This window comes from Microcebus murinus, chromosome 24, assembly GCF_040939455.1.
Source record: "Microcebus murinus isolate Inina chromosome 24, M.murinus_Inina_mat1.0, whole genome shotgun sequence".
NCBI lineage: Eukaryota > Metazoa > Chordata > Mammalia > Primates > Cheirogaleidae > Microcebus > Microcebus murinus.
In genome coordinates, this window is record NC_134127.1 from 1,368,637 (window position 1) to 1,437,903 (window position 69,267).

Below are 69,267 nucleotides of genomic sequence, written 5' to 3' on the forward strand. Positions count from 1 at the left end.
CTGCAGACACAGGCCGAGGGCAGCCCGGGCGTGGGGATGGCTGGGAGCGCTAGTGGGGCCCGCGCTGACATCGCCCCCGAAAAGCCAGATGGCTACGGGCTCCCGCCCTGTATTTTTACGGGAAGCTTCTCGGCTGCAGTTCTGGTGCCGGTTTGTCTTCTTGGGTCATTTCTCCTTTTCCTTCAGAGAGAGGGCACTGCAATCTAAGACAAAACAAAACAAAACGGGCAGAAACCTCTGTGAAATGAGGATTGCAGCGGGCGGGGCTAACTGGAGGGTCGGCACTGAACGTGGCTTCCCTCCCCGTTTCTGGGCGTTGGGTGGAGGCCGGCTTCTGAGTGTCTGTGCAGCGAGGAGGGCCTGTCACCCCCGCGCCGGCTGGGGACCCCTGGCTGAGGCCATGCGCGTCTCCTGCTGTGTGTGGTCACAGTTGGCTTCTGGGCGTCAAGGCCACCGCACAAAGGGCCCAGCAGGTCGGGCTGTCCCTCGATGATGTGGGGCAGTGGCCCTTGAGCAAGAGGATTTCATGGGGCAGGGCCACCCCTGGTCCGCCTTCGTGCACCGTGTCCTCAATGAGCACAGGCCCGTGTGACGAATGCCGCTGAAGCCAGGCCCCGGGGAGGGGTGGAGGGAGGAGGGAGGAGGGCCAGGCGCGGGCGCCTGCACTTTCTCCGTCCTGTATTCCGGGAGCCGGGCCTTCTGGCTACTGGCTAGGAAGCTGGCAGAGCCCCGTGGCAAAGGGTCTTTTGTTTATTCACTTATTCCTTGTTTCTTCATTCCTCCCTCTCCTCTGCTTTCGCCCACCCACCCTGCTTCCTTTCGGGCACCCACGCCCGTGTGCTCAGGTGCGGGGCCGGCTCCTCGCTCGGCGAGAGTCTCCTCTCCAGGAAGGGAGACCAGACGGCTGCGCAGGAACCAGACAAACGGTGGCGGGCACACGCAGCGCACCACTCGTCGTGGGCGTTTCGAGAAGGGATCCTGCCGATGTGGTCGGGCAGAGGGGCCTCAGTCACACCTGGAGGGCCAGGCGAGGGGATTTCAGGTAGCAGAGGTGACGAGAGAGAGACACAGCCAGGGGACAGGCTGGAAGGAAGGTGGGGAGCCTCTCGGCTGTTCAGGGCCACGTGAGTCGTTTGGGGGAAGCTGGAGGGACGGTGTGAGCCGAGTGGCAGAGGGCCCTGGAGTCCGGACGTGGGGCAGCAGGTGGTCAGGACCCACCGGAGGCTTCTGGACAAGCGTGTGGCATGCCCGGGGCCGTGCTTGGGGACGGCTGTACTGGCAGAGGTGGCAGCATCAGCAGCGATTCTTCCTGGCCCTTCTCAGGTGCGAGACATGGAGTCCGCACCTGCTCTCGCCGAGCCTGGGAAAGCCGGCGTCCCTGCTGGCTAGGGCAGCCTCGCTTCCTGCCGCCAGGCACCGCATGCCGCAGCGGGAATCCGGGGAGGAAGCAGCGCCGGGCATGGCCTCGTGGCTCAGTGACGGATGGCTGTTAGGGAAGAAAAACATTGGCCTGAAGGGCGTTCCAAATGCTCTGGGAGGCAGAGTTTGAGGCCATCCAGCTTTGCTGGTGGCGCAGAAAGCCGCCGGCACTCGGCACTCGGGAGCGTGAATGTGCCTGGCACAGCTGTCCTCTGGAACGAGAGGCTGGCTTGCCTCCTCGGGTGTTTTCACGAGTGTTAAGGGTGCCTTTTCCCTGATAATTATTCTCCCTCCTGCGCCCTGGCCCCAGTGCCTCACATGGCTGCCACTAAACCCTCCTTTGGTTTAGGTCAGGAAGTCCCCGTATGCAGATGCCTTGGCGCTGAGAACGTTGGGTCCCAGCATCTGGGTACAAACGCGTCTCTCGGGGTGGCACACCCCAATGCCGCCAGGTTGGGAGAGGCTGGCGCGCAGAACCGAAGGCAGTTTAGCCGACGTGCAACTCGCGACACCCAGGGTGCTCTGGGGCTGAGCTGGGGCTGGGAGGGGACGGCCAGACGGCACTGCAGACGGGCAGGGGCCCCACCGCCCAGCAGAGAGGAACACGCACGGGGGCAGCGTGGCTTGTCACGCATCCCTAGCCTCTCACACACACGGCCTTGTTTAAACGCGCCAACACCCCTTACGAGAGAGCTGCTGGGATGGCCGCCGCTTTAGGCTGGGCGGACTCGCTCAGAGACACGTGTGCGAATCGCGTTAGGAACCGCATGAAGGAGGGTGCAGGGAGACAGGTGACCGGAGAGGGGCCAAGCGCAGGCCCTGCCAGCCTCCCCCCTCCCTGTGGCGGCTGCTGGGCTCTGAGGAGGAAGGCCACCGACCATGCCACCAGCGGTGACGCCGGAGGGAGGAGAGTGGGTCAGAGTCCGAGGCGGCAGAGCAAAGTGGGCGGGGACCGGGGGGGTCTCTGCGCGTGGGGCCCGGCGCGGGTCAGCGTCTCGTGCACCCCAGCACTCCCGTGCCCGGCATGGGCGGCCCTCCTGCGTGGTCAGCGGTCGTCCTTCTTTTCTCGTAGGTAAATTCAGGGAGCAGGCCCAAAAGGAGCATCTCCGAAATCTTAACCAGACTGGACCCAGGCCCCGGCCGGCTCCCAGGTACAAGGGAGGACCCACCGAACTCCCCTCCTGGGACCGTGGGAGATGCAGCCCCACGTGGGGCTGAGAATAAAAAAAGCCTCCCCTGGCGGATCCTGGGAGGGTGTGTGTGCGTGTGTGTGTGTGCGCGTGTGAGAGCGAGAGAGTGTGTGTGCGCATGTGCGCGCCCACCCTGTGCTCCGCCAAGCTCTCCCACTCAAGGTCAGGACGCCCGGCCTCCCATTCACAGGTTGGGGGAGGGGCATCCATCTTCTTGACACGGCAGTGGTGGGGGAGGGGGCTTTGGGGCCGGAATCCCCACATGGGCCCTCCCATGAGCAGAGAGACCCTTGTCCTGTTTGGCCGCGTGCTTAAGTTGTAGTTGTTGAGCCCAGGGCATAGAAAAGTCTGGTGGGCTTCAAGAAAACCAAGCAGCGTTATAAAACGCAAACATCATCTCTCTCTTTCCATTGCATTCCTTTCCTGGGGCCTGGGCGGAGGTGGACGGGTCTCTGTGCCCATAGAGGGACTTTCTGAGGACAGACTCCCAGCTTCTCGGCGGGAGGTGGTGGAGCAGGCTGGCAAGGGCGAGGGGTAGCTCGGGCTCAGGAAGGGCAGGCCTGGCGAAGTCTGAACTTGCGAGCAGAGCATAATTCATGCAGCCAAAGGCTTTTACAAACTGCTGGCACCAACGGCTGCGGTCTACCTCCACCCGGAGGTTCCTGCCTCGGTGATTTCTCTGTTACTCTGCTCTCTGAAGCCATGGAGTGGGCTAATTGAGAAAAGTCAGAATTCAGAGGCCACATCGGCCCATGGGGGTCCCTCACCTGGAAGCCTTCCCTGAGGGCCCCGCACCCCCGGATTGCGTCGCAGACATCTGGGACGAGAGCAGCAGGATTGGGAGTGAGGAGAGGTGGGGCTTTAAAATGCCGGATGTGTCAGTTAGAAAGTCTTAGGACAGAGGTGCCTGCGGTTGCCACACAGCACACCGGAGCCCTGGTTCTGCTCCGTGCCCCAGCTCCAGCCTTGCCCCCCGGAACACCCTGGGGCGCCCCACACCCTCTTCCTTGCTGGCCTGGTGTAACCCACCTCGGCTTCCGCCTCCTTCCTGAACCTCTGGCCAAGTCTAGCCAGGTGTCAACCCCACATAACTTAATGCCTGCTTGTCCCCAGTCATTGCACGAAAGACATCCTGGCCCTCAGGGACTTGAACCTCCCTTAGGAGGTGGACACGGAGAATGCCAGCGCACGTGCCTGCCTTGCTCACTGCTGCGGCCCCTCGCCTAAATGGCACCTGTCACATCGTGGACCCTCCGAAAGATGTGTGCCGAACGAAGTGACGACCGAACACGTCCTCTGTACCCCTCGCCTGACACCCGTGCGTGCCTGCCACCGGGCTGGTGAGACAGCTCACGGGAATGAGCTAGAGGCAGCACGAGGAGGACAGCAAAGGACAGAGCGGGGCAGGGAGGGGGCTCCAGGCAGATCCAGGACTAGGATTTGGGTTTCTTGACTCCCCCCCCCCGGGTGACTCAGGGCAGGTCCCTCAGGCTGAATGACCCTTTGGGGTCACCTGCAGCCCTTCCCTGTGATTCTGAGATCTGCAGGGGGGAGCGTGGAGACCCTCCCCAGGGCACAGTGCTCTGCCTTGGCAGCGCCCCCCCCCCGCCAGCGCAGTGGAGCTGCCCCCATTAGCCCGAGAGCTGCAGGCTCCGTGTGGAGCCACCGGAGCAGGCGTCATTAGCAAGGAGGGGACGAGGAACAAAGAGGGCCCTGACCAACTATTAATAAGGCAGCGACCCCATCCATCTTAATGAGACAGGGCGAGAGCACCAGGGCCAGGCAGCCGGTACACAATAGGGCACAATAGAGACCTCGCTTTCTTTTTAAAAAGGAGGAAAGAAAGAGAGACAGAGAAAAGGAAAGGACTTGCAGATTGGAAAGCACTGCCCAAATGTCCACCTCCGCCCCCTCCTGGGAAGGGGCCCTGCTGTGTGGCCACCACGGTTGGAAGGAAGCAGAGCGTGCTGTGGTCCTGCGCTGCGCTGGGGGTGGCCGGTGGCGGGTGGCGGGATGGAGCCACTTCCCCGCACAGGGCACCGGGGCGCCCATCCCAGCAGGAGCCTGTGTCTCCTGGGCGTGGGGTGGCCCCGAGCGAACACGAGGCTCTCCCAGTGACGCCAGACCCGACGCATGGAACAGGGGCTCGGGAAGGTCTGTCAGCCTCGCGACCGAGGGCTCCCTGGCAGTGCCATCGCGGCACGTCAGAGCTTTCCTGAGCCTGGCTCCGGTTCCTCTCCTCGCTGGCCATGGGGCTCTGAGCAAAGTGTCTCCCGTCCCTTCTCGGTTTCCGCACAGCCGACTCTCCTCCCAGACGCGCTGAGATCACGCCGTGCTCGCGTGTGCCTGAGCGGGTCCCGAGGCGTGCATCCGAACCGGACCGGGGTCTGGGGTCACGTCAGCTCGAGGACAGGCGAGTGAGCTCTCCGGGGCTGCCCCGAGCGTGGATCCGTCTCCTGTTTACCTGGATCCCCCGGGACCCAGCACTCAGCAGTGACGGGAGGGTGGCACGAAGGCTGGAGCTATCATCGCTGTATTGAGACAGCATGTGATCAAGAGCTGGCCACCCCCTGGAACCCGGGGCAGGGTCCTTCCTTCTGGAGAACGACCTGGCGCCATGCTCCCCGTGCCCGAAGCACCAAGCCCTGCCCTCCCCTCTCTTGTCGGGCAGCCCACAGCGCGCCCAGCCTTTCCTGAGGCCGAACGCCTCCCGGCCTCTGCAGCACCCAGGGCAGCCTCTCAGCTCCCTCCTGTCCCGGGCAAGTGTCCAGTCCAAACGGGAAAGGTGTGTTTTGTGTGGCAAGTTGTTACAGGATGAATTCCTGCAGCCGGAAAGGGGTTCTGGCAAGCGCCGTCCTGGCATGACAGGTATATGTCCTTCCAAGCCTCTGCTCTTGGCATGGCCCCCGATGGGCGGGTCCCCCAGGCAGCGCCAGTTCCCGGCCGAGCAGGGCGGGAGGCTGCAGGGGCCCGGGGGGCGTTGTGGGGGGCCACCCCAGCGTCCACCCGGCTGACTGCGAGCCCTCGGGCAGGCTGCTCCGTGTCTCTGCGTTCGTTTCAACCGCCCGGGCTTCCCTGTCCAGAGCTGGAACAGGGGAAGAGACCGGACTCTGTTCTCTAAGCAGGGCGCGGGGTTGGTGAACGCAGGCCGGGTGGGGAGGGGTGAGCAGGAGAGGAGGGTGTGTGTCTGAGCAAGTGAGACAGACAGACAGAGAGGACACACCTCGGGTGCAGCTCCCGGCACATAGTAGGAGCTTGTTAAGTATTTGCTGACGGTTGTTGGCCTCAGATTCTCACTCCCTCGCTCGCTTCTGTGTGGCCTGGAAGAAAGATGGAGAACATGACTCCATGTGTGCCGCTGACCGGACAATGGCAGCGATTATCTGGAAAACGTGAGCCCTTGCGCCCCCCGCCCCGCCCGCCAAGTCCCTGCCATAGTTGCCGAGGCTGCAGGTGAGGTGGGGTTTTCAGAACCCGCGTGACTGAGGCTGGTCTCAGAGACTCACGGGGTTCCTTCTGCCCACGAGAAGACTGATGCTGTCCTTGTTTTCTATCTTCGTTTCTTCAAAATTAATAATCTTTATGCCTTTATCTTTTTTTTTAATTTTCTTTTGCAGAAATGACATGTCATCATTGTGGAAATGTTAGGAAATGAAGAAAAGCCGAAACAAGACAGTGGAAACACCTACGATCCCAGCACTCTTACGTAGCTAACATTTCAGCGCATCTACTTCCGGTTTTCTTAGCTGTCTTTTTGCCTTTTTTCCTTCCCTCCCTCTCTCATTTCTCCCTCTATCTTTCTGCAAAACTGGAACCATACTATACATATGTTTGCACCCGATATTCTCCACATCACATCGAACTTACCCCTCCCTCCTCCTCTTCCTCCCTCCCTCCCTCCCTCCCTCCCTCCCTCCCTCCCTCCCTCCCTCCCTCCCTTCCTTCCTTCCTTCCTTCCTTCCTTCCTTCCTTCCTTCCTTCCTTCCTTCCTTCCCTCCTTCCTTCTTTTTCTCCTTCCTCCCTTCTTCCCTCCTTCCTTCCCTCCCTCCTTCTTTCCTTCTTTCCTTTCTTCCTTCCACAAGCTTTTATTTATTGAGTGCTTACCAGGTACTAGGGCTCTGACCTGGGACATACAGCTAGGAACAAATCTGATAAAAGTCTCTGTCCTTGGGAAGCTTACTTTGTGCTGGTAGACAGACAACAAACAAAATAAGTGAGCAAACTGTGCACTGTGTGAGAAGGGCATGAGAAGTATGCAGGAGAGAGGGCAGAGAATGGTGGGGTGGGTGCAATTTTAAGTAGGTAAGGTCCCCCCGAGTGGGCGACCTCAGAGCCTGGACAGGCAGGGCAGGGTTCTCTCCTAAGATGCTCTGCGTTCAATGTCAAATCTTTGAGGGCTTGAAATGACTTTCTCAGGGTGCACCAAAAAAAAAAAAAATCTAAGTGATGATAATGCAATATTTGAAAGAAAAATGCAAAGACGAATGTTAAGATCCTGTGACTGAGTCCTGGGTCTGTCACTCAGGGTGGTCAGAGTCTGTCACTGCAGAGCAGACCGGGGAGGGGGGGGCAGGCCCTGGCTGGGGCAGCGTCACAGGAGGCTGCTCCTCACAGCACGCGTGTGCAGTGGGCTCTCCCGCCTCCCTGCTTTGACCTCCGCATGCACGGCAGGGCTAAAGATGCTGTCAGAGCAGCCCTGTCTTTGGTGCAGGCTGTGCCCTGCGCTCACTTATCTTGGCTCAAGGTCACAACACTTGCACTGGGCTTTCCTGTTTTCCGGGTTCTGTTTTCAGAGTTCCCCACGCAGCATGGCAAGTAAAGGAAGCAAGGTCAGAGTTTTCTTTCTGCATAGAATTTCCAATTTCCTGAAGTGACCAGGACCCGAGACTCGGAGTGGCAAAGAGGTCGCAGAACGTGGCTTGGCTGCTGCACTCCGTGCACAACTGCAGGCGCCTCACGCAGGTTGGCAGGATTACAGCGCCCTCCCCTCTCCCAGCCCCTGGGGCTCTTCCTAAGCAAAACTCCAAGTAACAAAGACCGTTCTGACCGCTGGCCCCAGGTCTCCCATGTTCAAAACAAAAGCTGAGCCCCCTGCCCCGGGGCGGCCCGGGTGGGTGGTGCCCCCCCAGGCCCCTTCCCGGGCACTGGGCTGTTCAGAGCACAGGTCACAGGACGTAGCCCGGTGCCCATCGCCAGCCCCTTCTGGAGCCCTGAATGTGGACCTTGTCTGCTCCTGAAGGCCTAAAGCCAGTCATTTGGCAAACATCAGCTCAGTTGCCACCATTGTTCTTAGAGAGGCGGAGCTGAATGGCCAGGACTAATGTATTCTGCGTGCCCCCAAGGCCTGAGTGTGGGCAGAGGGCTGCGTTCCACAGACCCACCCCGGCCCTGCTGGCCCTGCAGCCCCGGCCCTAGGGAGGGGGTCCTGGGCTCCTGGGAAGGCACTGTCTGGAGCTGCTGGGGGTGGGAAAGGCGGTGAGAGTGCCAAAGGGAGCATCGGGGCCTTGGGGTGTCCCGGGTGCCAGCGGGTAGCAGGAGGCAGCCGGTGGCTTCTCTGAGACAGGGCCCTCGCCGGGCTGCCTGGCCTCCCTCGGCAATCAGGCCATGTGTGTGTCTGCCCCCCGTCTGCCTCCCGAGGACGCAGGGCTCAGGGCCGCGCTGAGCAGCCGCAGTCTCTCATTCCAGGGTCAGGGGTCCCAGCCGGGGGACACAGCCGTGGGAAGAGCGGGTGGGGCTTGCTGACGTTGCTGGTCCCACTCCTCATCCCCGTCTAAGCACAAAGGAGGGTTCGTGTGAGTCTGGCTCGTACTCGGCCCGTGCGTTTTGCAAAGCCAAGTCTCCATCCAAGAGGCTCCTTCTCCGTGGAGAGCCTGGAGGGGAACCGAGCCAGGGGAGGCAGGAGGGGAGGTGGAGCAGCCCTGGGCTTGGGTGTCTTTGCTAGCTAGGCAGAGGGCTGGAAGTGTGAGTCCCCGGGCCCCAGGGCTGGGTGAGCTCATTCTTCAGGTCTGTCTCCTTTTTTGGACATCAGTGCTGCCTGGCTCCATTCCCCACCCACCCCCACCTATTACTAACGTGCTTGTTCTCATTGACAACAACGACCCAGACTTGGGGGAAACACCAGCAGGCTGAAGGCTGTCGTGACAGACGGGCAGAGAGGGAGGACATGCTGTCACGCTGTCTCTCAGCCCGACCTGCACCCAACGCAACAGGGAGAGGGGGGTGGCCTTCCTGGAGGGATGGTCCCGGGGCCACGTCCCCAATATGCCTGTCGCTTTCTTGGTTGCTGGGCAGCGAGTGTGTGGGCAGATGCCCCCGCCATCAGGAAGCACAATGTCCTGACTGGCCGTGACGTTTCCTTGGTCCAAACCCTTCCGGCTCCATTGCCCCCAAGCTTCCCCTGGGCCCTGCCGTCACTGGTGTCTGTCTTCCCTACCACCTGTGTGCTTCCTGGGGTTCGGGGACACGCCTCGGATGTTCTCTCTTCCTGGCACGGCCCAGCGCAGCACACGGGCGCAGCGGGCCAATCGGCAGGTGCCTGTTGGTTCCTGGCTGCGGGAATCCCAACCCGGCTCCGACGGTGCCTGCCACAGGCCAAGGTTATGTCGGAAGAAAAGCGGATGGAACAACACGCCAATCTGAAACCCCCATTCACACTGCGAGGAGGCAATGTCCTTGGGGGTGGGGATGGAAATAAAACCAAAAAAACTGGGGATTTGGATGAGTTAGATTCATGCAGGAGGCAGAGCAGTTTCATCTTCCAGGAAGAGTATTTTATTCTCTTGTCAAGAGGCCAAGGATAATGGCAATAAAAGAAAATACAAGTGAGGGTGGTGAGGGTTACGCGGCAGCTGGCTGTATGTTTATGGACAGAAATGCCTGGGAAACCCCTCACACCCGAGGAACTGATGCAGAGGTTGGAAAGCACTCCACGGCTGAGTGGCTCTACTTGGGACGTTGTTATTTATGGAGGTTTATACTGTGCATTGAGCGATTCGGCGGTCAGACTTACGGTTACAAATAAAGGGAGAAGAGAATGGTTTGAGGGACAGATTGTGCTGCTCTGGATTGGGGAGTGATGGCTTTTTTTGTGGCTCTGTCAGTGTTAGCGGGATTTGATAAAAGAAAACATTTGTACAGTGACAGATATTAAATATGATGGAGCGTCAAACTGCTAGGAGGCTACAGAAGCCTCCAGAGGCACAGCTCGCCTGTGTTACTGCGTGCGAGAAAGACAGCAAGGTCTGCTCGGCTCCTGGCTGCAGCCGGAGGCTCTCGGAGGCCCAAGGCGGTGCTTCCTCGCTGCCTGTCCCCGTGCCGGGGCACAGGGCCGGGTCTTCCCTGCGGCACCTGCTTCCTTAGCACGGAGAGTTGCTCTGTCCACCCTTTCTGCCCGAGAACCTGACTCCATCTCGCTGTGCAATGCTTCGAGCCCGGGGTGGCCAAGGAACCTGTCTGTGACCCTGTGACCTTCTTCTGAGAAGTGGCGTCTGCAGGACCCTTCCACTGGGAGGCCAAACAGAGGGGTCCAGAGTAATGTGGGCTGCATGGGTGTGACAAATCCAGTGACACCCGGGGAAGGTGTGTTCCACAGCTATAGGAATCAAAACGGGAGGGAGACACACACACACTTCCAGGGACAGGGAAGAGTCTCTCGAGACGGCGTTCCTCACCCTCAAATGTGCGTAGGATCCACCGACAAGTCTCATCAAAATGCTGAATTCTGATTGCACAGGTGTGGGGTGCGGCCCGAGATTCTGCGCACCTAACAAGTTCCCAGGGGGTGCTGGTGCCCGGGGACCACACTTTGAGTGGCGACCTGTAGGACGGAGTGAAAACTAGAGCCTGCGGCCTTTGAGTGTCCTGGCTGCTGTGAGAACTCCTAAATTGTAGGTCCCTGCCACTCAGGTTTGGTTTTAGCTGCGTGAAAGAGAAAAACCAAATGCCTCTGGATTTAAACAAGTGAAGGAGAGAGATCTTCGGGTCTCGCCTAACAAGAATGCGGGCCGGGCAACACAGGACCGATACAGGGATGACTCGTGACCCAGGCTCTTCCCGCCTTTTGCTTCTGCTGCCCCAGCGTGCCCGCTCTCGTCCTCATGCTCGTGGTGTCCCGGCTGCCAGAGAGCTGCCGAGCCTCTTGGTATCACGTCTGAATTCCAGGCGGGAAGCAGATCGGTCACAACGCATCCCAAGGCGCCCCACGCACCAACTTCCACCCACCTCTCCCGGCCAGAGCCCGGTTGTCACAGTCTCAAGCAGGAGGCTTACTCAGCAGTCACACCCCTTCCTGCCGGGCACCAGCTCTGTCTCGGGCACTGGAGACACAAAGACAAAGAAGATACGGTTTCTGTCCTCAAGAAGCTTCTAAAAGAACTTCAGACGTGCAAACAAGAAAAAGAGAGTTTGAGGAGGGGTGCTCTGAGGGCCTGGTGTACGGGAGCACAGAGAAAGCGGCACAAAGAGCACGGAGGGCTCAGACCTTCTGCTTGGGGGGCTCTGGGGAGAGACCGGGCCAGGGACGCCGGGCAGCTGCGCAGTGACGTGGGCCGGGAGGGTCCAGGTGCAGACAGAGGCTGCACGTCTGCTCTCCGCCGGCGTGCTCGGGTCCGGTTGGCACCCACCTGCCAGGCTGCAAAGGTGTTTGTCTGCAAACAATCTGATTAGTTGGTGCCATGCCGTGCTGGGTGTTAAATATTTTTAATACCACCCCTGGAAAGACCACGGAACTGTCAACATCTCCAGGCCCTAGAGAGGACGATAAACCTTTCTCTCTCGTGGAGATATATATATATATGGAGCCCTCCCTTAGCCTTTCCCGCCTGGAACATTTCTTCCGGGCGCCCACGTGACCACGGCAGGTCAGCTACACAGGGTTCGGGGCAGTTGCCCGCACGGGGCACTGCGCTCACCTCTGCAGCCTGGGACAGGCCGGGCGCTGTGCCTTGCAGCAGGCCCACGGCCTCCGCGCCAAGTCCTGCAGGCACAGCCTGCTCCATCCCTCCTCCGATCCACCACGAGATGAGACGGCTCCTGCACCTGCCCGGACCTTCAGACCCGACTCCCTGAAAACCATCTTCGCCTTCCTGGGAAAGAGTCTGGCGCGTGAACTCACCGTCAGATGTTCCTGTCCGCCAAAGGCTGTCCAGGTAACAAGGGGCTGGCGCAAAGCCGACAGGATTTGGAAGCGGACGGCTTGTGCTCCTGGCCTGAGACCACCTGGCCCGCTGCAGCGTGCTCTGGTGGTTGGACAGCTGGTGAGGGTCCCACCACTGGGAGCCTCTGTGTCTTCTTCTGTCAGATAGGAACAATAAACGTCTCAGCCAGCTCAGAGGCTTTTAGTGAGGCCCAACTGTGATGCTGCAGGCAGAGTGCAGGCCGGGAAAGACTTAACTTAAACTTAAGTTATTCATTTCAAAAAAACTCTGATCTCCCCACGCTGCCAGATGGTTGTCCATGAAAACTGGAAGTACGACGCCGGTTGCTTCATAGCCCCAGCTTAAGGCGGCATTATTTAGTCTCCTGGTTGTCCAGAGCTGACCGTCAGGCCACGCAGGGTCACCGAGGGCCCCCCAGGTGCCTACCAGGTGCCCTGTTCCCACACGTGGGGCTCCTTCCGCCCCCAGAAAGGCATCTGACCTTCGGAGTGCCCGCCTCCTGCCCTGAGTGATGCCTCTCCAGAAGGCAGCGGCCGTCCTGGTGGAGAAGACCCGGGGCGTGCGTGGGGTGAGGCCTCCCGCCCAGGCTGAGGCCGCCAGGCCTGGGGGGCAGGGAGGCCGCCCTGCCAGGGGGTGTGATGGTGGGCACCCTGCTCCCCTTGCTGGCACCTTGTTTATGCCCGCGTTGTTCTCGGCCCGAGCCCCGGAGGGAGGCGGAGGAGCGGGAGGCTGCCGAGAAGGGTTAGGTAAATACGCACGTGGCTCCTCCGGCAGTGAGTCCTGGCGCTGCCACAGCAATCTCAGCAGATTTATGGGCCTCCCGTCACCGGAGCCTGTGCCACTTCACTTTCACTTCCCCGGGCTCCCAGCGGGGAAGGGAGTTCCTGAAGGCCCGGCCTGTGCTCTGTGCGTCCCAGCCAAGCCTCGAGCCCTGAAGACAGGGCCCGGCACCGGGCGCCACATTGCCGACCCCCCTCTGTCTTTTTCACTCCCCTTGCCCCCCTCGTGCTGTGGAGGCTTCCAGGAAACCCAGCCTTCAGGTGCCAGTCCCTGCTTGTACACAGCGTTCAGGGCTGCACGAAGAGCGTCTATGAAGGAGTGGCTGGATGTTGCCACGCACCCACCCACGCAGCCACCGCTCCCACGCCCTGGAGCGACCGGCGGGCGTGCAGGCCCTGGGGGGAGCAAGCAAGTGGCCCTTGGCATCTGTCCCCAGGTCAGCTCTGGGACGGGAGGGGAGCTGGTTACGAAGCCCTGCACTCTGTGTACTGTCTCTGTGTGAGGCACCGATGATCACTTCCCTTAGAATTCAGATCTAGAGATGATTTCACTTTCCTGAAGACAAAGAGGCCACATGAGCTGCCCCTTGCTTATTGCCTCTGTCTTGCAGGAATCGCAGAGCAAAAGCAGTGCGGAGGGGACGGTCCCCGTTAGCCTGAGGATTTTGCAATGTGTGTGTCTCCCTCTACTACGTATTTATTTGCTTGTTGGGGTGAGGAGGGCTCACTGAGCGCTCAGTGTGTGTGTGGCATTGCACTCACTGCTGGCCGAGACGGACACGTGCTGCAAGGTCCTGGCCCCCGAGAGCTCACAGTTAGGCAGGAAGTGCCCAGAGGAGCAGGTGTCAAACGTAGACAAGAGGCTGCAAGGACGTGTGCACAGGTGCTCTGAGCCCAGGCAGAAGGGCGGCGTTTACCTGCCCAGGCACGGAGGAGGGAAGTGACAGTGGCGAGGAGGTCAGGCACGGCTGCCCAGAGGAGGGATGGGTAGGTGCGTTTGCCAGGTAAAACACAGGACCCCCAGTAAAATTTGAATTTCAGATGAACAAGGAATAATTTGCAGTCTAAATGCGTCTCATGCAATATTTGAGACATCTTTATGCTAAAAAGATTTCTTGCTTATCTGAAGTTCAGATTTTGCTGAGTGTCCTATATTTTTATTTGCTCACCTGGGCACCCTATGAGTAGGTAGGAGTTTGCACAAAGGGCATTGCAGACAGAAAAACAGCACGTGCAGACAGCACGAGCGGCTGCCAGACTGCGAGAGTGTGAGTGCTCCCCGAGTAGGAGGCCGGGCGAGGAAGAGGGAGGGCTGGGAGATGAAGCCCCGGGGAACTGGGAGGCGGGATCTTGATGTTCTCCTGGGGTTTTGTTTTTTTTCCTGTGGGCAAAGTGTCTGCCAGGGTCTTTTTTTTTTTTTTTTTTTTTTTTAAATGAGAGGGTCTCATTCTGTTGCCCAGGCTGGAGTGTAGCAGTGTCATCACGGCTCACTGCAGCCTCACACTCCTGGGCTCAAGTGATCCTCCTGCCTCAGCCTCCCAAGTAGCTGGGACTACAGGTGCAAACCACCACACCCAGCTAATTTTTTTTTGTTTTTTTTGTAGAGATGTGGTCTCACTATGCTGCCTAGGCTGTTCTGGAACTCCTGGTCTCAAGTGATCCTCCGGCCTCAGCCTCTCAAAGTGCTGGGATTACAGGCATGAGCCATCGAGCCTGGCCTGTCTGTGAAGGTTTTAGCTGGAGGAATAGTCAGTTAGATATTTTTGTCTCTATTTTAAAAGTCATCTAAAAATTATGCCTTTTATTTTTAGTTCCCTCCTTACTAGAAAGTGGCATATAAATCTACACTTTACATTTAAATTAATTAATACAGTAATAAATGAACAACTATTGTCAAGCCCAGCCGGGCAGAGCCTCCCGTGGAGAGCCGGTGGGTGTGCCCATCCTGAGCATGGCCTCGGGGCCATGGCCTCCCAGATCAGGCTGTGGCCAAGGGTATTTTCCCAAGGCTGCTACTGGTTATTAGGGTTGGAACCGACGCTGGGATGGTAGAAATGACAGGGAGCAGAGTTTTCCTTCATCCATGGAAGAACATTCTAGTGGATTGGCCTGAGCTTGGTGGCTGTGTCCCAAATAAGTGACAGGGATGCCCGGCCAGTCCCCGTCCAGACCAGTGCCGTGGAGTGCTTGCCCTGGGAAGAGGTAAGGCTGGGATTTGCCGTCAACTCCAAGATTTTAAGATTCTTCCCAGATACTCCCCAAGCCCAGAGGGGCTCAGGATGGCACATCCACAGAGGCGGGACGGAAAAGAGGCTTGTCCAAGTAAGCACATGACTGTGCCTTACCATGTCTTGCATGGAATACCACTTTAAACCTTTTGGACTTGACTGCCAACATAGCCACCATGTGCCTCACATGACCCCACATGCTGAAAACTCACGTCCTTTATGACACAGGGTGGCAGGACGGGCTTTGCTTTGCAGACGAGAATGCTGAGGCAGGAGAGACCAAGTGTCTCCTACGAGTCACCCGTCCTGTTCGGAGCGGAGCTGAGGCTGTAGCCGGTCTCCTGCCCTGGGGCTGGAATGCCTTCTCTGCATTGTGACTGACCCACAGCCACCGAGCCACGGGCAGGCCCCTCCTGCCCCCCAGAGCAGGGCTGCTGGCTAAGGGAGAGCATCGCACAGTCACACCTGATGTGACGGGGAAGGAGGGGGCGGGAAGGAGCCCCACGTGTGGGAAGAGGCCACCTGGTAGGCACTGGGGGGCCCTCGGTGACCCTGCGAGGCTTGACGGTCAGCTCTGGGCAACCAGGAGACTAAATAATGCCGCCTTAAGCTGGGGCTATGAGGCTTCGTACTTCCAGTTTTCATGGACAACCACCTGGCAGTGTGGGGAAATCAGAATTTTTTTGAAATGAATAACTTAAGTTTAAAGTTAAATTTTGTCCCTGTTTATTTAAACCATTCAAGAAGGAGGGAGGATGTGTCTCCTAGCCCAGTTCTCCCACTTCAGAACTGTGCTTTCTGGAAGCTCTGTCGTGTTGGTAGCATGTTTCAAACAGCCCTTGTTCTAGAACTTTCTCTTATATACACACAAGTGTATGTTCCTCCCTACCCCAACTTTTGCCATCAGAAAAGGGGGGACTGGACTGGATTTTGAAGTGCAAGTGTTTGACAGTATGAAGAAGGATGAAAATATTGCATATGGCTCTAAAATACGAAGTCTCCATGCTGTTCTTTCTGTCTGGTGCTGCCACAGTTTGGGGACCGGCTGGTGTGGATTAAAGTGCAGTGGATTAAAGTGCAGGCTGAGACCTGGAGCCCTTCCTTTGCAGGTGGGCCTTGGGAAGAGCCAGAAGCAGACTGGCTTTAAGATTCTGGGGTCCTCCTTGCATTAATACCAGCACTCCCTGTTTGACCTGCAGACACCCGTGGCCCCGGAGTGGCCCCTGAGGCTCATCTGCAAAGCAGCTCGACCACTGGGGCAGGGTCGGCAAGCGGAGGCAACCAAAGTCAGCGAGGGGCAAGCGGAGGCAACCAAAGTCAGCGAGGAGCGGCCAGACAGGCCCAGTCCTCCGGACCTGGGGCTTGTGGGGCTGGTGGAGGTGCCATCACCTGGACTGACTTCCAGAATTTTGCCAGTGGAAAGACCCAAGTCCTCCTACCATTTGGGAACACTGCAAACCTGGGTTCAGAGGTGAGAGGATGCTATCTGCGAACGCCAACCTTTCCAAGGAGTGAGTAAACAGACACACGTTTGGCTTGGGGCTGAGGGCCTGGAGAGAAAAGGACCCCCTACCAAATAGCGTTTTTCTCTGAATGTGCCTTGAATTGAGGCAGTTGCTGGGTCTCCTGCCTGTCTGTTCTGGTGAGGAATGTCTCCCCCAGCCTGCAGGCTGATCCTTACCAACTGTGTGGGATTAACCCTTGGCCACCCGCAGTCCTGCTCTCCCTTCTCCAGCTCCTGCCCCTCAGTCAGCTGGGCTGGCTTTGGGGCGCCTTTCACTGGCCTAGAAAATGACGGAGAATTTGCCCATCTGCCGAATCCCCCCTGCGCACCGCAGAATCCCAGTCCCGCCCAGGCGCGATTGCTTTAAGAAAATAGCCCTGCTTCTTCACAAACTCTGTTTTATTTGGATTCTGTCCATCTAGAAATTAGGTCTGCAGAGTCCAAAGCAAGCTTCCCTAGAGCTTTGCAAACAAGCTGCCCCACCAGGGCAGCGCCTCCGTGCTGTCTGCCTTGAGCTCAGATCTGCGGCGCGTTTGCCGCTTGGGTCGAACCCTCAGACGTGCTTTCGCGCCTCCTCCCCTCCCCCACCCACACTTGTGAACACAAAGTGTGCAGTCGCTGCAAACTTCGTGCGCTCTCGCGGCCGGCTCCCGGCTCTGGGCGTGGCCCTCTCTTCTCTCTCGGGGGGAATGTCTGAAACCTGCAAGATTCCCAGGACCTCAGAGGTGGAGGGCGAGGAAGACTCCTGCTCCTGGGGGCTAGATGGAACAGCGGAGCTGTCCTTTTGGCTTTTGCCTTGAGGGGGCCTTGGTTTCCACTGGAGGTCCCGGGAGGGGGTCTGAATGCGGCATGTGTGCCTGAGGCAGGGACTTGATATCCGCACAAACCGCGACGATACATGCACATGTGTTTTCAGTGTTTTGGCTTTCTGCACCACAAACATGTCGATGTGTGTGTGCATGCACCCACACACGTGCAGTCGGTTGAGCTGGGGCTTGAGTACGGTTTCTTACAATTTTTTTTTTTTAACTCTCTTCCCAAAACTAACACCTTTGTGAACAGTATTTCCCGCCACCCGGGGCAATATTCACCTGCTGCCTGCGGTGTCCGGGGCCACCGTCTGTGGTCCCGCCGGGAAAGGCGCAGCACGTTGAGCGCCGCGGACCAGCCGTGCCCGCACCTGCCCCAGCCCTCGCGGGAGCCCCGCCGGCCCTTCGCCTCGGCCTTCCTCGCCCGGTTCCTGGGAAACGACCTGTCTTTGTACTGTGGCCACGGAGAACAAAACCGAGGGCGGCAGCCGCCAGTCTGACGGGCTGCTACTTGAAATTAGGAAAAAGTGCAAAAAAAAAAAGTCTTCGTTTTCCCAGGGGTTTGCAAGTGCCACCAGGGACCCCGCTTTTCCCCAAGGCGACGCGCGTGAATTGCAGCGCGAAACCTTCCGTATCCGCCCCGCGCCTCTCTGTGACCCCCTTTTATTTGTCCCTCTCGCTCCTTTATTTATTTATTTCTGGTGGTGTTCCAGGGGGTGTTGACCTGCGCCCGGCCTGGCGCGGCGAGCCCGCGCGCGGGAGGCGATTGGTCCCCGCGCCGGTGACTGACGTGCGCGCAGTGCGGCGCGCCCCGCCGGGAGCTGATTGGCTGCGCGGGGCGGCTCCGAGGGCTCGGCCCGGGACCCCGCGCACTCGAGCGCGGCAGCCCCGGGAGTCGGTGCGGCCGCCCGCGCCCCGCTCCCCGCGCCCAGCTCCCCGCGCCCCGCGCCCGCGCGAGCTCCCGCCGCGGCGCCTGCGGCGGGCCGAGGGCCGCCACCGCCGGGACCCGGCAGGAGCGCGCGGCCGCCGAGCCGGGCAGGGCTGGGCACGGCGCCTTTTGTCCCCGGAGACCCCTGGAAGTGTGCGGCGGGCGCGCGGAGGCGGCGGGCAGCCCCGACGTGGAGGAGCCAGCGCGCGGAGCCGGCATGGGCCGCGGGCGCGGCGCGGGGGGCCGCCGCTGGGCCGGCCCGGGCGTGCTGCTGGCGCTGGCGGCCGCGCTGCTGGCCGCGGGCTCGGCCAGCGAGTACGACTACGTGAGCTTCCAGTCGGACGTCGGCTCGTACCCGAGCGGCCGCTTCTACGCCAAGCCGCCGCAGTGCGTGGACATCCCCGTGGACCTGCGGCTGTGCCACGGCGTGGGCTACAAGAGGATGGTGCTGCCCAACCTGCTGGAGCACGAGACCATGGCCGAGGTGAAGCAGCAGGCCAGCAGCTGGGTGCCCCTGCTCAACAAGAACTGCCACATGGGCACGCAGGTCTTCCTCTGCTCGCTCTTCGCGCCTGTCTGCCTCGACCGGCCCATCTACCCGTGCCGCTGGCTCTGCGAGGCCGTGCGCGACTCGTGCGAGCCGGTCATGCAGTTCTTCGGCTTCTACTGGCCCGAGATGCTCAAGTGCGACAAGTTCCCGGAGGGGGACGTCTGCATCGCCATGACCCCGCCCAACGCCACCGAAGCCTCCAAGCCCCCAGGTAAGGCCACCCTCGGTCCGCGGGGCGGCTCGGGCTGCGGCCAGGCGGGGACGGACCGGCCGCCCCGCCGCCCTCGCGCAGCGCCGAGCGCTCCTGCCGAGAGCGCGGAGTCCGAGGGGCGCCCGGGTCCGCCTCGCCGCCTGGGACCGAAACAAAGCCCGGGCTCCGACCCGGGCGCAGCGCTGCTCCGCCGGGAGGGCGCTGGGTCCCCGCCGAGCCTGTCGCGGCCGGCCGACACGGGCCCTCCGGTAGGAAGAAACCGAAGCCCCAAAGCGTAGAAAGCCCAGAAAGGCCGAGGGGTGCTCAGCGCAGCTTGGTTTATTTTCATAGGTTCGATGAAGACTTTAAAAAATAAAAAACATATATCTATTTAAGACTCTTTCCCTAGCTGGTCTTGGAGCCAAGTAGCCCCAGGGCTGCTGCAGACCTGGCTAAGAGCTCAGAGGCGCGGGGTTTCTGCTGCTCCACCCAGGCCCCTTGGAGGTGGAAGGTCTCCTGGCAGGCTGGCGTCCCCCACTGCTTCTCTGTTCGCACACATCCTCAGGTGATTAGAAAGATAAAAACGTAATTAGCTCATTGTTCCTCTCCTCCCGGGAGTTCAGCTCTGCAAATTGGAGACTTTCCCAAGCGGCCTGGGGGACTGGCCCAGGGTCCTCTCTGAAACCTCATCGGTTTAAAGGGAAATTCTTGAGTGGGGGGAAAAAAAATCCTGGAAAGGCAAAAAAACAAAACCAGAAAAACCCCAGCTGGTGACTTGACTGCTATAGGAGTGAGTTAGACTCAGAATTCGTGGGAAGCAGCTTCGGGGCTCCCAGGCGGGAGCGGATCTGTGTTGGGGCCACACCCCAGGTGCGCTGAGCACTGGGGCGGCTTCCTGGGGGCCTTTTCAGGAAGGGGGTGCGGAGAAGTGCAGCTGGCACACTTGGCAGTCTTTAACCTCCGTTCTTGGTTCTAAAAAGAAAGGTGTGCAGTCACCTGGCTCCCCCAAAGTGAGTTTTGGGGGTAGGTGTGAGAACAGGGGCATCCCAAATTTTGGATGCTCTTGCTTATTCTAGGGAGGGAGGAGATGGTCCGCAGTGACCGGCATTGTATGGCGGCCGGCTGGGTGGCTGGGTGGGAGAGGCAGCTGCAGTGGCCAGGTCAGGGCGCCCCTGCTCTTAGGGATGAGTTTCCGGGGACATGCAGCCCTTTGAGAGGAGAGCTGAGCTGTGACCTGAGCAAGCAGACTGTGCATGTGGGTGTGCACCCCATCCCTGCAGCCGGCAGGCTTCCCCCCTTCCTCGGCCAGCCGGGGCCTCAGCCCAGCCCTCAGCCCAGCCCTGTTCCCAGAGGCCGTGCCCAGCTCTGCTCAGCTGAGCTCGAGTCCGTTCCCGGCGGCCCCTGATGGTCTCTTTCTGGGACAGTCTTCCGGCACCGAGTGCAGACTTTGGGAGAAGAGCTGCGGGTCAGTGGCCGCAGTGCGTGGGGCAAATGGGGGACTGGATGGGGCGCCTGCTCTCCAGGGGAAAGGACCCCCTACCCCAGCCCCAAAGCAAAGTCTTCTGGACGCCAGCCTTGACTGCTGCTCTACTTGCCCGTGCCCTCCCAAGCCGGGCTTTCTACCATCCTCCTCGCTCCTCTCGCCCCGGGAGTGCTCAGGTCTCCCCAAGACCAGGCCTTTAGTGAACGAGAAGAGAAAAGCAGTGAGCAGGCCGTTCAGCGGTGGGACTCAGGGCTGGTCCTCCCTGCGGTGGTTTCGATGAGGGGCTCTGTTCCGAGAGGGCACACATTCCTCCTCCGATGCGGTCCCTGGCATGGGGGAGCCCACGTGACTTCCTCCTAGGCCGCGCTGAGTGTGGAGCTGGGGGGCTGTGTGTGCGTGTGTGTGTGTGTGCGTGCGTGTGTGTGTGTGTGTGTGTGTGTGTGTGTAGGGGCCAGGTCGGGAGAGACCAGCCGACTGGCCCTCACAACTTTGTGGCTCTGGGGGAAGAACCGGTACTTTGGGATGAGAATAAGTACACACGCACTACTCTTTTATTCATTTATTTTTTTCTTCTTTAGAATTAAAACTGAATTTCCAAAGCAAAGTCGTGTCTTTGCATAGTTTAGGCTGGATTCTGTTCACATTTGTGGGCATAGACAGTCTTGGGGTGTTGGCGTTCGGGCCGTGTGTTATGAAGGGTGAAGCCGATGATAAGAAATGAGTCAAAAGGCATTTTCCCCCCAAAGGCTGGTGCCCGAGCCACACCAGCTGCCGTTATGGCAGAGGGAATTGTTCCTTCTCTAGGAAAGTCATTTCTAAGTCTGCGCTTCCACTAGACCTGTGGACTCCAGGCTCATAAATGGTTGTCCCCCTTTTCTGCCACGTTTTACCAATTCACGCTGTGTGAGGGCACATTGAGTTTTATTTTGTTGTTTAGCACGTTCCTTAGAGCAGCCTGGCTGTTAGTCACAGATTGCAGAGGCCAGGCGCCCTCGCTCCCCAGAGAGCCTTCCCTAGGGTCCCCGCTGGGTCTCTCAAGGGGCTGACCAGGGAAGATCGCGTGCGCGCGCATTTGTGTGTGTACACGTGTGTGTATGTGTGTATGTGTGCCTATGTGTGTATGTGTGCATGTATGTATGTATGCATGTGTATGTGTGTATGTATGTATATGTATGTATGTATGTGTGTATATGTATGTGTGTGTATGTGTGTGTGTGTGAGAGACAGACAGAGAGAGAGAGAGAGAGAGGGAGGGAGGGAAGTAGGGAAGGAGAGGTTTTGTGTGTGCGTTGATTTTTAAAAAATTCAGTTAATCCTGATTCCAGAGTCAGTCTCGTTACTCCTCCTTAACTATTAGTAAGATGCAAAGCCTTTTAGTTTTCTGTTCATTTGCTTTAAGCATTATTTTAAACACACTTTACAACGGTGGTTCAGTTCTTCTCGGCTGGACGGCTGGGTGGGTTTCTGGCGCAGAGGCGGCTGCAGGGCCGCAGGACGCACGGTGGAGGCACAGATTAAGGTTGCATTACACATTCCTCCTTTGCTTCCGGGGCCGGCTGCTCCCGGGCCAGGAGTAAGAAAAGGCCAGATGGGGGAAAGCCACGTTGAGAACACCCAGCGCCCACCCCAGTGAGCGCTTCCCTCCCTGAGGGGCATCGAGGCCCAGATGTAATTGATGGGACTAAGGACAACGCCCGTGGGGCGCAGAGTGGCAGCTGCCACCAGAGCGGGGCAACTCCGAGTGCCTGGAGGGCAGGCAGCCAGGGTGTGCCGTGGGCAGAGACAGGGCCTTGAATTCCGATTGCTCAGCCCCAGACCTCGCTTCTTGTTTGGTCAGGATTATATTTGCAGAACCTTGCAATGTGATAACTTCTGCCTTTTTTTTCCCCCCTTTTAATAACTTAAGGGACATCCGAAAGCACAGTTTACTCTCGTGGTATAGGTGACATAGTCATTTCCATATTGAGGGACTTCCTCTCCCCTTTTTTTCCATACATGGAAGCAAGAACCATGATGCAAAATTCTGGTAAGTTCTTTCCTTTGTCGTAAACCCTATTTCCAGAACCCAGTCTCAAGTTCTGAGTGCAAAGCAAAATTTCCAACATTTGGACTGTGAGGACAGTCACACCACTGTCTTCTTGGAGTGTGGCTCTTGCTGCCCTGAGAATGTGAGTGGTGTTCGGTGCTGGGCGCAGAGTCCGGGTGGGAGAGGAGTCTGTCGTGGACACTCGGGTGTGGTCTCTGCTGGGCCCTGCGGGGCCCGCTGTGTCCTGAAGGCAGCCTTGCCCCGGGGGCTGCTGCAGCTCCTCCTCCTTGTCTACTTGGAGGGTCTTCCCGTTTCACTGTCTGACCCATAGGGGGGCCACGGGGGTGGGCTGGCTGCCACAGAAGCCACTCCAGAGTGGAGGAAGACACCAGACCCCACCGGGTCTTCCGTCGCCCTTGGGGGGACTCTCCTGTGCCCTTGTGCCCCAGCCCGGTCACCCTTCTGAGCTGTGCCGGGGATGGGGCGCCCCTAGAATGTGCTCGTGGGTTCCTTGGTGGCTGATACACTCCAGCTGCTTGATAGATGAGGAAGGTGACGATGATGATGGTAAGCCACCCCGGGAGGCCCCCACGGGACCCGGCCCTTTGCTGCGTGATCCTCCTGTGCCAGCAGCATCTCGGCTCTGCCCGGGCCCCCGAGGTCTCCTCCCCTGGCGCTTAGCTGCCTCCCAGGGCATGCCCGCCCGCCCGCCCGCACACCTGCTCTTCAGGGCGCTTCGCAGTCACCCACGGAGGGCCTCCGAAGGGCCTCCCGTCCAGGTCCAGCCCTGCCCTCCCATTTGGCAGCTCCTGGCCGTGCCCCCACCAGCTGCCCCGGCAGGAGCTCCTGCTGCGGGTGGAGAGCGGCGGTCAGGGCCCTGGGGCCGGCATGTGTGCGGATGGCTGAGTGTCTCTCTCTTGCTCCCGGGGAGCTGGTCAGCTGTCTCAGGAGTTTGGAAGTGGAGGGGCAGGAACCAGAGGGGCGTGCTGGAAGGAGAGAGGAGAGAGGACAGGGCGCACACACAACTGGAATATGAACTTTGGGTTTATAAGCCAGTGTTTTGCAGGAACCTGCCGGTCATAATTCACAGGACCTGCCCTCACCCAGCGCCGGATCGTGCTGGCTTAAATAACCGTGTCGTATTCAGAAGCTCTGGCCAGAATGTTTCAAGAAACCACGCGCCCGTTTATGGCGTCAGATCCTGGGCTCGAGGCCCTACTTTTGATTCTCAGAGCTGCCTTTGGAAATTCCAGAAGCCCTTAGCCGCCTTCGGCCAGGTTGCAGGGCCGACTCTTCCCCAGGAGTTGGTCCCCGCCCCACAGCCCTGACCTGTGGCTTCTGCTTCTCCCCCTTCTTCGCAGGCACCACGGTGTGTCCTCCGTGTGACAACGAGCTGAAGTCCGAGGCCATAATCGAGCATCTCTGTGCCAGCGAGTTTGGTAAGAGTGTCCCCGGTGGCCCTGGGGGGGTCTGGCATCTCCTGGTTTGTGTCCCTCATTTGCAGAGCCCTGCTGGGGCTTTGTTTTCTCTGTCCCCGTCCTCTCCAAGTGGCTGCTGTTCTCAGGCAGGTGGAGGACTAGGCAGGGTGGGGGGAACGGGCTGGTTTCATGGAAGTCAGACTTCGCCCCTGCTCTTCCGTGTGAGGCATCACTGGACCTTCTCTGGCAGAGGAGGGCAGTGACGGGGGACAGGTGGAGGGGTTGGGGGGCAGCCGCGTACAGCCCCCACCCGTTCCAGCGGGGCTGTCTCTGGACTGGCCCTTCTTCTGTCCACCCCTAGGTGTCAGCACGCCTCTGCCCAGGGCTTGAATGGCACACAACGGGGTGCATTTCCAGGGAGGGGGGTTTGCAACACTTAGGGAATTCAGAGGAGGGTCCCCAGTTGCGTTCTTGCAGGCAAAGAAAATTGACTTCCCTACGAGACTATGGGTCTTCTCTCTTCTTCCCGCATCACTCACTGCGGACGGAGAATTCCGAGTCCAGTCAGCTCTTACTCACAGCATTTACTTTGCCCAGAAGAGAGGCTCCCCCGGTGTTTGGAAATTCGGGTCTCTGTGGGCCAGATGATGAGGGACCCTCCCCGAAAGGTCCCTGGGGTCTGCCCCGGGCCCAGTTTTCAGAAGGGCAGGACCAGCCTACCGCTGAACAATGTGTTTCTCATGATTCCTGCATTGTGCCCTTGGGATTGGATTTCTTCCAGAATTCTTTACCAGGAAGAGCATGAAGGTAGGTAACGTGAGTCTTCCTGTCCGTTTGGAGGCACCCCAGTCCACGTTCTCGTTGATTTCACGTGGTAAAGTCCGCGCGAAGGCCACGTGCTGGGTAAGGGCGTGTGTGAGTGAGCTGCACATGCGTGTGGGGGCTCACACGAGCCGGAGGGACTCGGGCGTTATGCCAGGCACGTTCCCAGGGTGTCTGTAACTGCGGACGAAGATGGGAGTTGGGCGCAGACGGCCACGGGGCTGAGCTGGAGAGCGGGCATGCGCCGTCCACGTGTGGGCCCGGCAGTGTGCAGTGCCTGCCTGTTTCCGTGTTGACCGAGTGCATCCGTGATTGTTGCCTGTGTGCACAGCGTTTTCTGAGCTCTGTGGGCACAGGTGTAGGGTAGAACTCTTGCCCTAAATAAGTTCAATACATGTATGTTATATAAAAAAAAAAAGCAAGAGTGAGAGACGGGGAAGTTGGAGAACCCAGGCCCTTCGCCTCTTGCGGGCAGCTGAGCTCTGCGGCTTTTTCGACGCCGGGCTTCCCCGCCTGCCTCCTCCTACCCTGAGAAGTTGGCCCCTGAGGTTTTAGCAAGTCCGGGGAACCATATCCGAAAGATAATGCTCTCAGACGGCGCCTCTGAAGAATTTGGTGCACTGGACGTTTAGCCGGGTGTGTTGGAGTCACACCCTTTTTCCGTTGGCATTTTAAATGAACTCAGATAAAGTTGTAGCAGGCACCTGTAACAGTGTCTTTGCTTACCCTTCCCCATGACGGCAGGGACACTTGCGTCTCATGGGGGCCGGGGCTGCCACCGGTGGGGCTGAGCCTTTGGGTTCTCCTGCTGTGAAGTCTGCGGGTGCCCAGCCCCACACAGCTTCCGCGACCAGCCTGTCACCCACAGATTGGGCAAGAGAGGGTGGACGCTCCTTCCCCGACGTGCATTATGGACGTAGAGGAAACAAGGACGAAAATAAAGTCCCTGAGAAATGCCGACGAGGAGCTCTTTGCCGCACGGCTGGGGCAGGAAGAGCCCACCCGCTCCAGTGCGGCTGAGATATCAAAGCAGCTCCTCAGGGCAACTGCGAAGCTGCTCCTTGACTTCCTTGATTCTCCCCTGCTGTCCTAAATCGCTGCGCTCAGGTTGAGAAGTTGGCCTCTGACACTCCGGCACATCGGGGAGTCCTGTGAGAGTAAAGGCTTGAAGAACATGTGTTGGCTGGTGGGTTGTTCAGATGGGTTGATGGGGCTCAGCTCCCGCGGGGAAGAGTGATGGGAGCCCCCAGAGCGGAGCGAGCAGAGGGGCCTAGCAGGTGCGGATTCCTGTTAGGAGCTCGGGCTCCCGAGTGTCTGGCCACGTACTGGTCCATACATGCCTTCATTCAGCATTCGAGCACAAAGCACCACGCTAGGCACTGCAATGCAAAAATACCAAAAAACAATCCTACCTAGAATAAACTAAAATTTAATTTAAAAAATGAGTTTTTTTTGAGACAGAGTCTCTTGCCCAGGCTAGAGTGAGTGCCGTGGCGTCGTCAGCAGCGATCTTCCTGCCTCAGTCTCCCAAGTAGCTGGGACTACAGGCATGCGCCACCATGCCCGGCTAATTTTTTCTCTCTCTATATATTAGTTGGCCAATTAATTTCTTTCTATTTATAGTAGAGACGGGGTCTCGCTCTTGCTCAGGCTGGTTTCGAGCTCCTGACCTCGAGCGATCCTCCCAGAGTGCTAAGATTGCAGGTGTGAGCCACCTCGCCCGGCCTAATTAAAAAATTTTTAATCCTAACCAGACACTAACTGGTGATTTCCTAGAGAATCTGGAATCATTTCACAATCCCCACGCTGCAGGAGAGGCTGTGGAAACACGAGGTGGAAGTTGGTGTCCGTGCGCCATGAGAGGCGGATCTGTGCCCGTGCTCAGCGTGTTGGTCTGGAGCCCGCCGACTCGACGTTGTCTCGGAGTCGCCTCCCTGCCCTCACAGCTGCCCCATCAGAATCCGGGAACCGGGGAGCTCCGTGGCACCGAGTTAAACCCGAGACACCCCCCGGACGAGCCCCCGGGGAGGAGTCCGGAGGTGGCAAGGCCGGCCTGCGGTGCAGCACCAGGGCCTGGAGGGCACTCGGGTGGCTCGCCGGGGTGGGCGCCCCTCCCCGCTGCGGCAGGTGCCTACCGAGCCGGCCACCAGCCTGCCCTGTGCGGGAGGGAGGGTCTCCCATTAACAGCCAGTCAGGTCGTGGTGAGTCTGAGTGATTAGCCGTTTGGCGTTGTGCTCCTTTAGCCCTGAGATTATTTTCCTCCTGGGTTCATGGGACTTTTGCATTCCTCCCGGGCCTCAGAGGTCCCCTCGTCAAGCCCTCTTCCTTGATGCAGAGGGACTCTGGCTCTCCCAACCAGAATCCCCTGACGCTCTACCTCCCGCCTTCCCCGCTCGGGACAGGACGAGCCAGCGCAGCCGAGCCACGAGGCGCGGGCTCCTCGCTGTGAGCCGTGTATGCCCGTCTTCCGTGGTCGGGCGGGGGACCTCACAGAACAATGCACAGGATTCTCTCCGTCGCTCGCTCTCTGCAGGGGCTGAGCTTAGCGCTGCCCTTCGGAGCACTCCGGAGAATGCAGCCTTGTCTGGAAACTTGTTTCCTAGTCCGGTTCACTTCAAGTGCGTGAGGCAGGCGGCCACGCCGAGGGGATTCAGTTAGGAAACAAAGACACTCGACAATGCCAGCTGACACACCGCCGAGAAGAAAGAGAATGCTTGACTCCCCGCTCCGGGGATCAAGCTCTGCGTCAAGTGGCCCTGGCGTGTTCGGCGGGAACACGTCGGGTTCCTGGAAGCTCCAGGAACAAAGGGCGTGTTCCTCAGGCCGGCAGGCGTGCTCGCCCAGCCAGCGCCACGTGGGCCGCAGCTGCCCGGGCGGCGGGGCAGGCTCACCTGCCGCAGGGCTGCGTGGCTGCTGACCTTTCCGACCTCGCCACCCTGCACGGGCTCCCCTCAGTTCAGAGCACGTTTTTCCCAAACGGAAAGGGTCGGGGCGGAGACGCCTGTGTGCCGATGCGCAGGAACCCTGCCGGTCTGCCGGATCGGGCTGCAGGCGCGGCCGCCCCCAGGGTCGGTGGTGCGGCCGCGGGTTCAGCCTGGCAGCTGCGCCCTGGTGGCTTTCGTTCCTGCTCTGCTTTCCTGCTCGGTGAGAACAGGGTGCTGCCCTTGCCTCTTGCCCGGGCCAGTGCAGGGTTGCCAACCGCCCCACCAGCAACCTCGCTGCCGGCAGGCCAGGGCCCGCACGCAGGGTCTCCCTTCGGTGGGTGGGTGTCTCCGGGGGGCGGGCGCGGGCGAGGATGTGCTCTGTGATTGCCGAGATGCCCCCCCAGGCCCCCACCGCTGCTTTGCCGCGCGTGAACGCCGTGGGCTTTGCGGCGGGAGTTTGCCCGGAGCACTCCTGCCCACGGGGTTCCGGGCGTCCTACGCGCCGGCGTCCCCAGGTTGCTGGGCTGAGAGTTCAGGTGGCGACACCTCTAGGACCCAGCACTTTCTCCCCGTGGGGAAAGGTTTCTTTGCCCCCAGAAATTTTCATTGCCTTCTCGAAAAAAAAAATTTTTTTTCCATTTTGGGATCTCCTCGTAAAGAGAGACTCCGTGCTCTGCGACGCCAAGCCCCATCCGCAGGAAAGGAAAGGAGACCGGCCCCCGCGGTTCGGCGGTTCGGCGGTTCGGCGGCCCCCGCGGTTCGGGAGCGTTCCCTAGAGGAAGCGTTCTCTGGGGTGGGAGGCTACCCGGCTTGTTCTCACTCTGCCTCTCGCGCCTTCCAGGGTGTCTTGGCCGGCGCTGTTTGGGGCGCGTTGGTCACTCTGGGGCGGCGCGGTCTCCTGCGGGAAGCAGGCTCAGCCTTCCCAAACCAAGCCTTGCGCTCCCCGCCCGGAGGTGAAGCGGGCGGTGGAAACGCCGCGGGCGCCCGAGAGCCCGTCTCGCCTGCCGGCTGTGGGGCGCCCCGCTCGCCCCGTGCCGCCCATGCGGGGCACACGCGGGGCGCGAGGCGTGAAGCGCGCCCGTGTCTGGGCTACGCGGAGGGTTCCTGGCACGGGCCTCGTGCGCGGCGGGGTGGCAGCCCGGGACGTGCGTGCGCGGCGGCGGAGTGTGGGCATCGCGCCTCCTCTTCCCTAAAGGAGAAAGCTCTTTGCACGTGAGCGTGGCGACTGGTTCGTGGAGTCCAGGGAAAACCGCCAGCCCTGTTTCGGGCGGCCGCTCGTGTGTGTGCATTGGGAAATGAGGCCCACCTAGCGTCTGGAAAGAGCGTGTGAGTCAGAGTACAATTCAAGACACCGGGGAGGAGCCGCGCGTGCGCCCTGCGGCCCTGGGCGAGTCTCGGGACTTCCCCCGGGCCTCAGTTTCCCCTGGGGCGAGGAGCGTGCGGCGAGGCGAGGCCTGGGGCGCTGGCGGCGTGTGCTCTTTCCGGGAGCAGCCGTCCGTCCCGGGCCCGCGAGGCCGCCTTGGCGGGTTTCTCCGGAGGGGCGAGGCGCTCTCCGACGCGCTCCTGTCTTCTCTGCGCGCGCTCACTGCCGCCTTTGCTGAGCCCGTTCTCTTCCCTGCGCTTCCCCGCCCGGCAGGTGCCGGGCGGGCTGCGGCCCCCTGGGCGCAGGATTGGCTGGCGTGCGGCTCCTCCCTCGCCACGGTCACGTTCCAGCGGGGCCTGCCGCGGTGAGCCAGCTGGCCCATGGCGGGTGCCGCCCAGGTGCCCCTCGCCGAGCCCTGCGGTGCTGTGCGTGCCCCGCCCCGTTGCCTGGCCCTCCTCGTCTCTGTTTTATCGTGGCCACATGCAGGTAACCCAGAACTGACCGTGTTGGCCGTCTTTGCGCCAGCGTGGAGGACATTCACGCGGTTGTGCAGCTGCCACCGTCATCCAAGCCGAGACTCTGTCCCCATTAACCGCTCGCTCACCAGGCCCCTGCCTCAGCCCCCGTGGCCTGCTCCCCTCTGTCTCTGTGGATTTGACTCTGGGTTCCTCATAGAAGTGGCATTGTCCAGTGTGTGTCCTTTGGAGTCTGGCGTGTTGTACTCAGCGTCAGGTCCTCGTCTCTGGGTGCGTGTGTAAACTCGAGTGGAGAAGGCGAAGGGAGCACGAGGGTTTGCCTTCAAGTTCTCCGTCATCTTCTGAAGCTTTCCCAGGGGCAGGTGATGGAGAGAGTGAGGACCAGGCTGGGACGAGGGAGCCGCCCACGTCTTTGGGTGCTACGCTGCTCATCCTTGCCACGTCACAAAACCGTAGGGGTATATATAACAGTGTTACCTATTTACGGGGTACTTGTGCTGTTTTGACACAAGCATACAATGTGTAATGACCAAAGATGGATCATTTGGGTATCTTGTCACCTCAAACATCGATCATCTCTTTGAGTTGGGAACGTTCCAAACCTACTCTTCTAGTTACTTCGAAATAACACAGTAAGTTATCGTTAACTGCCCCGCACAGGGACCGTGCCCGCGTCTGCACCGCTCCTTTTGGTACACGCGTCGCCGAGGCCAGCGCCTGCAGCTTTGTCCCTGTAAAGATCCGTTGCGTTGTGTACGACCTCCGAGGTCAGCTAGCCCCTGCCCTGGTCTTGCAGATTGAAGAAAAGGAGACAGACGTGGGAGTTAGGCGTGCGATTGCCCAGGGCCCCTCCACTTGGGTCCCTGAAGGCTTTCCTCCCCACCAGCCAGTCCGACTGCAGACACTCCCTCCCCCTGTGCTCTCGTGCCCGTCTCGTTGCCACCCTGCCTGGAGGGGCTGGGCTGCTCCTCGGGCAGGGGACGTTGGGTGCTCCTTTGCTGTCAGTTTGCAGAATTCAAATGGACTGACGTCTGTGCCCAGCACACGGAAGGAGCTGAGCAGTCGCTGTGAGAAGCAGGCGGTGCGGCAGAATAGAAAGGACGTAGGCTTTAGGCCAGACAGACTCGGATTAAATCCTAGCCCTGCAAGCTGAGCAACCGTGAGAAAGTCTCTTAATTTCCCCGAGCCTATCTCTTCATTTTGCAAAACGTGGATGGTAATTCCTACCTTACTGTGTAACGGGTAGAATTGAATTAATCAGGTGTGTACAGTCTCTGGAATATGGTGGCTGTCCAGTCCATAATAATTATCTCCACCTGGTGGAAAGAATTGTTTCAGGGTGGAAATCAGACTAGCAAGGAGAATTCTAGCACTAATAAAATCAGCTTGTTGGGCAGGAAAAAAAAAAAAATTAGGAAGTGGAATGGAATGTTCTCTGATTAACAGAGGATTAAACTAAAGAAGCCTTTTTAAAAGCCAATTTGGAAAAACTGTGAAAGCTTTATGCAGCTTCAAGGTGCTGTAGTTAACAATAACAAAAACAAACAAAAAAATTCCCAAACCCTATATATGCTAAAAGTTAGGAGATCTGGGTTTTAGTTAGACGAACCCTTAAGTCACTAAAACTGGAAGCCTTCAGACAATTATGAAAGCAGAATTTGAAGAAGTGGGCAGAGCATACACTAGTTCTGGGACATGCCCACAATGAAGCTTTCATTTGTGTGCTTTTAAGAAATTTTATACCTAATACATTCAACTCATAATTTGTGGGGATCTGTTTAGGAGAGACTTTAGAGCCCTTTTGCATCATTGCACGTCCCTCTGCCCTCCCTTTTTCTCGTGCAGTAATACTAATACCTCTAGGGCAGTTTTCCCTGTTTTAATTTTTTCCAACAGTGCCTTGTGTTATTCTCTTTAACCCGAAAATAGGCTGTGTTCAGAAGCAAATGAGCATTTCAGTATTGGTCAGTTTCATGCAGTTTTGCAGAAATGAGCCAGAAGCTCCAATCTGCATTTTTTTTTGTTTTTAAAAGAGAGAACAAATGGCCAAAGAAGTGTCAGCCCCTTGCCCTGCCTCGACCCGCTTAGAGCAGCCAATTAAACGTGCATTAGCTTCGGAAGGCTTCTCGGAGGCCTATAGATTGTGCTTGAAATCTTTGTCTAGTCTTTCAGGAGCACTGTCACACGGATGATTTATCAAAGAAAGTTGTTTATCTGGCAGTAAAATAAACCCTGGGCCTGTTCAGACTAAGATTTCCCGTGAAAATTTCCACCAAGGTAAACACTGGTAACCGGCAGATTGCAGATCCCGTGGGAAGGCCAGACGCATGTAGTAAACACTCAGCTGCAGCTTTGCCGTGCACAGGGCCCGGCCCGCCACCAGCGCCGCCACTCCCGGGGTGCCCGAGAAGACGGGCACTGCCGCCCGGCCGGCTGGGCGCCCAGGAGGAAGGACTGATCGAGCCCCTTGTGTCTGCAGGAGCCATGCCTGCCCAGGGGCCCCCCTGGGTCTGAGTGCCGCTCAGTGCAGGCGCCTGGGACTTCGTGGTTCCGTGGGGCAGCCCTTAGGACGCTTCCCTCCGCTGCGCTGTGCTGGGTTACAGGGAAGTGCACCAGCAGCCGCCGGCTTAGGTTTCTCTGCAAATAGACATTTGTGGAACTGAATTGGCAGGAGGCCGGACGTGTTGACTGATTTGGGGGCCAGGGCCAGGAACGGTGGAAGGGGGTGAAAGGCACCTTCCGGATTCTGCCGAGGTGTAACAGCGGTGGCAAAAACACGCCGTAGAGGCTCCTCCGGGGTCCCAGGCTTTGCCCGCATGTGGCTGCCAAGGTCCATCTGGGAGTGGAGGGCGGGTCACACGCTGGGGGGTGCGGCCGTGGGCCAGTGCCCAGCGCGCGTGCAGGCCAGGGAGTGGCGGGGCGGGAAGCGATGAAAGAGCCTTCTGGGTCCTTCAGAGGACCATGTCGCGGTGCTGGGTGACAGTGGCTTTTCAGGGAGGGCCTGGCTGCCGAGTTACAGCCTGCTGGTTCTGGCAGCCCCGGGTGCCGGGGCTCGAGTGCCACAGGGGCCTTGGGCTCCGTTATGGCAGGACCCAGTGGAGCGGTGGTCGGGGGCGGCTCCCGCCTGGGTCCTTCCCATCCTGATCTCCGCAGTGGGGCAGGGCAGGAAGCAAGGGCCCCGGAGGAGAGGGGACTCTCGCATCTGCTTGCTGAGGGCTTTTCGGGCCTGGGCTCCGGTGTGTGGCAGCCGCCCCCGCGCCCCGAGTGTGCAAGGTGTGGGCCTCTCGGGCCTCGAGGGGCCGAGAGCGTGTGAGGCCAGGCTGGGAGGGCACAGAGAGGCCGAGGAGGCCGCAAGGTGCCAAACGCCAGCAGTGCCCGGTGTCCCGGGTCCCAGGTTCTTCGCTTTCACACGTGTGTCCATTTAAAAACAGGCGTGTGGTGTGTGCACGCGTGTGCATTCTCCTTGGAAGACCTGACTACCCGCAGGAGGTGTGCAGTCTCGCGGAGGCTCAACCCATCAGGCGGTCGCTGGGCTTCCGGAGGCCTGCCGGGCCCTCTCGCCTCACCTGCCAGTGCTGGGATCACGTCGCGGAGAGCTGAGTTGTGCAGATAGACGGCTCGCGCCACCTCTTCTCGGGGGCTGGGGAGAGGCGGGTCTCTGTGGTCAAAGCCAAAGGTCAGTCCTGCCGCAGGGGAGCTCTGCAGCGCCTGCCCTGAGTGCTCTGAGCCCCAGCCAGGCCCTTGACCAGAAAGGTGACGCCTTTTTTGGCCAGAAGCTTGCTCTTACCTGGGCACATCAGAGCGGGCAGGGCCGACTGTCCGTGTAAGGCGCCACCGTTCTGTCTGGTGGCTCGTTGTTGCCTTTCAGACCGTGCACGAGTGACAGGCCCCGCACAGGGCCACCGGGGCGAGGAGGGAGCATCTGTCTTCTCGGGGCCTCGAGCTGGCCAAGTGGGAGCTGCCGAGGTTTGGAGGTGGGGCAGGGTGTGCCCGTGGGGGAGCCCGAAGGCGGACGGGGGCACCTCACTGTCCCCACTCCTGGGGCCCGCTTGAGGCAGAAGCTTCGGGCTTGTCTCGGGCTTCCCGGAGGTCCTGTGGCACCCCGCCCCGGCTCTCACGCTCCCGTGCTGCTCCTTAAGGCATGTCCTGCCCCGGGAGGGAAGCGCCTGGATGGACGTGGCCGCAGGTTAGGGGCACGGAGGCCGGTTCTTGGGAGCCGCAGGGAGGATCGACCTTGTGCTGTCCAGTGCGGGGGCCTGGCCGGAGAGCGCGGGGCAGGAAAGATGGGCGGGGAGGACGATGCAAGCAGGGCTGACGACGTTGCGTGTGGTGTGTAGACCTCTCTGCGGGCGGCCTAGCAGGCGTGTGCCGGAGTGTCCCCAGGTGAGGCTGGCCAGGCAGGCGAAGGCCAGCGCGGGCCCCGAGCGCCGAGGGCAGGACGGGGCCACCTTGCTGGCGGCGGAGAGGAAGCAGAGCCTGTTCTGAGCACGGACGTCGCACGTCTTTGAGAAAGCCTGCAAGGAAAAGTAGAGGAAGGGGAGAAAGGGGGCCCCAGAGAGAAGACAGTCTTAACCCGAAATAATGGAGTTCTGGCAGCAGAACGTCAGGCACCGGGATGAGATGTTAGGGAAGGTGGTGAGGAGGGACGGAGGTGTCCTCGAGCCACGTCCCTTAGGAGCTGCTCAGAGCGGCGTCGGCTGGGCCGGGCCAGCCCAGGGCCGCCCAGCGGAAGGTGTCTTCAACAGCTGGGCTGAGAAGGCCAGTGTGGCCACCCGGCGGCGGGGACGGGGCCGTCGGCTGCGTGAGTGGCCGGGCAAGCTTTGCTCAGGGTGTGCCGGGCGGGAGTTGGAAGCTGTGATCAGCTCACACTCGGCGGCCGCAGAGCTGGCCGTCACCGAGAGCAGCCGTCATTGGGAGCTGTCATAAACCGCCCTGACCTCTGTCTCCAGACCTTGTTAGGGGTCTGGGAGGGCCACCCTGGGTCCTGGAGCCAGCCCGAGTCGCTGCAATGGGGACAGCGGCGGTTAGGGCCGAGGGCTGGGTCAGCCCGGGCGTCCGGCGCTTCTCTGAACGGGGGACGGCAAGGGAGGCTGCAGCCGAGGGAGGGGCGGGGGCGGGCGAGGGGCGTGTGCGTGTGCGTGTGTGTGGGCGGGTGTGCCTGCGAGCTGTACGCGTGTGGCTGGGAGAAGCAAGGGGCCTCGCGCTTGTGCACGCGGTGCATTCGCGCTCGTGCTTGCTGTGTGTGCACAGGTGTGCGCAGCGTGGTGCAGACAGGTGAGGGCGCCTGTGGCACGATGGCTGTGTGCACGTGCCCTCCGCCGTGTGCGCCTGGCGAGCATGGCCGCACGGGCAGCTGCCTCCCGGGGTCGGCCTGGCCGTTCCAGGGTGAGGCCGAGGCTCAGCTCTGTCCCCAGCGCTTCAGACAGAGACTGCCAAGAGCAAGCCGCTAATTCTCCCTGCTTGGGGTGGGCTTCAAGGAGCCCACACGGGTTTCCTCGGCAGGGATGCCAGCGTGCAAACCAAGGCCACCAAACTTTGTAAGTCTGGAGACATCTTCCGCAAGTCCTGGTAATTTATGTATCGCCCTGGACGCCAGACGGGCCCATCGTGTTTAGTCGTAGTGTTCGCGGCAGGCGTTTGGAGCTGCTGGTTCCCGGGGCAGGAGTGGCGTCCTCAGCAGGTTGCTGCGGTTAGGAGCCGTGCAGCGGCCGAGGCGGGAGCCCCAGGACGTAACGCCCACCTAGGAAAGAACGCGGGAGCCACGCAGGCCCGCGTCCAGTGCCTGGCTCTGCCACCTGCCGGGTCAGCGCAGGCAGGTCGCTTAAACGCCCCGTGGCTCACTTTACCCAGTGGATAAACACCAAAGATAAAAACTTCTGTGTTAGGAGGCAAAACACGGACCGGCAGGAAGCGGCACGAGTTCAGGAGTCCCGGGGCCTCGTTCCAGCACGGCCGTGGAGCAGCTTGGTGACTTGGGCTGGTCGGACGCACCTGGGAACCCGTTTCCTTAAGCAAATTGGAGGGGTCCCCCACTGCCGGTGGTCTCGGAGGAGGCTCCTTCCTGCTCTCAGATCGCTTGGCTTTGTTCCGTAGGAACTCTGGGCCTTGGTTTCTTGACGAGACACCTGTGCCGGCTCCGCCCGCGTGCCCGCTGGGATGCCCCGCCCTCGTCTTGGGCTCTCGTGGGGAAGAGAAGCCCGCGTGTGTCCAAGAGGCGGAACAGACGGAGAGTGGGCTGGGCATTCCGACCGAGGAGCTGAGTCGGGGCTGCGTTGGGGTGTGGCACCGCCTTGGGGCAGGGCGGCATTGCTGTGTGGATAGGCGTTCCCTGACCGCAGCCTGGGGTGTCCGTGCGTCCTGACCCAGCCTCCCTCCCTGGTGTCCGCGTGCGGAGCCCCTCTCCGGAGCCTGTGTCTGAGCCTCTTGCTTTTCCCAGCGCTCACTCGGGAACCCAGAGGCGGACGGCGCAGGGCTCTTCCTGGCGTGGGGAAGCTAGAGCCCGCTGATGAGGAGACAGTGTGGAGTTGTACATCACGTGCTTTCTGATCAGCCACCCTCCGCAATTCCAAACTGGATTTTTTTTTGAGACAGAGTCTCACTCTGTTGCCCAGGCTAGAGTGAGTGCCGTGGCGTCAGCCTAGCTCACAGCAACCTCACACTCCTGGGCTCAAGTGATCCTCCTGCCTCAGCCTCCTGAGTAGCTGGGACTACAGGCATGCGCTACCATGCCCGGCTCATTTTATATATATATATATATATATATATATATATATATATATATGTTGGCAAATTAATTTCTTTCTATTTATAGTAGAGACGGGGTCTCGCTCTTGCTCAGGCTGGTTTCGAACTCCTGACCTCGAGCAATCCGCCCACCTCGGCCTCCCAGAGTGCTAGGATTACAGGTGTGAGCCAGTGCGCCCGGCCCCAAATTGGATTTTTATTCCTGACCTGCAGCTCCCCAGCCCTGTGGCTCTGGCCAAGGGCAGTCCTGGGAGCCACAGGTCTCGTTGCACGTGCTCCTCTGGGCTGGTGCCCACGTGTCCTGGAAGCCCCGGAGCGCAGCTCTCATCCGATATGTGGCTCACCCTGGGGCCGCCAGCCACGGGCTCTGCGTGGCATCCCAGGAAAGGCTTCCTGTTCACGTGGGGCTGTTGGCGCGCCCTGCACAGCCGGTCTCCCCCTAAAGCATGTACGACAGACCACACCTTCCTTAAAAAAGGAAAAGAACCCCACAAAAACGTAAAGGCTGAATGCACTGCACAGATATACCAAATCCAAACTGGGGTAGCAAAGGCCATGTTTTCTCAGGGAAGATTAAGAAGAATTTCAGCGGTTATTGAGATACAGACCCATCTAACCCCTAACCGCGTCTGTGGGTTCCCACGGGAGCAAATACTGGCGGAAGACTCTGGGGTCGGGCTGAATGGGAGAGGGCACTGGGACCGTGTTGGCCCGAGGGCCTGCGGAAGGCCTGACCCCGATGGCAGCCCCTTCCCACGCCTCGGCCTCCGCGGTGCCGTGTGGCTGGGCGCACCTGCTGTCTGCTCTCCGGCCGGCAGGCCGTATCGACGTGCAAGCCTTGCTTCTGGTGGGGACGCCAGATGACCTTCCCGGGAAGGCGGCGTCAGGCAGGGCGCCCGGCTGGCCAGGTCACGGGGGTGCAGGAGTCCCACCCTACGACCCACTGTCAGCCTCCGCCCAGGCGTGGGCCTCCCTTCCGCAGGGAAAGGGCAGCTCCTGGGAGTGCAGGACCCGCCTCTGGAGGTGGAGACCAGGGGCCCAAAAGAAGCATCCTCACCGCTGCCCCCAGCTGCCGAGAGGAGGCCCCACCCATGGGTGTGGCATGGAGGCCGGGCCTCCCTCCTGCCCGCCCCGTGAGCGCTGCCCGCGCCCTTCCCTCCCAGCCCGCGCCCTTCCCTCCCAGCCCGCACCCTTCCCTCCCAGCGCAGGGGCACCCAGGCCCAGCCTGCTCCGCTGCCTCCTCTGGCGTCAGTTGCCGTGGTGATTCCGAAGAAGCCGTGTTTCGCCCTCGGAGGGTGCGCCTTGGGGTGCGGGAGGCGGCAGGCAGCGAGGGCGCCCTCCCGGGAGGGTGGGGTCAGGTGCAGTGTTGGGTTCTCTCTGTGACTGGCAGCTCTTCCCCGGGGCCTTCTTCCCTTTCAGACCTAATGTGCCTGCTGGCAGACGTCCCTGCTTGCAATGGCCGCACCGGAACCGGAGCAGGCGGCCCCCGGGGAGAACGGGAGCTCTCCCTCCCTCCCCGTCCCTGTCTCCCTCTCCTGGGGCTCTTTGGGCGTAGCAAGGTGCGGGGTCTGGTCTGGGCCGCCGGCTGAAAACTCCGCGTGTTCCCGCCTTGGCCCCATCCCTGCTGGACCCGCACCCCAAACTGCGCACAGGGCCTGGCAGGTGGCTCCCCCTGGGGCGGCCACTGGCACCCCCCCTCCCAGTTTCCAGGGCTGCTGTCCCACGATTGCAGCCACGTGAGTGAGGACACCTGCCTGTCCCGGCCCGGCCTCACGTGGGTGCTCCTCACAGGGGCAGGCTGGGGACACCCCTGGCTCAGCTGGAGACCCCTGAATAGGGTGGGGTGTGGGGGGGCAGCCCCTCCTTGCAGGATGGGGTGTGGGGGAAGGGGAAGCCCCTTCTTGCAGGATGGGGTGCAGGGGGGTCAGCCCCTCCTTGCAGGATGGGGTGCAGGGGGGTCAGCCCCTCCTTGCAGGATGGGGTGCAGGGGGAAGGGGAAGCCCCTCCTTGCAGGATGGGGTGCAGGGGGGTCAGCCCCTCCTTGCAGGATGGGGTGTGGGGGGACAGCCCCTCCTAGCAGGATGGGGTGTGGGGGGGCAGCCCCTCCTCGCAGGGTGGGGTGCAGGGGGGGCAGCTCCTCCTCGCAGGATGGGGTGTGGGGGGACAGCCCCTCCTTGCAGGGTGGGGTGCAGGGGGGGCAGCCCCTCCTCGCAGGATGGGGTGCAGGGTGGTCAGCCCCTCCTTGCAGGATGGGGTGCAGGGTGGTCAGCCCCTCCTTGCAGGGTGAGGTGCAGGGGGGCAGCCCCTCCTTGCAGGGTGGGGTGTGGGGGGCAGCCCCTCCTTGCATGATGGGGTGCGGAGGGGCAGACTTCCGGGGGCAGCGTGGAGGAGGGGACCTGCCCGGTGGTCCAGGGAAAAGGACTTCTTGGTGTGGCAGAGGGGGGAAGAAGCATGACGGGACTGTGCAGGAATCTGACGTGACTGTGCAGGAATCCGAATTTAGCGCTGCTCTTTTCTGTAAGACAGTCTGGAATCTTCACTCTTTGGGGAGTGGAGAGGAGAAAGCGGGGTCGTAGGCAGTCACAGAGCACTGCTTGAGAGACCTCGGGGAAATGAATCAAATTTCTAAAGCCGGAGTTGTTCTGACCTGATTGGAGGGAGAAACCTTTATTTGCACTTCTCTGCTTTTCCTGAAGAAAAGTATGTAAGTACTCTCCTGAAGGAAGTACTTAAAATTTGGACGCAGGTGCAGTGGCTCACGCCTGTGGTCTGAGCTACTTGGGAGGCTGAGGCAGGAGGATCCCTGGAGCCCAGGAGTTCAAGTCCAGCCTGGGCAACATAGCAAGACCCACTCTCTAAAAAAAAAAAAATTGAGCAGAAGGTCAAGGAAATAAAATAAACAAATGAACGAATGAAGCATAGATAAAAACATAGATCTATACATAAAAATTATTTTTGAATCTGTAATTTAGTTTTGAAATGATGTATTCACACTGTATAAAGTAAAAAAATGTCAAAGAGGACAGAATTAAGAGCAAAAGGACAGTTTTCATTTTCTTTCTTTCTTTTTTTTTTTTTTTTGAGACAGAGTCTCGCTTTGTTGCCCGGGCTAGAGTGAGTGCCGTGGCGTCAGCCTAGCTCACAGCAACCTCACACTCCTGGGCTCAAGCGATCCTCCTGCCTCAGCCTCCCGAGTAGCTGGGACTACAGGCATGTGCCACCATGCCTGGCTAATTTTTTCTATACATATTAGTTGGCCAATTAATTTCTCTCTATTTATAGTAGAAACGGGGTCTCGCTCTTGCTCAGAGCTGGTCTCGAACTCCTGAGCTCAGTCGACCCGCCCGCCTCGGCCTCCCAGAGTGCTAGGATCACAGGCGTGAGCCACCACGCCGGGCCGACAGTTTTCATTTTCAAAATGCTTTTCCTTCCGTGAGCTTAGTTTTATACCGAGTCTGTGTGCAACCCTGGACGGGAAGTATTTTCTTTTCGAGTTAGGGAAATCGAGCTCAGAGAGATTAAGCAACGAGCCCAGTGTCACACAGCGGAGCTGGGAGTGGAACCCAGGGCAGCCTGGGCAGGGCCTCTGGAACCAGGCAGCACGGCAAGCCTCGTATTCCTCACGGCCGACCTTCTGCGTCTTTCAGGGGCGGCGGTGCAGCAGGGTTGAGTTTGGACTTGTGCCTGTTCCCTAGGGGTTGCCGTGACAAACTGCCACAGCCTGGGTGGCTTGCATGGCAGAAGTCCGCTGTTTCGCAGTTCGGGAGGCCAGGTGTCCTCAGTCCAGATGTCGGTAGGCTTGGGTCCTTCTCGGGCTCTCAGGGGGAGTCTATTCCACGCCTCTCTCTAGCCTCTGGTGGCCCCCGACAGTTCTTGGTGTTCGTTGGCTTGTCACTGCGACCCCTGCTTCTGTCTTCAGGTGACTTTCTTCCTGCGTGTCCGTGCGTGTGTCTCTGCGTCTCTTCATCTTACAAGGACACCGGTCATTGGATTTAGGGCCACCTGAATCCAGCACGAGCCCAATCTTAATTTAACTAGTTGCACCTGCAAAGACCCTATTCCCAAATAAGGTCACATTCGGAGGTTCCAGGTAGCTGTGGTTGTTTTAGGAATACTGTTCACTCTGCTAGAGGGCTCTGGAGCCAGGTGACCTGAGGTCGAATCACAGCTCCGTCACCTCCCAGCTGTGTCTCTTGGAAGAGGACACGCCTAAGCCCGCTCGTCCTCAAAGGCAAGTGGCCGTGTGGCACCCACTCACCGAGGTAGTTGTGAAGGGTAAGCAGAACAGCGCCTGGCACTGGACCCTCCACACTGGGATCCTACCAAAGGCAGATTTGGCAGGTGACAGTGGCAGCTTGTGGCCATGAGAGGGATGATGAACTCGCCACCACGCACCCGAAAAGCCAGCTCGATGCAGTTGCAGCGGACGCTGATGCGTGAATCTTGGGAGGATTCCCGGTGAAGAACGCATCATCAGTCAGGAGTGCCTTGCTCTTGGGAGAAAATTCTGGACTAGGGACGGCGGCCCAAGGGATGCTGTGTCAAGCCCAGCAGGGCCTGGCTTCTGGTGGCTCTAGGAGGCAGGGAGCAGCTCAGAATATAGCCGGCGGCCCTGCCGTCTGGCTTCCGGGGACGAGGGCATGTTACCAGACCTGATCTCCAACACGAGAAACCTGCCTTGCGACTGGACCACTCACAGCCCAGCGCTGCAGGAGGCGAGAGGCTGTGTGCTGTGCAGCCGAGCCAGGGAGGGGGGATGCAGACGTGGAGGGAAACCAACCCGCCGCCCCCAAGGCCTCAGGAGCCGGGTCCTCTGGGGGGCTGAGGGGCCACCCCCCGGCCCAGCCCTGCGTGCCCTGCAGGTCTCCACTTCCGCGGCGAATTCTCCAGCAGCTCACTCGAAGCTCTTCAGACACACGAGGGCCCTTTCAAACCTATGTGCTGGCCACCAGGCACAGCGTTTGCGTTCCGCAGAGCTACTCTGGACGCCCGATGGTCAGGGCAGAGCAGCAGGGAGCGGCCGGCAGCGGCCGGCAGGGCCGGGCGGGGGTTCTAGGTCTGGAGCCTGTGTCTTTCCCGTGTGTTTGGCCACGTAAGTGAAGTTGTGCGGCCGCCTCCCCGGACACCGCACATCGCTCCTCACTCAGGCCGTTGCTTGTAGCCGCCACTCTGCACACGCCAAGTGGACGGTTTTGCGGCGGACCCTCCACGTAGGACAGATTGGCATTGCGACTGCTCTTCACACAGTGTCTGCATACACATCTGTCCACAGAGACCCCAGCTGGGACTGGGGTTAGCACAGCACATGCCTGTGGACGGGCCTCGGCCCCAGCTTGGCTGGGACCTTGGTGGCCACGGGCTGAGGCATGTTATGTTGTGAAGCGCCTTCGCTGGTGCCCCAGCCGTGGGTGTGTGCAAGGCTACAGCTGTCTTCTGTCGCGCCCCGCCCCCACCCCCCGTCTGTGGCTGCTGCAGGGGTCCTCCCGTGCCGAGAGTGACGGGCGCCTGCCCAGCCTCCCGAGTCCCCGGCTGCGTGATGGGGCACAGCGTGCTCGCTCACTGCGCGGCCCTCGTTCAGGTGCAAGCCCGTGAACAGGTGTGGGCGCACGTGGCAGGTGGCACGGGAACCGGGGAAAGGTGCCGGGGGGAAGCCGAGTGGGCTGGCGCTCCAAGTCAGGAACTGTCCCACAGGACTGCGAGCCGTCGCCGGGACCCTGCGCTCCGACTGGCTTCTGTAGGACAAGAAGCACCGACGCGGAGGGTGCTGTGGCAGCAGAAGAAAACCTGTTGGCCATGGAGCCGGGGACTTGGCAAATATTTAGGAGCAAGCGTTTGCCTCCTGAGTGGTGGCGGACAGCATGGAGGTGGGGAAGGTGCCCGCGTGCGGCTGGTGCCTGCTCCCGCTGAGCTCTGTGTCCGTGCACGGGAGGCGTCGCCTGTCCCCCGGACTCCGTGTGGGCCTCCTTCGGGGCCAGGGCCATTTGCCCCTCTGCTGGGACCGTGAGCCCCAGGGCTCAACAGCTCAACAGCCACGGGGAGCTTCGTGCTTGTTTCTTTCTAATACGTGGCTTTCTTGGAGAAGGAGAAAGGGAGCACAAAGTTGGAGGCATTTAAGTTTTCTTTTCTCTTCTTTTCTTGAGGTTCTGTGGGTTCTGTGCTCTCACCCACCCAGGCTGGAGTGTGGTGGCCTCATCATAGCCCACTGCAGCCTCCAACTCCTCGCTCAGCTGATCCTCCTGCCTCAGCCTCCTGAGTGCCTAGGACTACAGGTGCACACCACCACACACCTGGCTAATTTTTAAATATTTTTTTAGAGATGGGGTCTTGCTACTTTGCCTCCTAAGCTGGCCTCGAACTCCTGGCTTCAAGCGATCCTCCCACCTCAGCCTCCCAAAGTGCTGGGACTACAGGTGTGCGCACCACGCCGGGCTTGAGTTTTCTTAGCGTCTATTTTCTTGCGCCTCTTGCTCCCCGTGGGCTCTCGGAAGCTCGGCCTTGTTACTTGTGTGGGGTCGCAGAGGGGGTGAGAGGAAGGGGGACTCAGTGAGGGTCAGAGGACCTAGACGCGGAGGTCGGGGCACCCGGCTCGAGGCCAGTACGCCGGCTGCCCTGAGCGTGCGCGCGCCGAGCACGGCGGGGTCAGGGATGCGAGGACGCGGAGACACGGCCCGCGAGACGGGCTGGCGCCGACTCCTGTTAACTTTTCCGATTCTTGGCTTCCACCAAACTTATCTCAGGCCAAGGCACGTTCTCCTTCGAGAGTCTAGTGTTCCTTTCCATCCTGTTGGGGGGACATCGAGAGTCGAGTGACGGGTAGAAGGAAGGAGGGACAGAGGGCCCTTTCTGCGCTTGTGTGGCCTTGTGCCCTGGAGCCGTGGGTGGCCGCCCAGAGCGCTGCCTCTCCGGGTCCCGTCGCCCTCGGGGGGCCAGCGAGGCCTGAGCGGGGCCCTTCCCCGACGCCAGGCTGGAAAGCAGCTAGCCCCAGGGAGCAAGGGGCGGCCCGGGGCGTGGGTCCCCTGCTCTGCATATGCGGCTCTTTTCGCCTCTGTCATTACTCGTGTTTTGTGAGCTGGACTTCCTGGGCTCAAGTCCCAGCTGTGCCGTCTCCTGGGTGTGGGACCTCGGGCAGACGGCACAAGCCGGTTACAGTTAGAGCGTCGGGCTCGCAGGGTTGCCAGGGCCCGGTGAGTGAGTGTGTGCAAAAGTGCGGGGACCCCCACCCTGCACCCCACCCCGCACCCCACCCCGTGCCCCACCCGGAGCTCCAGCCGGGCTTTCGGGCGAACAGCGGGGCGGGGCGGGGCGGGGCGGGGCGGACAGAGAGGGAGACGGTGACCCCGCGGCGGGCAGAGCTGTTGTCTCGTCTCTGCAGGTTTGCCTGGACTCGGAGCCGAGGCCCAGCCGACCCTGACGGCTGCTGCCTCCTTTAAGGATTCTCCCGCTCCCCTTGTCCCCGCGTGGTGGCTGGGGTCTGCCGGCGGGGGCGGCTGAGGTGCGCACAGGGGTGGAGGCGCTTCTTCCTCCCGCACAGGGGCCCAAGCCCGCGCTGCCAGCGCTGCCAAAGCACACGCCTCCCCCAAACGGAGCCGCCGGGCAGCGCCTCGCTCTCGGAGTTGGGTTTCCGTGTGGCAGCATTAGCTTAGACCAGCGGGGGCTTCGCGCGGCCCGCGAGAGCAAGCCGTTGGGTAGCGGGAGTGCAGATGACCGGCCGATGCTGGTGCTGCGTGTGGACGCGTGTTGGGGGCGTGTGAAGCTGCAGGCTCTACTCTCCTGCCTGACCAACTCCCCAGGTGTCCGGGAAACGGGACAACTTCAACGGAATCGTTTGCCCTACAGGAGTCACTCGGGAGTGTGTTCCACGTCTGCTGTTTTTGTAGATGAGAGAAAAAGAAAGCTGCATTCAATCTTTCTTTTCTTTTTTTTTTTTTTTTTGGCTTTGTTTTTGCTTTTTTTTTTTTTTTTTTCTATAATGTATGTCCTGGAGTCAGTAAGTGCGTGTAAGTATGCATCGTGTGGTTTGCGGTCAGGGGAGAGAGGCTGAGTTGTCGTGACAAAGTGCAAGCTCTTTTCTTTGCTAAACGAATCACTGATGCCAAACACCGCTCCTGCCGGGTGCAGGGGTGTCTGTCAAGCTGCCGCCACAAGGCCTCTGCCCGCAGGACTTGCCGGGGCCTCACCTCTGCTGGGTGTCAGAAGGAGCACGCAGGTTTTTTCGAGTCGGGGGCCTTCTCGGTGCTGTCACCGAACCTCATTTGCACAGTTGGATTTCTGCCTCAAGGCCTCGGGGCCGCCCACCTAAGACACACGTGACCCGGGGCCGGTAGGCAGAGAATCGGGTCCCCTGTCCTCCTGCCTTAGAGAGGCGTTGTTATCGAACAGACTTTCGCTGGGAGGTGCCCCCGTGGCAGGAGGTGCGTTGGGGGGCCCATCTGTGGGCCCTGCCCGGTCGGACGGGCTGGTGCAAGTCTCCTAGTGACAGGCCGCTCTGCAAAGCGTTGGCCAGTCCCTCTGTGACCAGCCTGCGCTTTGCTCCTCGAACCGCCTGCTTGGGCGCTGTGGCCCTGTGGGAAAGAGAGAGCAATTCAGGGAAAAAGCAAGTCTCTTGGGAGCGAGGGTCTGGTGTCTGTCTCTGGACGCTGTTTTCGTACTTTTTGGAGAAAGCGTGTCCATGTGCTTGCCGGGGCACCCCAGAACGTGGCGGGACCCCCGCCGGCCCCTCTTGCTTTCCTGCTAGAGGAACCGTGGAACCGTAGGGCTCCAGTCTGAGCAGTGAGGATCCCAGCTCCGTGGCTTGGGCAGGTTGCATCGCTTGTGAGCACCCGTTGAACGAGAATGAGTTCAAGTCTCTTCAGGTTCCAAGTAAATAATCTACATTCCAACATAACTGATTGTTTTTTTAATCTGAAAATGGTGGGGATCGACTAGATCTATAGAGTGCCTCTCCACCCTCCTCCTCCTCTTCCCCCCTCCTCAAAAAAGCTATTTGAAAATGCAGAATTTGTACTCAAAGCCCTAGCAACCCTTAACTAAAGCCAAGTTGCTCTAGTTGAGCAGATAGTGACAGATCCAGAAATGTCATCTCTGGGTTTCCTTTATGTTCTCGCATTTTGGGATTCATTGATATTTTAGATTTACTTAAGTTCTTTATTAGACTATATGCTTTTCTAAAATTTAAATTTTTTGCTTCAAAATATGTACAGTTTAAAACACCAAATAGGAATAAAAGGTTTTTAACAACAAAAAAAAAAATCCTGCAGTTCCCTGCCCTCTGCCCTCCTACCCATAATTCTCATGGCTCAGGGGCAATAATTTTCAATGATTTTAGCTATTTCTTGTGATACCCAGCAAATTGGAGCAAATAAATGACATGCTTAAATGGAGGGTTTTGATTTAAAGTTTAGACATTATTTATTGATTTTCTGTTATTGAAGGTAAAGATTTCTCTCTGTCATTGCTACCTTTCTGATATAGTTGTATCTCGCTTTTGGTTGAGTTAATATTCAGTATTTAACGTATTAGCCTTACATAAATATTATTTGTGGCTGAGCCATGTAGTGTACTGCATATTTAATTTCTTTTCCCCTTTTTGTTTTTCCTTCGGATAGTAACTGCCTCATTTTATTTGCCCAATGACTCATGTTCCTGGTATGAATTCGGCCTCAGGCTTCCTGGCAGATATGCGTCAAGCAATCTGCCTGAGCTCTCCTCCCTCCTGTTGCATCCCAACCGATGGAGCTTTAAGCCCGTGTATCAGACAGGGCTCCCTGGGGAAACAAATCAAGAGGAGGTATGAGAGGGGTTGAGCAGGGGAATCGGCTCACGTGATCACAGAGGCAGAGGGCTCACGCTCGGCTGTCTGCGCGCTGGAGAGCCGGAGAAGCAGGCAGTGTCCCGACTTGGTTCGGAAGAAGCCTTCGGACCAGGGAAGCCGGCAGGGCAGTCCCCAGGCTGAGGTCAGAACCCGAGAGCCCTGGCGGCCAGTGGTGCAAATCCCAGAGTCTATAAACGTCAAAGAACCTGGAGTCTGGTGTCCACGGGCAGAAGGAGAAAAGGTGTCCTGTAGCACAAGGCAGAGATCTGAGAGGGAACCCCTCTTCCGGGGCTCCCAGGTGATGGGATGGTGCCTGCCCTCGTGGAGGACAGGTGTTCCTCTCTGCCCGCCCACACGCGGCCAGTCTCTCCCGGAAACTCCGCACAGGCACCGCAGAAGCAGCCCCTGGTCAGCCTCGTGGGCATCCCTCAATCCCGTGGCATGGACCTAAAATTACCCGCCGCAGCCTGCCACACGCAGCGGTTCTGGAAAAGCCATTTCTTTGCTTTTCTCATGTTAGATTTTTGTTTTCCTGGAGTCCCGCGTTGTCATCTAGATTAATGTGGCATTTTTTTGATAGGTAAGTGAGGTAGGTGACGGTGAAACTCTTGGATTGATTTTCTGTCTTTTTCTTTCTTTTCTGTGTTCCATCTCTCTGTCATTTTGTTCAGCTTTTGAGGAAATTTCTTCAACCCTATCTTAAAGCACTTACGTTACAGTCTTTATTTTTCCCTCTTATGCTTTAAATTTCCAAGTACCCTTTCTGGTTCTCTGAAGATTCCTTTCACTAGCTTTCTGTTCTTGTTTTATAAATACAAAACCTTGTCTAATATTATTATCATTATGAAAAGTTTATGTTCCCTACATGGACTCTGTTATCTCTGAATTCTTTTTTCTGTTTGTTTTGTGTGCTTTGGTGTCTGTCATTCCCATTTAGAAGCTTTCTGTAAATACCTGCCAGTCCCCGAGTGTCCATTTGAATTTAACAGTGAGGCACAGAATTGGGAGCTCTGTGTGTGTGTGTGTGTGTGTGTGTGCAGGGCCCCGTGATCGTCGGGCCTCCTTGTGGAGTTTTTTGGGGGGGCCTGTAGCCTTTTAGTCTTTTCTTTTGAGCTACTAGTGTCGTCAGAGGGAAACTCGCAGTGGTCCGACTGGGGCACGTCGCGCAGTGCTCTGAGATCTGCCTCTCTCTTTACCCTGCGGACTTTCACCGAACCCTCTGCTGTCCACGTGGAGGCACCCTGTCCTCCTGGGTGCCTGGGGCACCCCAGCCCCAGGCTGGGTCAAGCCGGCTGTGCGGAATGCGCCCTTTGGCTGCTGCTAGCGTGGGCTGAGCTCCCCAGGAGTCACGGCCCAGAGCAGTGGGGCTGAGTGTCCCTACACAGGCTTTATACCAGTCCCCATGCTGAGGCCGCCGGGAGCGCCCAGGGCCCCCAGTTCAGGAGCATTTCTGGGTCCTGCTGTGTCGGCTCGTTTTTTTTTTTTTTTTGTTTTGTTTTGTTTTGTTTTCCCTTTGTGGCGCCCCCTGTCTGTCAGCGGCTGCGTTTCGGCTTTTTTCCCTCCCTCCCTCAAGCCAGCTCCCACCGCCCATTTGCTTCCTTGTTATTATACAGCATGCTGTTGATGTGTTCCTGTTTTCTCTGCCACGTTCCTGAATGTGTTCATAACTTTTTTTTAGACTATAATTTGTAAGCTGGCCTCAGGAAGGAGTGGGAACGGCGGCGTGTGCTCCATCCAGTCAATGTGCCTGGCCGGAAGTCCTGGTGGCGGTGACTCTTTGTGAGCGGTGCAGAAGCTTGGGGGTGTCTGTGCGGCTTCCCGCCGCCTTCCCTCCTCCGGCTTCCCTCCGGCTGGTTTCAGCTGTCTGGAGTTCACCCCCGTCGCCTCCCACCCTGGTCCTCACGATCCCCCCGAGTCCCCACGCCGGCGCTCCGGTTTCAGCCTCATCCGTGAAGTCTGCGGCGTTTGGGGTTGAGGGGCGTCTCCTCCTCTCCCGGCGTCTTCCCCTGGCGGCCGTCGTGACGCTGGGCTGCGGGGTCCCCAGAGTCGGTGGCTCTGATGGCTTCTGCGATAACTCTTCCTCCTCGCGCCCCAGGGAAGGTGCTCCTGGTCCCTCTTTCTCTTCTCTTCGCCGCCCCCTGACCAGCTTCTCTGCAGCCGTCGTCTGCGGTCAGGCGAGTTGCAAGTCGATTCCTGACTCGGCCCGTTCCCCGCCCCGGCCCCTCCGCCTTGGATTCCTGCAGCAGTCCCACGTCGGTGGTGGAGGCCGGGAGTGGCCCCGGCCCGTGGCTGCTGCCGCGCACTCAGGCCCCGGCGTCTGGCGGTGGCGGCGGTGGGACCGTGACCGTGACCGGAAGCCGGGAGGCCGGCAGGCGGAAGGTCTTTGCAGAGAGCGAGGACGGGGGAGGGTGTCCTGGCTCCCTGGGTCTCAGCTCAGCCTCAGAAATGCGGCCACGCCACGCTTCCTGGGGAGCCTATCAAGGGAAGTCTGATTTGTGAGCAGAAACATGGTCTGGGTGGTTGGAAGTGGAATGAAATTGTAATGGTTTACTCAAGCGTGAGGGATTATTTATTTTAAGATTACTGAGAAAGACCCAGACAACCCCTCGCTGCGGCCTCGAGTCTGGGTTTCGGCGTTCCTGGGTCTCTGAACTGCTGCTGCTGGCGCCTAGGTAGGCACTAACGGCCCACCCCTGGCGGGCGTTAAATTGTTGCTAAAAAAATAATAATAATAATAATTTTTTGCTTTTGTTTTTTATTTTGCTTTAGTTCGGGGTCCAGCTGTTGTGAAGAGCTGGGGTCAAGGGCCTGAGGTGGTGGTTTAAGTTGCCCCACCCTCCCTCCGGGGTGCGCAGGGCGCGGTGCACAGGGTGGGGCTGGGCGCGGACCCGGGTCTCCCCAGTGTTGCCTGGCCTGGCCCCCAGCAGGGTCCTTCTGCCAGGCCGGCAGGCAGACGCGCTCTACGCTTTACAGATGGGGGACCCAGAGGCTGCTGTCAGCCCCGCTGCTGCTTCCTGGGGCTTCTCCTCCCTGCCGCCCCCCTGCATTGCAAGCTCAGCCTGTGGGCCGGGTAGCCCAGAGGTGGAGGTCGTGTGGGGGGATCAGTCCCAGGCTGCTCCCCAGGCCAGCACCCGCCCCTCCACCCCTGCCCCAGAGCGCACTCCGCAAGGCACCGGGATATCAGCCCGGACGGCCAGTGGCCTGTGCAGACAGTGTCGGTAATCTGCGTCCCTGAAATAAACCCTAGAACGATTCAAAGATGTTAGTAATTTCTGGCCATGTGTGCCTTCTTCCCTACTCTCCCCACCTCAGAAACGAAAGTGAGCCAGACGGCAAGAAGCAGGGTCTAATGCAGAGCACATTTCCGTCGTCCGGTTTCTCCTCTCCCTCGCCGTCCACCCCACACCCTGCAAACCAAATTCCTTTACACGGTCACGGCAGAGGAACATTAATGTTTGATTTGAGTCGTGATTAAAAGCAACACAATCAGAAGAGTGAAATAGTTTCCACCGGAGCAGTATCATTTTCAGCCGTGTGGCACTGGGGTCCTCAAACTTTTTTAAACAGGGGGCCAGTTCACTGTCCCCCAGACCGTTGGGGAGCGCGGCGCACATTCCACACGTGTGCACCGTGGGCCCGGGACGAGTCGGCCGCTAAGCAGGACAGGCAGCGGCGCCAAAACCACGCGGCGGGCCGGATAAATGTCCTGGGCAGGCCGCATGTGGCCCTCGGGCCGCAGTTCGAGGACCCCCGGCAGGAAGGAGCACTGTCCGTGGGGCCGGTGGGATTCCGGTCCCGACTCTGGGTCCCACACACCGGCTCTGTGCTGTCGTTATTTGACGTGAGTCCTCCTTGATTGCAAAAGGCCGTAATAAAATAACAGCAGTGGCTTCTTCACGTGGTTTCTGTGAGTGCCGCGCAAGAGGCCACGGACTCGCTCAGCCTGCGGTCATCTTCGAGCCCAGCGCGTGGTGGGCATCCAGTCAACCGCGGCTTTCCGCCGACAGGAGGCGCCGCCGTGCCATCTGCAGCGTGCGCCAAGCCCTCTTGGAACTCCCCTTGGTCACTGCGAAGGCCATGCTTGGTTCCGGGCGCTGGGCCGTGGGGAGGAGCCGGGGCTTCTCTCCGGACCTGGAGCCACGCCTTGGAGGGCCTCCTGAGGGAGCAGAGATGTCCTTCCTGCCTGCTGCCGTGCGGGGCGCTGCCTTGCTTTGCAGCGCGGTTTCCGGCACTGCCAGGGCTCTGCAGGGCGGGCAGAGACGAGAGCCCGGCCGGGGCAGAGAGGCTCCTCTTGCTGGTCCCTTATCCAGCCCCGCACGGAGAACTTCTCTCGGTCAGTGAGCCCCAGCCTAGAGGAGGCGGGGTCTTTGCCCCCGTGAACCCAGGGACGAGGGCTTGTAAGCCGGCAGTGGACACCGAGCCCGGTGTGGCCCGTGTCAGGGGGAGGCCAGGGAGCGGTGGTCTCCGCTGCCTCCTGCCCGCTGCGCCCCCCTGCCGGTCCCAGCCGCACTCCTCGCACGCGGGGAGGGCGCCGGCGTGCCGGGAGCCCTGGGCTTGGCGCTGGTCTGGGTGGGAGCTTGTCTTCCTCAGTAGACTCCGCGGGATCCATCCAGTCCCCAGGGTGGTGGTGACAGTGTTAATGCAAGGTCCGCAGAGACAGAGGGGCGAGACGCTCGGGGGACACGGCTGGCCCTCACGCCGGGGCCGCGAGGAGAAGCCGTGTGCGGCGTCAGGTCTCGCGGGGCATCCCCGGACCGCCTGCTGGATCGGGACCTGTCAGGAAGTCAGAGCAGAGTCGACTCTGGGCGGGCTGTCGCTGGGGGCGCTGCAGTGGGGACCGTGGCGGGCAGAGCGTCTGCAGGGACTGCCGGGCAGCCACCGCGGGGACGGGACGCAGCGACCCGCGCTCCGGTTCCTCCCGTGCTGAGGGCGGGCGATGATGTCACACGCGGCCAACCGCGACAGTCTGAAACGCTCTTTGTCTCCCCTCGCTGGGCGCGCACGTAAGACGCTGGCTGTCTCCTTGACGGGACCCACCCACCCTGTGGGATTTTACGTCTGTGGATGTTAAAAAGCTAAACCAATAACACTCTCAACAGCCTCAGTTTTTTTCCCCCTGTGAATGCCGATCTCTGTAGCATTTGATGATGTGGATTACATTGGATCTCGTGATCACCTGAAGCAGCGCGTGATACTCTGAGTTGCTGAATTTTATAAAAGAGAAATGTGATTTGGTCTTGAAAATTGATTTGAGCCTCTTACGGTGCCCAGTGGCAGTTACCGAGATCAGACCACATAAACCCGGGCTCCGAGTCAGTAGCAGGCGAGCGACAGAGACCTGGGTTTGGATGGATAAGACCGCCTCCTCCTTTTACTCGCTGTGTGCTTTTCGTCTTCCCCTGCCCGTGGCTCATTGTTTCAGGTGCAAAACTGTTCTAAAACACTTTCTCTCCCCTCTTTCTCTCCTCTCCTGCCCCACCGCCTCTAGCCCTGAGGATGAAAATAAAGGAGGTGAAGAAGGAAAATGGCGACAAGAAGATCGTCCCCAAGAAGAAGAAGCCGCTGAAGCTGGGGCCCATCAAGAAGAAGGAACTCAAGAAGCTCGTCCTGTACCTGAAGAACGGGGCCGACTGCCCGTGCCACCAGCTGGACAACCTCAGCCACCACTTCCTCATCCTGGGCCGGAAGGTGAAGAGCCAGTACCTGCTGACGGCCATCCACAGGTGGGACAAGAGAAACCAGGAGTTCAGAAACTTCATGAAGAAGATGAAGAACCACGAGTGCCCCACTTTTCAGTCTGTCTTTAAGTGATGGCCTCGGGGCGGGGTGGGGGGGGAGCTGGGGGGTGGGGGGGGAGAGCGGACAGCCCTGGACCCAGCGGTCCCGCAGCACGCGTCTCGCTCCTGTGGTAGTGGACCCCGTAGTCCTGCTGGCTTTGTCCTTGCAGCCTTCTCACGCCCCTCCCTCCACAGCCACGCTCCGGGCCCCGGGCAGCCGCGCCCAGGGGAGGCCAGGGCCACTTAGGGTTAGGGAGGCGTTGAGCTCTCAGCACGTGGGGCCGAGGAGGTGCCAGACCATCTCCGCCGGAGATGCGGTCGCTAAGAAACAGAACCCCCTTTGCCAGCACGCCCACACGGGCAAGGAGGGCAGTGGGCAAAAAATGAGAGCCGGCAGCAAAAAACTGAGTTTTGCAGCTTGTCGGATGACCTGTCGGCTGATGGGTGCCTTTGCACCCGGCCAGTTCTAACGGCTGGGGTGTCTCGTTCCAGAGTGGATTCTCACCTGCTTAGACAGAAACAGACACACGCCACCCTTAGGCTTTAAGACGGATTCCAGGAGGTGACAGGTGCAGGGGAGAAGAGTGCCGGGTGCAGAATCTCATGGTGCCTGCCAAGGGGCTGCAGAGGGGGTCCCTGCAGGCACTGCCCCCCGCCCCCCAACAGGACTGTCTTTGGACACGACTCGGCCAGTGTCAGAGAGGAAAGGAAGGCTCAGCGGGCGCGAGCAGGACCATGACCTTCAGACTGAAAAGGCCAGGGATAGTGGGTTTTTGAGAACATAAAGAACGGGGGAAGAAAACCACTTTAGAACAGTCCAGGAAATCGCGAGTCAGGGGGAACTGTGAAACGGGGTGGAGGGACCACCATTCTCATTTCATCTGTTTGTTCAATCAGCATTTTTTAAAGAACATCAACGGTAAAAAACAAACCACTTTTCAAGTTTTTTTTTTTTTTTTTTAAAGTCGACATGGAGCATTCGAGAGGTGCGCTAAGGCAAGGCCTCTCGGCCCGTTGTGGGCTGCTGTCTGGAGGTGCAGGCGGGAGGTGAGTGTGGCAGTGAGGCCTGTGGCCCTCCGCCCAGCCGGTCCCGCTTGCCGGCCCTGGGCGCCAGCACCGTGCCGACAGGGCTCGCCCGCTCCCCTGTGGAGAAGGAGTCCTTTAAACTTGGGTTCCTGGAGATCAGCCTGCCTGCCTGCCTGTCCTCTGCACTTTTTACATTTTCTTTTTTTCATTTCTGCAGAGGGAAAGTTGTTTCCATCCAAGGAGAGAGTTTCAAAAGCAAAACAACTTTGCAGTTTTTTTTCCCCAAGTGCCCTAAGATATTTCTGAAAGCCCTCATGTTTGGCAAGGGATGTATGTGAGCCAGTTCGCGTAGACAACTTTACTTTTCTTGTCCGGTGTGTAGGAAGTCATTCTAAAAAAAATGAATGTTAATTTCTTCCCCCTAAGCCGGATGCATGATTCCCGGTAACGCCGCCGGGGCCTTGGTGACTGCCTCTCTTGGCGAACGTCCGTGCCCAACCCGGACGCTGCCGCGGGGGCTGCGGCCTGCCCCTGCCCACGGCCAAGCCTGACGTGGAAACCGTGGGGTATCGGCGTGCCAACCTGGTCACCCTCCCCACGGTTATCCTGGTGTAACTAACCTTTCTCAATTAGTGATCCCATCATTTAACACCTTTTATTTGGGTGGGGGGAGGGCGCGGTTCTCTCTGGCCTTGAATCGGAAAGTGTTGGGGGCCTTCAGTAATTTGCCTGTCATTTTGGATGATTAAGGAATGTGTGTATATATATGTATATACATATTAGCTAATTAGAAATATTCTGCTTTCCTGCTGTCAAACCGAAATTCAGAGTGATTTCATGCGTGTGTGGACCTGGGCCTTCGTTTCGGTTGGTTGACTCACGAGTTTGGCGCTTGCCTTGCTGCCCGTTTGGACCCAGCGGCTCGGGCGACGGGGCCCTGGCAGCCGGTTTGCTGGGGCACTAGCAGTTACCGCGGAGGGCAGAAGAGGGTGGCCTCCCTCGCCTTGGGAAGCCGCGTTTCAGAGAGCCGAGAGCGAGTGGGAAACTCGAGCTGCCGCTGCGGGTGCCGGGCAGCCTCAGAGTCCCCGGCCTGGGGGCCTCACCCAAGGGCTCCGAAGATTTTGGACACACGCCGACTGTGTCTGCATCCCCTCCCCAACCTCAGGACCAGAAGGGCTGCTTATCTGTGGGCCCCGCGCTGCAGTATCACAGACTTCTGTTTTTGTCAACAGAAGGACGTAACGAAGCCAACGTGCGTGCCCATTGGCTTGGACGTTGGTCTCCAAAACAGGAGGAGGTCTGTGTCTGATTGGGTAATCGTTGCCGTGCAAAGGTCAGATTCGTGAAGCTTTAAAGTGATCACTCTGGACAGAGACCTGCAGGGCCGTCGGCAGAACTCAGCTAAATCTTTTTTGAGGCACGTTCGTAGTTATCTTAGGAGACAGAACGCTGAGTGAGAATTCGGGGAACAATCTGTTTTTACAACACCCCGTGCAGCGGTTGGCTCCCGATCGATGTGAGCCTGTGGCTCCGCTCCAGGTTCTCCTAGAGGCGGAGACCAGGCCGAGCTGCCTTCCCTGGCCTGTAAGCCGCGGCCCCCTCCCCGCCCCGAACCCGCTTTGCTCCAGCGACTCCAGGAACTCTTGCTCGGCGGTTGCAGCCTCACCGGCGAGCCGGCCCGGGCGGGCCATTTCGGGAGAGCACCCCGGGCGGCTCCCAGGACAACACGCCGCCCGCCCGCCCGCACCTGCCCCGCGGACGCCAGGACCCAGACGACATTCCTGTTCCCCCAGTTCCTTCGGGTGGGACACCTCTTTTCCTGTCTAAATCTCTTACGAAAGCTTGGAATACTGTGAAAATGTTTTACATTCCACTTCCTCTGTGTTTGTTTTGAATGCAGCTTACCTGATGTTTTGATGTTATCACTTATGTTAACGGGAACCCCCGAGCGTGTTCACTTTATTTTCATGCTTCTCCTGCCGCGTATCAATATTCACTTGACTAAAAATCACTCAATTAATCAATGGCAATGTGGGCTGTGACTTTTTCCCCCCTCAGTCACACACACACTCCTCACCCTCGCACCTGCACACGCACCCCCCCCCCGTGCCCCCGGGTGCTTTCTGGTCCCCGTTGGCAGCGGTGCCTGGCGTGGGCGGGCTGGGGCTGAAGGGGGACCGGGCGGCAAGGCAGGCTGCCGGCCCCTTCCGGTCTGCTCCTGTGAATAATGTGCAGGGCGGGCTCCCGGCTGTGTGCTTTCAGATCGGAGAGAGGGGTGCATACTTGCTCCACAAGAATGTAGCTTCCAGCCTGCCCGGTTTCTCTTCCACGTCTTCTCGGGTTTCAGATGCTCCTTCCCCGCCAGCCCAGCTCAGTGTGGGGACCGCCACCTAGAATGCGAAAGCCCGCTTGCGTCTGGATGTTGGACCCACAGGAGGCCCCAGAGAGGACCCTGTCTACCCCTTTAATTTTAGGCGTGACACGGCCAGGATTTCCAGACTCGTTCTGAGCGCCCAGGTCACTGGCCTTGCTGGACTTAGAAGCCAGGGCCCCTGGACCCAAGGTGTGTCTGCTCTGCGTTCCCTCCTGAGCCTCCCGCTGGACCCAAGAGTGCTGTCGTCTGCGACAGCTTGCTGGGCCCAGGGCGTCCCATGTTAGGTTATATGCTTCCTGCCTAAGGAGTTCGTCCACGCGACGTGTGATTTCGTGGGCAGTTACTGCGGAGAGCCCAGCCCATGTAGTTCCCAGATCCGCAGGGCCTCTCCAAACCTGGCACAACTGGCACTTTGACCCAGAAACAAGCAGATATTCGCAAGTCCCCCCAAACCACGCCAAAGCACGGAGACGCTTTATTTCTTCTGAGGTATGGGATGAGGACTTGTAAAAATTCTATGGGAGTTACGCTCCGGTGTAGAAAGATTCTCACGTGCTAAGGTACCCGACGGGTGCAATGGTGAGACACCAGCCCAGCCAAAGAGAACACTGGCGTTTCCTTTCTGTTTGCCTCTGGCTGATAAGAAGAGACATCTCTTTTAGCCTGGGCGTTGGGTGCCATTGCCACCCCACTGAAGGCCCCCACTGCCGCAACCACACGTCATTTTGCATCGCTGTTTCTCTTTTTTTGAAACAGATAGCAAAAGGGTTTGTGCAAAGGCATCTCAGCTCCAGCTGTGGGAGCCGCCTGGGTCAGGGCTGCAGGAAGCTCGCGGCCGGAGGTGCCCTGGCTGTCTAGCGCCCGCAGGTCTCCGGTGGACGGCACGGCCGCTCCCCTCCCCCGGGCAGTAGGAGACGAAGGGACACAAGGGCAGGCTGGTCTCACCTCTAAGGCACCTTGGGTCCAGAAGTGCCAGGACTCTCTTGCTCCCCAGGAGGAGACATCTGTAGCAGCCATCCGATAGCAGTCTAGGAGAGAGGAGAGCTGTCCCTAAATTTAGCAATTTAGTGCTGCGAGGGGAGCTTGCTAACTTGCACCCCTAGAAATTCTGATTGGGAAGGTTTTCGAGGAGGCCCTGACTCTGAGCTCTGAACTAAAGCACCAGGTTCCTCAGATGCCGGGGTGTGCAGGCATTCCACTTTGCAGAATTTGGGCATCTTCCTCCCCATCCCCACACTCCACGAGGTTGCAGCTCCTGGCTGGAGTTCTGCGGGTTGTTCTCACCAGCCTGTCTCTCCAAAGAGGGCTCCCCCTGTTTTCATGTGCAAGTCAAGTCACCTGGGACCAGTTTTAAAAGGACAGATTCTGACGGGCAGGTCTGAGGTCAGGCTGGAGCTCTGTGCTGCCTGCCCTGGTGAGGTGGGGGGGCAGGGCACGCTCAGATGGGGTGCTTTCGGGCAAGTGAGCAGCTCTAGGGCTCCACAGCGTGGTGGGCCCTGCCGTGACAGGGCTGCCTCTGCAATCCACCCAGAGAGAGCCCATGCCCCAGGGATTCGCAGTATCAGCAGTGCTTTGCACTGGGAAGGAAAAACAGGCAATTGTGTCTAGCAGCCCAAAGCTGGGGGCTAATGTTCTCAGCCCGCTCATTTCACCCTTGTCCCAGACCCTGAGGGTGGACTGTCTTCCCTTCAGACTCTGCCTACGGAAACTCACAGGTCTCTGCCTGCCACCAGCACTCGTGAGCAGGTGGGTGGGTCCTCTGCCACCTTCCCAGTCCCCAGCCCCTGGCCCAGGCCACAGGAGTCGGGGCTGGGGTGGTGGAGGTTGTGGTGGTAACCAACTGGCGGTATTTACCTGGACGGCTAAAGTGATACAGGAATTTGACAACAGAATTGGGACTTTCCATGTTCCGTTTGTCCCCATCTGGGCAGTTTCAAAGCCAGGCTATGGACGGAGTCTTTGGAGGGATATCCCCCCCCTGTCTCTGACCCATCGGGGCAGGCTGCTGGGCTGCTGGCTCCCTGGGGCGGCAGCGGCAGGAACGCGTGCAGCAGAAGTGAGGAGGCTGCTTCTCTGTAGGTTCGGAGAAGATGGGGACCAGAGCACGCTCCACACCGGGGCAGCAAGTGCCTGTGTCTTCACACATCTGTGCACTGTTTAGATAAGAAGGGGCTGCACTGAATCACAGGCAGGGATGTTTGCTTAAATACAGGGAGGGGAAGTTGACATGTGTGTTTAAGGAGAGAGAAAGAGGAGGTGGGAGGAAGGAGAAAAGGCCCAGCAATTTTCCACAGCTGAAACCTCCCCACGCGGTGGTCTAATGAGGGTGACCTGAGCACCGGGCCTGGCGGGTGGGGCTGGCATCTCAGCTGAGTTCTTGTGGGGGCCAAGGAGAGGTTCGTCCTTCCCCTTCCCCCAAGGCCCAGCCCAGACCCTGCCCCCGCAGGTCGCCAGCGCATTGGAGGCTAGGTGGGTGCAGGGCCAGAGCTTCAAGATCTCTGGTGGCAGGAATTAAATAGGATGATCACAATGCAGAACTGCACCTAAAATATCCTTCCAAGAAAGAGCATAAGGAAGAACACAGGAGACCCTGCTGCAGTGCTCTGCACACGGGCCGACTACGCTGCTAGCTGTCCTAATCCACACTCACACCCCTAATCTGCACTCCCGCCCCTAACTGCACTCACACCCCTAATCCATACTCACACCCCTAATCCACACTCACACCCCTAATCTATACTCAAACCCAAATCCACACTCACACCCCTAATCCACACTAACACCCCTAATCTGCACTCACACCCCTAATCTGCACTCACACCCTAATCCACACTCACACCCTAATCCATACTCACACCCCTAATCCACACTCACACCCCTAATCTATACTCAAACCCAAATCCACACTCACACCCCTAATCTGCACTCACACCCCTAATCTGCACTCACACCCTAATCCACACTCACACCCTAATCCACACTCACACCCCTAATCCACACTCACAGCCTAATCCACACTCACACCCCTAATCTGCACTCACACCCTAATCCACACTCACACCCCTAATATGCACTCACACCCTAATCCACACTCATACCCTAATCCACACTCACACCCTAATCCACACTCACACCCCTAATCCACACTCACACCCCTAATCCACACTCACACCCCTAATCTATACTCAAACCCAAATCCACACTCACACCCCTAATCTGCACTCACACCCCTAATCCGAACTCACACCCTAATCCACACTCACACCCCTAATCCACACTCACAGCCTAATCCACACTCACACCCCTAATCTGCACTCACACCCTAATCCACACTCACACCCCTAATATGCACTCACACCCTAATCCACACTCACACCCTAATCCACACTCACACCCCTAATCCACACTCACACCCCTAATCCACACTCATACCCTAATCCACACTTACAGCCTAATCCACACTCACACCCCTAATCCGCACTCACAGCCTAATCCACACTCACACCCCTAATCTGCACTCACACCCTAATCCACACTCACACCCCTAATATGCACTCACACCCTAATCCACACTCATACCCTAATCCACACTCACACCCTAATCCACACTCACACCCCTAATCCACACTCACACCCCTAATCCACACTCACACCCCTAATCTATACTCAAACCCAAATCCACACTCACACCCCTAATCTGCACTCACACCCCTAATCCGAACTCACACCCTAATCCACACTCACACCCCTAATCCACACTCACAGCCTAATCCACACTCACACCCCTAATCTGCACTCACACCCTAATCCACACTCACACCCCTAATATGCACTCACACCCTAATCCACACTCACACCCCTAATATGCACTCACACCCTAATCCACACTCATACCCTAATCCACACTCACACCCTAATCCACACTCACACCCTAATCCACACGCACACCCTAATCCGCACTCACACCCTAATCCACACTCACACCCCTAATCCGCACTCACACCCCTCATCCACACTCACACCCTAATCCACACTCACACCCTAATCCGCACTCACACCCCTAATCCCCTCGGGCACCTATCCCTGCGGATGGACTGGTGGGTGGGGGTTAAGGGCCTCAGTTTCCGTTCTTGCAGTCTGCTTCCCCGGAGGGCTTACCCAGATTGGGGGAGTTTTGCCCCTTTGTCCAGACGATGAAGCACATAACTGGAAGGAATAATAGGACCTATTTCATAGTGTGGCCCTGGGACAACCAGGGTGGGCTCCTTAGGGCTAACTGGATTCCTCTGGGGTCGGCTCCCTCCCCAGGCCCTGGGTGGGGAGTCAACTTCAAGGATTCTAGCAGCAATGCCTCCCTGCCCAGTGGGGGAGGCCCTGAGGCCACCGCAGAAGAGGAGGAGGAGGAAGAGGAGGCAGCCACAGCCAGCTAGAAGAAAGGGAAGCCCGGCCTGTGAATTGCAGCTCATGGAAGAAGCTGAGCTGGCCCGCACTTCTCTCGAGCTGCCCCTCCCTGAGCACCCTGGCTGGTGGCCGCAGGAAGAGCGTAGATGTGCACCAGGACCCAGAGGCCGGCATTTACTTCCACTCAGCCAGCGCCGGGAGGGAAGGGGCCGCCTTCCAAGCCCCAGGAACTAGCCCGAGGGCACCGGGGATCTTGACGGGCAGCTGGGCTCTGGGCAAGACATTTCTTTCCTGGACCCTCGCCTCTGGAGCCCCACCTGTGCCCCGAGCTGCAGGTCGAGCTCTTTGCTGGGGGGCCGCTCTCTCCCGTCAGCACACTCCCCGAAGTCCTGAGGCTGCCCCCGCAGCAGCTCCAGAGAAACCCCCCCACTTTTCTGACTCGCGGGCCTGGTGGGAGGGGACGGGCTTGCTCAGGAGAAGTGGTTTCCACTGCAGGGGAAGAGAGCCAGCTTCTAAGTCAAGTCCAATCAGCGTCCTGCGTTCCAAAAGTCATGCGTTTCACACGCACGCACACACAGAGTCACGCATGTGCCCAGGGAGAGGGTCACAGCTCCGCCCCAGGACGGCTCCCGGTTTTCCAAGGCGCGAGCTGCCCCCGGCTCTCAATTTGCTGTTCTGGTTTTTCATAATCGCTGCTGTGTGTCCAGTTGATTGCGAGTGGCGTTCAGAATGTTTGTTCTCGTGTAATTGCATGTTTCCTTACCGAAATTTCCATGTCAGACCCTTTCGTTGTTCCCGTCACTGCCTGCCTCCTGTGCCGCCCCGCCCCGGCACCGAGGAGAGTAGCGGGTGTGGCTGTCGCGTGTACCTGCCCTCGAGGGAACCCAGGGCTGCTCGGTCCTGACCTGGCGGGGGGCAGTGAGGGACTGTCACGGGTGCCGGGCCGACACCAGGACGAGAGACTCCACAGGGCCCGGCTGAGCTCGAGCTCACTGTGCTCCCCGCCCCCAGGCGTTCCAGAGGAAATGTGACCCTGGCGTTTCTGATTCATGTGCACTGAACTCATTACAGTGTTGATTTACAAAGGGTGGGCGATGCCTAAACAGGCCTCTGGGGGCCTCCGTTCCAAGCCAGCCCTTTTTTTTCTTGGTGGCTTTTTGCAGGGAGGGTAGGTGGGGAGAAGGAATCAAAGATTCTGTCCTTGAACCCGGAACTCACATTCCATCGGCGATGGAACTTGGGCCCGGCGGCCTTTGGGACGGATGGGGTCCTCTCTGGACGGGTCACGTGCTTCCAGACCTAATCAGAGCCACCTGGACTTCCGCGGGGCTCAGTCCCTGTCCAGGCCGCCCGGAGCATTGGAACTGGACCGTGCTGGAAGCGGGCCAGGGCGCATGGAAAGAAAGACCCGCCTCCACGTGCAGGAGCGGCTCACATCTGCGGAGAGCCCCGCGCGCACCCTCCGCCCGGCTCCTCCTCCTCCTGAAAGCCGGCAACCGCCTCCCACGGACACCCATTCACTCCTTTCAAAAGCCAAGCCTTCCGGGAACTCAGGGCGCATTTTTTTTTTATTTCAGCATATTATGGGGGTACAGATTTTAAGGTTTCAATAAATGCCCTTTTCCTGCTCCCCCCACAAGTCTGAGTCTCCAGCATGACCATCCCCCAGATGGTGCACATCTCACTCATTATGTATGTATACACCCGCCCCCCTCCCCCCTGCCCAATACCCTATTACTGTAGTACCTATGTGTCCACTTAGGTGCTGCTCAGTTAATACCAGTTTGCTGGTGAGTCCATGTGGTGCTTGTTTTTCCATTCTTGGGATACTTCACTTAGTAGTATGGGTTCCAGGTCTAACCAGGAAAATATAAGATGTGCTATATCACCATTGTTTCTTAGAGCTGAATAGTACTCCATGGTATACATATAACACATTTTATTAATCCATTCTTGGATTGATGGGCACTTGGGCTGTTTCCACAGCCTTGCAATTATGAATTGTGCTGCCATAAACATTCAAGTGCAGGTGTCCTTTTTGTAGAGTGTCATTGGATCTTTTGGGTAGATGCCCAGCAATGGGATTGCTGGATCAAATGGTAGATCCACTTGTATCGCTTTGAGGTGTCTCCATATTGCTTTCCACAGAGGCTGAACCAGTTTGCAGTTAGGGCGCATTTTTATAGGGTGCACTTGACACCTATTTGGCATCAGGCAGAAGAGGGTCATATTATGAATTCAGCTGTGGGTCTCTTCTTGGGCCTGCAAACTTGAGGAAGCCCTGGGGCTTTTTGTCCATTTCTCATGTCTTTCAGGAGAGGAACATAAAAAAACAAAAACCAACATGGATCCTCGAGCTGGTGTGAGAGGAGCTCCTCTCTTTGGGGGTGTCTGCGTAGTGCGTGGGTCGAGTGTGGTCAGCGTCAGGGTCAGCACCTGCAGGGGTTGGTGTCAGAGCGCGTGTGTCGGCGTCTTTCCGTGTGACGGGGCCCCGTCTCCAGGCCCGTTGCCTCCCGAGAGCCCCCGCTGTGCTTGGGGAGCCATGGGATGCCAAATTGGGGGGTGCCAAGTCCGTCTCGTGTCATCCCTCTTTTTCCTGAAGCTCTGTCAGCACTCCCACCTGTGTGGCGGCACCCTGAGGACAGGGACCGAGTGTGACACTCGTTCCGTGTTGCCGCCCGCTGCCTTCGCCCCACGTGCGCCGCGCCGCGTGCTCAGGTAGTTTGCACCGGTGCTTGAGAGAGACGAGAAGTGAGTGGCAGCAACGGGGCTGCAGAGTGCTGCGATTGTGGCCCGTGGGGCCCCCCGGGGGGAGAAGGGCAGGTTACTCAGACGGGTGCAGAGCTTGACAGCGTTCCAGCCGGTCCGCCGTGCCTGCGGAGCCCCGGCCCCGCCTCCCGCTGGGACTGGGAGGGATAGGAGTCTCTTCCGTTAAACTGGCTTGGTTTTTCCACCACGAAAGGAGAATGGTGCACTCCCTCGTTCCAGTAGATTCGAGTGTTTTAATCGTGGGTCTGGCTTCACAGGCGGCGTCCGTCAGCTGCCGACATACCAGTGAAATTAAAGGAAAGCTGCCTTTCCAGTGTTTCCTTGGCAGAGAACCCCGCAGCTGACACCGGATGGGAATTAGGGCCCATAAAACGTGGAGCCAAGACCCTGAACGCTGAGCGCTCCCTTGCGAGATGCTTTCAGCTCCTTATCTTTCCCAGCGGTTACATGTGCCCGTGCTTGGCTCACTCCCCCTTGGGACATTTACTGACTTTCTAGGATGGTCTCTTGTGGCGCAAGAAGTCAAGATCTGAGCTGGCCAGCGAACCTGGGATGTTGTCTTCGACATAAGTGGTTCATTTGGATCTTTTATGTGAATTTTAATTCTGCAAGATTCCTTGCTGTGAGTCTTCAAAAACATTCTCCGAAGTAGGAAAAAAAAATTACCAGCGTCAAAACAAAACCCAACCAGACAACAACAACAAAAACCCAAAAAAGCAAAAATACAAAGCCCTCTCTTTGCATAGGTCTGCAAAGGGTTTCTGATAACCTCGTATACAAACTCTGACTGGGAAGGTAACTGAACTGGAGGGTTAGCCCCTCGGCTGCTGCATGTGGGCTCAGTCTGAGGTACGGTGTGCGGGGGGGACACACATTGCAGTGGTCGGGATGGGGGTGTATTTATCTTACTCCTTCTCTCACCTGATAACATCTTGAGAGAGCCACAGTATTGCAGTTGGCTTCAAATACTACTCATTAAGGGAAACAAAAGGGAAAAAAATTAGATAAATTGCATCACATCAAAATTTAAAACTTCTGTGCATCAAAGGATACGATCAACAGGGCAAAAAAGTCAACCCACAGAATGGGAGAAAATATTTGAAAGCTGTACATTGATAAGAAGTTAATATCCAGAATATGTAAAGAATTCCCACGACTCAAAACCAACAACAAAATAACCCAGTTAAAAAAGGCAAAGGACTTGGATAGACATTTCTCCAGAGAAGATAGGCAAATGGCCAATAAGCACATGGAAAGATGCTCAACATCACTCATCATGAGAGGAATGCAAATCAAAACCACAACGAAATACCACTTCACAGCGTTAGGATGGCTACTATGAGAAACACAGGAAATAACAAGTGTTGGCAAGGACGGGGAGAAACCGGAAGGCCACGCTTTGTTGGCGGGGGTGTGAAATGACGCAGCTGCTGGTGGTCCCTCAAAAATTTAAAAGTAGAATTACCGTAAGATCCAGCAATTCCGCTTCTAGGTATATACCTAAGATAACTGAAATCCGGGACTCAAATATTCGCACACCTATGTTCATAGCAGCATTATTCACGATGGCCGAAAGGTAGATCAGTGGAAAACTAAAATGTGGAATGTACCTGCTATAAAATATTATTCAGCCTTAAAAAGAAAGAGAATTCTGACAACATGTCGCAGCACGGGTGCACCTTGAGGACAGGATGCTAAGTGCAATATGCCAGTTGAGAAAAGACAGATACTGTATGATTCTGCCTACAGGAGGCACTGCCAGTAGCCACATTTACGGAGACGGGAGGTGAGACGGTGCCCGCCGGGGGCTGGGAGGAGGAGGAACGAGGAGTCGTGGTTCCACGGGTCCAGAGTTTCGGCCTTGCAAGGCGAAAGGAGCTCTGTGGACGGAGGGTGCTGGCGGCTGCACAGCAACTGGGCTTGTGCTCGCCGCCACTGAACCGTGGGCTCGACGATGGCTGAGATGGAGCATTTTATGTTAGGTGTATTTTACCCCAATTAAAAAAATATATATTGTTCCTTCTCTCACTTCTGGGACACAAGGTGTTTTCCAAAGTCCAGGAACGTGTGAGTAAGGGAGCTCCGTGTGCAGCGCACCCTTATTTATGAGTTACACACCCGGCGACCTCTTGCTGGGCAGGGAAGGACTTTGCTGGCTGCGTTTTCCCGCCTTCCGCTCAGCACGCTGAGCACGCCAGAGCAAAACAGCCACGCCAGAGCCAAAAGTGGTCAGAGTGCTGGTTTCCCAGCTCCGGCAGACGAGCCACACATACACGCACACACACACACACACACACACACCGCACACACACACACACATGCACACGCACACACACACGCACACACGCACGCACACACACGCACACACACATGCACACACACGTACACACACACACATGCACACGCACACACACACGCACACACACATGCACACACACAAACGCACACACACGCACACACTCACACACACACATGCACACACACATGCACACACACACACCGCACACACATGCACATACACGCACACACGCACGCACACGCGCGCACACACACGCACGCACACGCTTCTCCAGCCAATCTGCAGGTTCCTCCGGGGGCTGACACCCTTCCCAGCTCCCCGAGGCTGGAGCATTAGAACGTGTCCCCGGCCGGCCGGGACTTTGGCCACCTGGAAGGAGGAGGGGTGCTCGGACCGCACGGCAGCTCATCGCTGCGCCGCCCTGTTCCTGGCCAGGGCAGGACAGGGAGCCTGGACCAAGGGCCCCTTGTGGGGGGCAGAGGGGTCTAAGAAACATTTTTTGTCAATCGACAAACTCTCAAAAACTGTTACTGTTAATACTAACATAGTTTCTTATCTGCCTTCTCTTCTCCCTCCCACCCCCCTTTTAAAATGCCCTATTTTTTCCCTTCTTCCTGCTCACTTTCTTTCTTCTAGTGTTCTTTTCTGAAATCCTCTTCCTTCACCTGTTTCCCCTGACCCCTCTCGTCCCCTCCTCAACCATCCTGTCTCCCTCTCTCCCTCTGCGTCTGTCTCTTTCTTGGATCGCCCGCACAGCCGCAGGAACAGTCCTGTGCTCGGGGACTCCTGCCCGCGGGGGCCAGGGCGGGCCCGGCCGGGGACCCTCTGCGGGCCGGGCTGCAGGCCGGGCGTCTGTCCCTGCCGTGGGGGCCGGCAGCCCCCTCTCAAGAGAAAACCCAGAGGCAGGCTCTCCCGCCTCCCACGTTCCCAGCCGCCCTGTCCAGACCTGGGGGAGCCGCGCCCGATTTGTGACCGGCACCACGGCCAGCCGGCGGGTCGCAGGAAGGGCCGCAGGAAGGGCGAGCCCACGCTCAGCGGCTCTGGTCCTGCAGGTGTGAAGCGTGACCGCCGTGCCATCAGCCCCACCATGCAGGAGCAAAGGCAAGCCGCGGCCGGTTTCCAGCGGCGGTGCCGTCCTCGGCAGCAAGCCTGGTGCCCGCCACGCACGCCAGGGCCGAGACAAACGCGGTGGGCGTCCTTTCACGCAGAGCTCCCCGTCTTCCGTCTGTCGCGCCGCCCCCATCCCAGGACAACCGCCGCTGGGCTGTGACCCCAGCCAGGGCCTAAGAGGCCCAGGAGAGATGAAAGGAAACAAACGTCCTGTGGACTGGGACCGGGGACAGCTGGTGTCCTCATTTCCTGAGAGCCTGTCAGAAGTGTCCGCTTAGCAGCCAACTGTCCCCCCCCAGTGCTGGTGACGGGGCTTCCCTGGCCGGAGTCCACGGGGCTGGACCTTCCTGGCACCCGGGGCAGAAGAGCAGACAGACAGCTACTTGTCTCTGCCCGGCCTGCCCCTCCCAGCCCGGGGCGGGGGCTCTTTGTTTTCAGTCACTGATGAAAGCCGACTTTATTGGGCGGCCCTTGTGCCAGCTCTTGGGAAGGAGGCCGAGATGAGGCAGGCGGGAATCAATCCTGCACCAGGCGGCTTGGGGCCCCGCGGGGAAGGTGGGACGCAGACGCCAAACCACAGCGCTGGGCGAGAAAGGGAGCCGCCGACTCCCGGAGCAGCCTCCGCCCGGTGACATCCTGGAGGACCGCAAACGTGGAAGCAGGTGCCGCTGAAGTGCAGCCTCGGAGAGGCCCGAGGACCGGGCGTGCCGGGCCAGGGAGAGGCCGGAGGACCGGGCGTGCCGGGCCAGGGAGAGGGCGTTCCGGGCAGAGGAACCAGCATAACGACGTCGGCACAGAGAGTTAGGGCAGAGACCCCCGCGGGGGCCCATGCAGGCCGATGCTTAGGAGAGGGACCGATTGGGAGTTCGTTAAGGAGAGGCCAGCGAGGGGAAGGGAAGGCGTGGGCTGGGGCTGCCCCCAGCACGGTCCGCGGGCCGGCTGCCACTGGTCCGTGAAGAAATAAGTTCAGAAATTGCAATTTGATGGAGTTCTTTTTTTTTTCTTTTTTTACATCTGTCCAAACTAATAATACAAAGTTTGAGTTTGTATTTCGTACACTTTGTTTTTCTGTGTTTTTTTTTCCTCCTAATTATACATTTTTTATTGCATTTTACAAAACGTAGATCTGTGACAGATTGGAAAGAAAAAACAAAACAAAACTAGTTTTTCCTGACCGGTGGTTTGAGAAGCCGTTCTCCCCTAGAAAAGACTCCGTTTTCCCTCAGTGACAGGTGCCGGAGCCTCACACCGTGTACTGAGCCCTGTGGAGTCTGATCGTTTTCCCCTCTCAGGGTGGCCCACAGGTGGCTCCTGCTGTGTCCGCACACCTGTGCCGGGGTCCCCTGGGGCTGGGTAGGGACACGGGATTTAGGGTGTCTGGGGGTGCTGGGTCTGTACTGTGTGTGGGCTGCAGCCACGAGCACCCTCAGGTCGTGGGGCAGCTCTGGAGCTGCGTCCTGCCACCAGCCCACGGGGGAAGCCACAGGTGTCCCCAGGGGAGGCCAGGCTGCAGCCTGCTCTTTGTCTGGGCCCCTCTGGGGGTGCCATCTCTTCTCCTGTCAGCTGTTTTTCCTTTGCCTAGTATTTGTACCTGGCTTACCGAATGGACCAGACATGCGCTGAGCTAGTGAGACAATATTCCCTTTTCTACCTCGCTGCCTTTCTCACCTTCTCTGTCGGACCCCGGCCCTGGGACCTCACTGAGATTCCGTGGCTTTCTGGAATCTAATCTAGTCCTTTGCAAGTACTAAGGAACAGTCTCATTTTCATGTATCAAGTGGCCCAGACTGAGCTCAAAAAAAAAAAAAAAACCTTTTAAAGTTTTTCATAAAATTTATTGGGAGATGTATTTGGCAGAATTTTACTATTACAAATAGCATGTAATTTACCCAAAAATTTCACAGATACCAAATTGCCCAAGAGGTAAATGTTAGCATGACATAAAAGCATTGGATTCATTTCTACAAAAGCAGAACCCCATGTCTGAAGAGGTTATAGTTGAATGCTTGCACTCTGATTTCGGTGGCAGACAATTTCTTACCTAAAAAAATTACAAACCTGGTCTCTGACTTTCGGTCTAATTTGTTTCCCGAATATACCAAGGTAATACCTTTTTGAAACTATAGTTACTAGGTTACGTGCTTTTTATCGCGTGATACCTATTCAAAGAACGTTTCAAAAATGTTTTGGCTCCTTTTGCAATCACACTGACGAAGTTTCGGTGTTAAGATCTTAGTAATGCACTCGGGTGACATTTTTGTTGTGTTCCCCACAAGAGGAAAGACACCCTGCCCCCTTCTTAGGGTGGAGGGAAATATGGCAAAAATCAAAATCCTGTGGAACATTCAGGGTGATGAGGTAGAAGAAAAAGAGAAAGCACAGTTAGAGAGAGGATGGATGGAGAAAAGTCCAGTGTCTGAAAGGGAAGGAAGAGGGACCATGCTGTGCGTTGCAGACAAGTCACTAAAATAAGGCCAACACGGCAGCACTGGGTGTAGAGATTGGGAGATTACCTTTGAAATGCTAGGTCTTTAAAAATTATTTTTATTCTCTGACTTAATAGTATTTATTCATATGTGCACACATTTATATATTTATATGTTAAGATGTAACTAGCCATATTTTTGTGATACAAACATGCATTGATAGACAACACATATTTTTGACTTAATATTTGCATTTCATTGGATGATATATATTAAAATGATTCTTACGTATCTTTCTTTTGTAGAATTTAAAGGCATTTAAAGGCCTTGAGAGTTCTAAAATTATTTCTAATAACACTTGCCCACACCTTTCCTCACATTCCCGCCCCTGCAGTTGAGTGTGCAGTCCGGGGAGCAGTCATTGTGCTAATATATTAGGAACCCACTGTGTGCGAGTCAAGCATTGTTTTTTTTTTTTTTTTTTTTTTTTTTTGAGACAGAGTCTCACTTTGTTGCCCAGGCTAGAGTGAGTGCCGTGGCGTCAGCCTAGCTCACAGCAACCTCAAACTCCTGGGCTCAAGCGATCCTCTTGCCTCAGCCTCCCGAGTAGCTGGGACTACAGGCATGTACCACCATGCCCGGCTAATTTTTTGTATATATATTTTTAGTTGGTCAATTAGTTTCTTTTGATTTTTTTTTTTTTTTTAGTAGAGACGGGGTCTTGCTCTTGCTCAGGCTGGTTTCGAACTCCTGACCTTGAGCGATCCACCCGTCTTGGCCTCCCAGAGTGCTGGGATGACAGGCGTGAGCCACCTCGCCCGGCTAAGCGTTGTTTTTGATTTTAGGGGGATAGTAGGGAAAAATCCCCTTCTCTCCTGAGAGAGAAATAGAGATGTTAAGTCATAAAGTGTTAATGATCAATGTGCTGAATGTTATAAAATAGGACTAAGAGAGGGCCCTGCAATCCGTCGGCCCAGAGGTGGGTGAGACCGGAGGGCGCTCAGTGGTTCAAACCTGGCAGGGCATACGGAGCTCAGAGGAGGTGGCATGTGGGGGCTCTAGAAGGGTGGGACGGTCCCCGTAAGCTGTGTTGGTAACGCGTAAATTCGACAGCATTTCAAAGGGAAGCCGCTGAGCGTGAGTAACTGGGCCAATAAAATTTACACAGGAAAACCTCTATTTGGCTGAGGTGCGGAATGATCAGGGTGGGAATAGAGATGAAAGTAGGAAAACAAATTAAGACCTGTTTTAATGGTCCAGGAGAGA

General features: G+C 58.2%; 1 protein-coding gene across 1 annotated transcript; it reads left to right on the forward strand.

Moving 5' to 3' along the window:
- The first annotated feature begins 17,959 nt into the window (after positions 1-17,959).
- On the forward strand, positions 17,960-51,638 carry SFRP1 (secreted frizzled related protein 1). Its single transcript, XM_012777428.3, has 3 exons — positions 17,960-18,773; positions 23,623-23,700; positions 51,308-51,638. Exons 1-3 carry the CDS (start codon positions 18,230-18,232, stop codon positions 51,628-51,630), a joined length of 945 nt encoding a protein of 314 aa, XP_012632882.2. The 5' UTR covers positions 17,960-18,229; the 3' UTR covers positions 51,631-51,638.
- The last annotated feature ends 17,629 nt before the right edge of the window (positions 51,639-69,267 follow it).

Bases quoted from the DNA above. Each gene is read 5' to 3' on its own strand.
- SFRP1 (XM_012777428.3), top strand. From the start codon at position 18,230: ATGGGCCGCGGGCGCGGCGCGGGGGGCCGCCGCTGGGCCGGCCCGGGC. The intron at 18,774-23,622 runs GTAAGGCCACCC...CCTTCTTCGCAG, and splicing joins CGAAGCCTCCAAGCCCCCAG to GCACCACGGTGTGTCCTCCG. The intron at 23,701-51,307 runs GTAAGAGTGTCC...CACCGCCTCTAG, and splicing joins TCTCTGTGCCAGCGAGTTTG to CCCTGAGGATGAAAATAAAG.